The following is a 72089-nucleotide window of genomic DNA, read 5'->3' as shown; positions in this document are numbered from 1 at the left end:
CCCTTCTGCCATGATCAGCCCAAGGTGTCTTGGCCTCCTCTTTTCTTTTTAGATAGTCCTACCCACCCTTTTAAATTCGTTCTAGAACTTCTGTTGTTAAAAACCCAATATCTTCACATTTATCAAAATTCTCTCTTCTTTGCCATATAAGTAGATATGCAGAAGGAGTATGGACTCGGCAGTCAGACTCACATTTCAACCTCAGATGGGTTTGAGGGGGTTAGAGCATGAGGCCAAGGAGTGGGGGAGGAGCAGGCTAGCAGGTTCCAGGCAGAGCTCAAAGCTTTGGCCCCCATGTCAGTGAGGCTCTGGGTAACATGGATATTCAGTGCCCGTGGATTTCATGTCTCAGGTTTAACACTCAATTTTCTGACTCATGCTCTGTCTACACTGATTTTGGTCTCTCTTAGAAAAATTTTCATCCAGTATACTCTGAGTCCTTGAACCTTACCGATCAATCCCAGATGATACCTCAGTGGGTTTCTTCTGATCCCTCAAACAGAAACAATATGGCAGAGCCAGGTTTCTCAACCTCCCTTCTATTGCCATTTGGGGCCAAAAATTGTTTACTGTTGGCAGGGAGGGGCTGTCCTGTGCATTGTAGGGTGTTTAGCATCATCCTTAGCATATTTGTCTTCAAAATGGACAACACTAAGTGAATTGCAGGCCCTTTTGGCTATTCTCATGAGACCCAGTGTTGGGATCCAGGGTCCAGGCATGTCCCTCTTAATCATAATCATGGTTTGCTAGTCTGGAGAAAAATTACCAAAGGGTATAAACTAGAAGGAGTGGCATCACTCAGGGACCTGTAAGCAGAAGTAACGCTGAACTGGTAATTTAAGGGGAGTTTAGCAAAAAACAAAAACAAAAACAAAACTAGGTATAAAGAAGTGAGCAGGGTTTAAGGAAAGGAGAGACAGCACTCTAGGGCTGAGAACAGTTGGGAGTCGCTATCACCTAGACCTTAAGGGGATGGGAAGGTGGTGATTAAGCAAAACATCCGTATGCTTACAGATGTAAGGAGGAGCTATGGAAAACAGGAGCTCTGTGAGGAGCTGTGGAAAACAGACAACCCTCAATGATCCAGAAGGGAAGGAACAGAGAAGAAAACTTCTGACTCCTATCTTCCCCAACCTCTTTCACTCCTCCAGAAACAAGGGAGCCACGACAAAGTTCTGATGGGTCAGACCCCCAGAGAACAGAAGAAAGTAGAGGTAGAGGGAGTGAGGGATCCAGGGCAATGGAAAACATCCAACACAAGTGAAAAGAAGAAGAAAAAGGTGTCCAACAGATGATTTCTGGGCTGCTGCTATGGCTAGGGCATTGTCAGGGAAATTTAGAGAACAATTAGAGGCAGAGCCCAGATGGACAAAAGGCTAAAGAACCAGCCAAAAGTGAGTGGTGAAAAGTGACCTGGTCAAATTTATAATGCCTGGACCCAGCAGGGGTGGCTCTGTGTTAGCTGCAAAGCTCACTTGCACAGGGGCAGGTTTGTTGGAAGGAGGCTAGAATGGAGGAAGACATTTCCAACCCAAACTCTTGGGCTGTTGGCTCAGAGTTTCTTGATCATATTTTATAATTGTCTGGCCAAAATAGAATTTTCTTTAGATTATACCTCTCTGGACGGTGGAAATCTTCTCTGATTTGTCTGTGTGTATTCCCCAATGCCTGATAGTTCCTGGCCAAAAAAAAAAGTGCTGAGCTTTCAAGTGTGAATCTGAAGGTAGAAGCTCTGGGATTCTGTTATCTGCCCCATATAGTTCACCATGTGTGAGAAGATTCATAACATCCTTAAATAGATACAACTACAATTTGTTAATTACACCTCACTAGAGATAGAGGAGGGCAGGGAAGAGTCCCTGACATGTTGTTCTTTCTTCCCCTTCAGCAGAAAGGAGAATCCTTCCCATAAAGTGTGCACAGTTGAAGCAGGGTGCTGCAACCTGCCCACCCATCATCTATTTCTATTTCTCAGAGTACCTAGTAGCAGGGCAAGGGGTAGAAACTTGGGATGGCAATGTTTCTTACCCCACAAACTGAACAAATGGTCACTGGAGCCCATAGTTGGAAGTTCCAGAGTTTGGAAGGCCACTCAACTGCCCTTCCAAAATCAGGCCTTATCACTGTGGCTGGTCCAGCTGGTAGGAGGGTAGACAGAGGTGTACTTTTCTAAAAGAGCAGCACCTTGTTCTTTAGATACATGTCTATTTCTATGGCACCAGGACACCCAGGCTCCCAAGAGTGACAAGCTTCCCTTGGCCTTGACTCCTGCAACAAGCCTTGCCACGGACCACGCCAGCCTCCTGGAGCACGTTCCAATTGTCTGAGACTACTACTGCAGGAACTCTTTCTCCAAGAATTCTTTCCCTGGGCAGGGGGCTAGAGCCATAGCACAAATTGCCTCCACACAAAGTCCTTGTGTGTATCTGGAATCCCAGATTAAAAACATTTATTGCATTGAGCTCAAGTTCAATATGATGGGTGTCACTGAGAGATTTCAGAAATAATGTGTTGGTTCAAAGGATTATAGTCGAGCAGGAAAGGTTTTAAAAAAACTGTTTAAATTGATTCCCAGCAGAAAGGGAACAGTAGGGAAGTGCAGAAGAGAGACATCGGATAGGTAGGAGTCATCGTGAGATGGTGGGTATGGGCAGGTATGGAATTGGATAGAGAAGCCATACCTTGCCTATGAACAGACTCATCAGCGGGGACGGCCACATCTTTTGAGTCGAGTCGTATCCAGTATCGAAGACCTTCCCATCCCTTCCTGCTGTCGCTTCTCCTAATTGTGATCACTGGAAAAATTTTCAGAGGGAAAAGATGTTCTGGCAATGTTGGTTAAATAGCTGTCTCTGGTTCTCCATTTGAAGCTGACTTCTTAATTAAGGCACCATTGCCTGGACATAAATGCATTTATGTATATTAATTTTTGCTCCACTTAGCAGAGTGGTCACTTAATTAGATGTCTTCAGTTGTTTTATTAGAAAAAAAATAATCCATCCCTCCCCCCCAAGGCATCCCTCCTGCCCACTTAGCTCCTCTGTTGTGCTGTGAATTTAAACATACTATTTGTTGCTTTCTGTTCAGTTCATTTGTAACTCCGATGCCCCTGCATTTGTAGAAACTGATATTAAAAAGTAATATCCGAGACTAAAGTCGCTAGACTGTTTAGTAGATTTTTAAATTGAAACCAAAATTATACAGATTTTTCATTCTGATAATTCCACCAATTCACTAATTCTTTAATCTTTACAGGTCATTGAACAGTTCTACATTAATGAGATGTAGTTAAGAACAAATTTTACACTTTTTCCTTTTTTTTTTCTTGAAAAATGTTTCCTATCATTTGTAAATTAGAAAGAACTTGTTCCATTTATGGTCCATTTATTTAAAATAATCGAATGCATGGGATCTGACTGAACACTGTGTGTAATGATGCTTTTAAACAAATTACCATTTATTTATAAGCAAGAAATAGACTTTTAAAAAGCACCCAGACTTGGTTACATTATTGATGGCTTTCTCCAAGCCCAACAGCTCTGGGGGGGGTGTGTGTGTGTGTGTGCGCGCGCACGTGCATGTACATGTGCACACACACGTGGGTATGGATTTTATTTCCGTGAGAAGGTTGAGGATTTGGGAGTCAAAACAAAAATGACTGCTAGAAAAGCAGCATGTTTTTCCTTTTCAGCAAGTTGCAAATGTTGGTGAAATCCACCTATGATGAACCACCCATCTCAGCACAAAGCACCTAAAGCTCAGACCAGAATCAGCCCTCGTCTAACCTGCCCGTTACGCTAAGGGTATACAACGAACAGTACAAGTCCTCCAACCCAGCTGATGGAAACATGCAAGTAGGCAAAGCCCATCACTTTCACCAGTGGCCCAGGGGCTCCTACTTACAGAACAATTACATTTTCATAAAATGCTGTGGAGTTAATTGGTTGGACTCAAGTACTGTAAATTATTATTATTCCTTGCCATACTAGTGCAGGGAGGAAAGTGGTTGTTTGTTCTGTGAAGTGATAGTTAAAGAGCTGGTGTTGCAGAGAACCAGGGGAGAAGACAGACTCCTCTAAGAATTAATGGGGGAGAGAGATGTCTGGCCTCCTCAGCTTTGGCCCTATCCATTCATAATACTGTTCTCATTTCCTTTCTCTTATTCCTTTCTTCTATACTGACCAACTGAAGAATAAATAAATAATAAGTAGTCCCTGCAACTTCCAATATTCAATCCCAGCCATATTCCCCCAACTTCCAACAAGAGTGCATTCCCCAGAGATCACTTGCCAACTCCAGCAAAATCAACTGAAATAGCCCTTTTTACAGATTTTTTTTTCTTTGAAAGGGGGAGTCTATAAGCCTGGAAGTGTGCACAGTTGAAGTGTTAAGGAAAGGAGTTAAGGAAAAAATGCATATACACTTATTGATGAAGATGTAAAGAGGAAGAAGAAGGTGGAAAAATATACATAAATCTAGGATGCCAGACGTATCAAAGCTGGTTATCAGAGCGATGTTAAGTTTCCAGGACTGAGAGGATGTGTGACTGGGATTGCTTCCCTACAAGGATTTTTAAGAAGCCATGAGAACAAATAGATAAATAACCAGAAGGAAAGGTGCTTGAAGACAAGATGAATGTATATAAAGACAATTCTTGTATTGCTAAGCACCAAGAACTATCTGATATATAAGAGATGAATGAATGTCTGATACGTATGAATGAATGAGGTTGTGTTGACTTTCAAAAAAGACAGAGGCAGATCTAAACACTAACCAGTTACTTCAACCACTAGCAAACCAATAATTGTTAAATCAGTGGTTTTGAAAGCTTAGAAAATAAGCAATAATGACCAGGTCCCATAAGGACAAATCTTACCAAATAAATCTAGTAGGAACTTTTTTCATTGAGTTGTCAGACCAGTTACACCTCATTTTCAATCAAGTGTTTGACCAAGTATATGTGATATGTCTGCAATCAGGAAATTTGCAGAATAATTGGTTGAACATTGAAAGTAATAAATAATAAAATTAATTAGTAAATTAATTGAAACGAAGGTGATAAATAATGACTATTAGATAAAAATCTCTAGTAGAATGCTGTAGGTCCATTGGCTATTTGTTGTACCAATAACTGAAGATACTAGAAGAGAGTTTTTGTGATTGGGACCTTCATAAAAAGATTCTGGTGTTTATGGCCATCCTTAGTAATAGGATTCTGTCCTTGGTGCCAATGTACTTTGTATTTCACCCGGAATCTTATATCAGATATAGACAGCATACCCATCAAAACCTGCAGATGACAAAAAATGGATAGAGTAGTTAGATAACTAAGTGAAATAAATCTACGTATCAACCTGACAAGGATAAACATCGTGTTTTCAATAGGTTCAAAAAGTCAACTTCTCATACATAGACATGGAAAATCTCTGGCTAAATGGCAGCCATTGTTGGAACAAACAAAAGCTTAAGCTATTTTATTTAATTAGTTACAAGTTTGATATACAAAAGCTGTATGATGTGATTGCCAAAAATCCAAGGTTGTTGGTGTTTTTATCCACAGAGACTATCCCTGGCAAATGGCAGTTTCAAGAAACCGAGAAGAGATGTGATACAGAATGGAGAAGACAAGCCTTTGGGAGGATATGGCTGCTGTTTTTAAGTATCTGAAGGATAGTCTTTTGGAAAAGAAAAAAATCGTGTTCTTTGTTGTCCCATAGGAAAATGTCCCTAGTGGAAATGTCTAGAAATGGAATAGGATGCTTTGTGAGAAGTCATGAGCCACTCCCTTGGTTGGAGCCTGATATCCTTTGTCAGAACTGTTGAGATGACCTAGTAGAGACCTTGTACTTCATTGCTAAGATCTCTAAAATTCTGAGATTACTTGATTCTCTGACTATTTCAAGATGCTCAGGATAGACTAGTGTCACATAGACTTGGAATTATATGTTTGTGTACCATTTAAAATAAATAATGAAGTTGGAGGCAAGTAATCAGGTTTTAATTTTTTCAACTTAGTACACTAATATTTAATAATAAAAATAAACGTCCAAATACCATATTCATAATTTTACAGAAAATCATTTTAAACACCAAAATCTAAGATGAAGAAAAGCCCAGAAAAAGAATACTTTTTTATATTGAATATCTTTGTATCATGAAAACCACTCTCTTTTCTCTACTTTTTTTTTTTATACTGCCACAAAGCAGTAGACATTCCTTCAGAGCCAACACTAGCATTTGAAAACCAGTGATACAAGCAACATCAGTGTGGCCATGCAACAGTGTCACTCATGAAGCTAGAATAAAAATGTTGGCTCATCCAGAAAGGATAAGTGTGGTTTCACAGTGGCTTCCCTCTGCTGTAACCACTGGAGGCTATATAAAACCCTTTCCTTAGACTTAGCTCTGTGTCTTGGTCCTCATCAAAGCAAATCATCAGCTTCATGCCTTTTTAGACATGTAGATCAAGAAATAGTGCAAGGTGGGAAAAATAATTTCATATCCAATGGGACCCTGTTATACTTCTCAAAAATAATTGCCAGTTGTGTCAACATTTAACCTTACACTATTTATAGAAAAATACAACTATTACCCTTTGGTCAGAAAAGTTATCTTTTTCATGTACTAAATTATCCTATATATTATATTATATTATATTATATTATATTATATTATACTTATCCTTATATATTCAGGCATATTTCCGGGATTCTATTTGATCAATCCATCTATTACTGCATAAGAACCAAACAATTGCAATTATTATGACCTTATTCTATGTATTAATGCCTATGTCTTGGTCTAATTAGGCTGCTATAACAGAATACCACAGACTGGGTAAAATTGGTTTCTCAAAGTTTGGAAGTTGAGAAGTCCAAGATCAAGGTACCAACAGATGAGAGCGGCTTCCTGGCTCATAGATGGCCATCTTTTTGCTATGTCCTCACGGGGCAGAAGGGGACAAGGGAGCTCTCTAGGATCTTTTTCATAAGGGCACTAATCCCATTAACAAGAGTTCTGTCCTCCTGATCTAATCACCTCTCAGATATCCTACCTCCTAATGTTATCATTTTAGGGTAATCCCCAATGAATGGGGAGAATACAAATATTAAGTCTATAGCAGACTGGAAGGGAAAGTTCACTGTTGTTCATATTTTTCAAAAATTTCCTAGTATTCATCAACATATATTCTTATAGATGAACTGTAAAATAGCTTAGTCACATTCAGAGAAAAAACTCTCCTTATATGTTTTTTAAACTATTAAAATTTACAGATTTAATTAGAAACAGTTCATACCATTCCCTGTTAAATCTTCCATCCAGAAACATGGATATTGTTTTACTTCCATTTATTCAGGGCTTCTGTTAGGCTCCTTAGTAAATTTTGTTTACCTAAAGGTTTATATAAAATTTTGTTCAGATATAAGATGTGCAAAATTACTCTTAATATTATTCTCTGTCTTTTAAGTTTTTCTTACTCTTACAAATGGTACAATTTTTCACTACTTTTTTTTCTGGTATAGAAGAAATCCATTTTTCAATATCTTTTATAAGTGACCTTCTACTGAATCTCTGTATTAAAGTGGTGCTTTTGCTTGATTCACTTGGATTTTCAAAAAAATCTTTATGTCTATTCTTTGCTCATATTTATACCTTTTTATTTCTTATTCTTCAGCTAGAACTATTCAAACAATGTGGTAGAAGAGTGATTATGTGGACATATTTTAAAGGCTCATATTTATTGGTATTATTGCATTGTTTCTCCACCAAGGGGATATAACCATTGGGGGCTGTATAATAAACCCTTGGTATAGGGGAAGTGGAAGTAGAGCTATATGACATTCCCCATGAGATTTTGATAGGCTGCTCTAGGAGCGCTGACAGGCCCAATTTAGAATCATTGACTATTGATCTATCATCAGTACAATTTGTTGTACCATTCAGGTGTACCTGAGTAGAAAAATGTTCAGAGACTGAGAAGCCTGTGTTTTTGTACTTTGCTATCCATTTGCTGTTTGCTCCTCATGTAGAGTAAACATTCTATATGAATCTGTATGAATACTGAATATCTTCAGTACTAAGAGGATTTGGGGTTTTGTTTTTGTTTTTCAGTATGGAATAGATGTGGGCTTTCATGAAATGGGTTTTGGAAATCTGACATGATAACTTAATTCATTTCCAAATGCTTGAAGAGTAGGTTCCTACAGTAAGCTGGTGGTGATGTCTTCACTACACAGTTGCTCACAGCTTGCCAGCAGTTTGTTGAGTTCTGCAGTTCTGTTCATCTGTAGATCCTACATTTCAGCCAACCTGATGTGTATGCTCTCAGTGTATTTTCCAATTTCTGGACCTTGACTTTGTTTACTTTCCTTCATTCACTTTCTTCTTCATTTCCATGTGCCCAAACCCAAATCAAATGCCACTGCTTCCATGAAAGCCTTCCATGACTGAAAACTTCAGTCATGTGTGATTCTTTCCCCTTCTACACTTAACCTTGTTTCTGCACTTTCCTAGTGACACTTATTTCTAGCTGTCATAATAGTTAATTTTGCTTCTGTATTCTCCTCGATGGTGAACTTCTTGAAGGATCCATGTCTTTTTTTTTTTTTTTTTTTTTATGATAGGCACACAGTGAGAGAGAGAGAGAGGCAGAGACACAGGCAGAGAGAGAAGCAGGCTCCATGCACCGGGAGCCTGACGTGGGATTCGATCCCGGGTCTCCAGGATCGCGCCCTGGGCCAAAGGCAGGCGCCAAACCGCTGCGCCACCCAGGGATCCCGAAGGATCCATGTCTGAGTAGCCTTTATCTTCCTCACTGTTTTAGGATAGAGCTGAATAAGTATAGTCTGGACTCAGAAAACAGGCTGCCTAGCTTCCATTCCAGCAGTGCTTCTTTCTAGCTATGTGGCCTTGGGCAAAATACTTGACTTAGGTTCTTCTATAACATGAAATATCAATAGTGTCTACTTCATGGAGTTTTTGTGAGGATAATGAGGTCATATATGTAAAGCCTTTGGAATAATTACTAGCATAAATTTAGCCCCCAGTATCTTTTATTTATTATAACCTATTAGAAATAGCTTCAGGAGGGTGGCTGTCTCCTCTCTTTCACCACTTGCTGATTCTTAGCACCCAATACAGTTCTTAGCACATAGTGGGAATTCAATAAATATTTATTTAATAAAGTTTAAATGACTAAATAAAAGTGTGGGTGATAAAATTGTTCTCTGCAAGTTAGATTTTTTTTAGATTTTATTTATTTATTCATGAGACACAGAGAGAGAGAGAGGCAGAGACACAGGCAGAGGGAGAAGTAGGCTCCATGCAGGGAGCCCCACGTGGGACTCAATCCTAGGTCTCCAGATCACGCCCTGGGCTGAAGGCAGCGCTAAAATGCTGAGCCACCCGCGCTGCCCTGCAAGTTAGAATTCTAATGCTGGTTTCACTTCCCTATTATTTAACCCACAGAAAGTAGATCCCACACGTCACAGAACCCACAAAGTTCCACCCTATAATTTCTCTTTCCCTGGAAGCCAGACACTAGCCATAAGATAAACATGCAGTCAGGACAGAAGAAAAGGAGTTGGAGAAACTCTGATACTCTACTGAGCAAAGCTGGGACCTGTCTTCCAGCTGAGAAATACAGCTCTCTTGTGCCAATCAGTATCTCTGTGGTTATAATAAATAAACCCCTTCTTTTTAAAGTGTCATATGATTCAAGTTATTCTTCTGCTTTCTCAAATTCATAGAGGATTAAAGTTATATGGCAAAGGAGGGCGGGAGTAAGCCAAGTGCTAAGAAAAGAAAATAATCCTTTAGTAGCAAGGCAGTGGTTAGGACAAGGAGTCTTTGAATATAGACCTTTTTACTAACCTGTGAATAGTTATATCATGAACTACTTCAGGAGACTGGCACACAGAATTATTAAAAAAATTCTTACTTGTGTTCTATTTTCTTCTCTTGCCTCTGCATTTCTACATCAATATAAAAAAGAGTAGTCTCTAAAATCAGACCAACATAAAAATGAATCACATACAATCTTAGAAAGTAACTTTGGGATATATGGGTGTCTCAGTTGGTTAAGTGTCTGAATCTTGATTTCGGCTTAGGTATGATCTCAGGGATCAAGTCCCACATCAGGTTCCACGCTGTTGAGTGAGAGTCTGCTTGGGATTTTCCCTCTCCCTCTCTCTGTTCCTCTCCACGCTCATTCTCTCTCTAAATGAATTGAAGGGGGCGGGGAGGAAAGTAACTTCAACCAACTGAGGCTCTGCTTCTTCATCTTTAAATATCTACGTCATAGAATTATTGAAATCACTAAATGAGTAACATATATTCCTGGTCCAAACATAACAGGTGTTTTCCAGTTGTTAATGCCTTTCTTCCTTCTACCATTGTCACTTTCAATGTCAGTAGGAATGACATATGCTCGCCCTTCAGATATTTCCTCTTTGTTATTGTCATCACTACATTCAAAAAATTAAGGATTATTCTAATTCAAAGTACTGGAGCATAAAATACAGCAGATACCAAACATATTTGGCTGTAACTTTTGTGCTTTAAAATAAATGGTTGATTTGTATTGATCATTGATTATTTTGCTCTTAGATGGAACATGCAAAAAATTTTCAGTCTTCTACTTTTTTTTTAAGTGGAACAAATTGAAAAAGATCAATCATCCTTTTGAGTCAACACAGAATATTTTGAAATGACTATGGAAATACAATATATGACATTCTGTGGGATGCAGCCAAAGCAAAGCTTGGAAGAAAATGTATAGCATTTCGTGCTTAAATTAGAAAATAAGAAGAGTCTCAAATCAATAATCTAAGATTCTACCTTATGAACCTACAAAAAAGAGCAAATCAAGCCCAAATAAGTACAAGGAGGAAAGTAATAAATATAAAAGTAGGAATAATGAACTAAAACAGAGGGGGAGAAGAGAGAAAATGAAATCAAGAGCTGACTCATTGAAAGGAAAATTAAAAGATGTCAGGCCTTTCCAATTTGATCTATAGGTTTTTTGCAATGCTGATAAAAATTCCAGAATATTTTTTTCATGGATATCAAAAAACTGATTCTAAATTTATGAGAAGAGGTAAAAGACCCAGACTTTAAGACTTACTATAAAAATATAGTAATCAAAACAATGTAGTATTGGTGAAAGAATAAACAAATAGATCAATAGAATAGAATGGGGAACCCAGATGTAGATCCATATAAATATAGTCAAATGATCTTTGATAAAGATGCGAAAGCAATACAATGGAGGAATGATAGTTTTTTCAACAATTTGACATCCACATTTAAAAAAATGAATTTAGAAACAGACTTTACACCTTTCACAAAAATTAACTCAAAATGGATCATAGATCTAAATGTAAAACAGAAAACTATAAAACCCTGAGAGAAAACATAGGGGGAATCTAGATGACTTTGAGTATGGCAATGACTTTTTAGATGCAACACTACAGGTATGATCCTTGAAAGGAATAATTGATAAGTTGGATTTTGTTAAAATTAAAAACTCTGGTCTGCAAAAGATAATGTCAAGAGAATGAAAAGACAAGCCACAGACTAGGAAAAAAACATTTGCAGAAGAAGTATTTGGTAAAGAACTATTACTCAAAATGTAAAATAACTCTTAAAATTCAACAATAAGACAAGAAACGGGGGGCCTGGGTGGCTCAGTTTGTTAAGCATCTGCCTTAGGTTCAGGCAATGATCCCAGGGGTCTTGGAGTCAAGCCCCACCTTGGGCTCTCTGCTCAGTTGGGGGGTCTGCATCTCCTTCTCCCTCTGCCCCTCCCCCTGTTCATGCTCTCTCTCCTTCTCTCTCAAATAAAATCTAAAAAGAAAAAATAAGTCAAGTAACAACTTGATTTTTAACATGGGCCAAAGACTTAAACAAATACTTCATCAAAGAAGATAAGCAGATGGAAGACAAGCATATGAAAAGATGCTCCATATTATATGTGATCGGGGAAATGCAAATTAAAACAACATGAGATAACACTACACACATATTAGAATAACGAAAATCCAGAACACTGACAACACCAAATGCTGGCTAGGATGAGGAACAACAGAAATTCCCACACATTGCTGATGGAAATGTAAACGTACAGCCACTTTGGAACACAGTTTAGTGGTTTCTTGCAAAATTAAACATACTCTTACCACATGATCAGCAATTACCCTCCTTGATATTTACCCCAGGGAGCTGAAAACTTAAATCCACACAAAAACCTACATATGGATATTTATAACAGCTCTATTTATTATTATCAAAACTTAGAAGAAACCAGATGTCCTTCATTGGGTAAATTGATAAATAAACTGTGGTATACCCAGACAATGGAATATCATCTAGAACTAAAAAGAAATAAGCTATCAACTGTGAAAATACATGAAGAAACTGAAATGCATATTACTAAGTGAAAGAAGCCAATCTGTAAAGGTTACAGGATTCATACTGTATGATTCCAACCAAACGACATCCTGGAGAAAGCAAAACTATGGAAACGATAAAAAGATCAGTGGTTGTCAGGGCTGGGTAGTGGTGATGGTGGCAGAGTGAATAAGGCAGAGTGTGAAGGGTTTTTATGGCATAGAAAATACTCTGTATGATACCATAGTGATGGATACCTGTCATTATACATTTGTCCAAATCCATAAGATTTATAATATTAAGAGTGAATCCTGAAGCAAAATATGAACCTTGGGTGATTATGATGTGTCAATGTAAATTCATCAATTGTAACAAATGTACCACTCTAATGAGGTATATTGATAATGAGGGGGGCTCTGCATATTTGGGCAGAAGATATATGAGAAATCTTTGTGCTATATCCTCAATTATGATGTGAAGTTTAAATTGATTAAAAAATAAAGTCTTAATTTTAAAAAGCTAGCAAATCAAATGTAGTGATATGTAAAATGAATAACCCATCATATCCAAGTAAGATATTCCCCAAAATGCAATAATGGTTTAACATTTGAAAATAAATCAGTGTGATTCATCATATTGACACACTGAAATAGAAAAATCACATGACAACTTCAATTGATGTATAGAAAGATTTAACCAAATCATTCATGATTTGTGAAAATACCTTCAGTGTCAATTTATTCAGAGTACTATAACAGAATACCATAGACTTAGCTTAAACAATTTATTTCTCAACAGTTCTGGAGGCGGGAAGTCTAATATCAAGGTATTAGCAGATTCAGTGTCTGGTAAGAGCCTGTTTCTTGGTTCATAGGTAGGCTTCTCCCTCTGTCTTAATATGGTTAAAGAGAAAGGGAATTTTCTTCTCCTTCTGCCTGTGTCTATGCCTCTCTCTGTGTGTCTCTTATGAATAAATAAAATTAAAAAAAAAAAGGCAAGGAGACTCCTAGGTGGCTCAGTGACTGAGCATCTGCCTTCAGCTCAGGGTGAGATCCCGAGGTCCTGGAATCAAGTCCCACATCTGGTTCCCCACAGAGAGCCTACTTCTCCCTCTACCTGTGTCTCTGCCTCTCTCTGTGTGTCTCGAATGAATGAATGAATGAATAAATAAATAAATAAATAAATAAATAAATAAATAAATAAAATATTTAAAAAAGAGAGAGAGAAAAGAAATTTTCTTGGATTTATTCATGAGGGAGCTAAACCCATTCATGAGGGATCTACCCTTATAACTTTTTTTTTTTTGCCCTTATAACTTAATCATTTTTCAAATGCCCACTTCCTAATACTTTGCACTAGGGAATAAGATTTCAACATATGAATGTTGGGTGGAGGCATAAACATTCAGTTTACAGTACTCCGCAAACTAGAATAAAAAGGGAGCTCAATAGAAATACCCAGAACTAGAATAGTATTCCATGGGAAAAAATATATACATTTTCCCTAAGATCAGGAATAAAGCAATGACACCTTCTATTCCATATTTTGGGTGATAGCTTCTCTTCCATATTTTCCTATAGTCCATAGCTAGTAGGAAAACAAATGAAATTCATACAGATTGAAAAGAAAGAAATGAAACAGCCTTTATAAAAAGATGGCATGATTTCCTATGTAGATAAGCCCAAAGAATCTATGAAAATAATAAGTGAGTTTAGCAAAGTTGCAGGATACAAGATCAATATACAAAAATCAATTATATTTGTATACACTAGAAATAAATAATTGGGAATTGAAATTGAAAACAATATTACACAGCAACACCAAACCCTTAAAAACTTAGGGGTTTAAACTTATTTAAACAAAATATGTTTAAATCTGTGTAGAGGGAACTATAAAACATTACTTAGAGAAATTAAAGAAAACCAAACTAGATGACAAATAATACATATTTATTGGTTAGAAGACTCAATAATATTAAAACATGAATTCTCCTGAAATGTATCTGTAGACTCAAGGTAGTCCCAATAAAATGTGAATTTTTTTTAGCTATAAATCTAGGCCAGCTGATTCTAAAATTCATATGAAATTGCAAAGAACCCAAATTAGGCAAAACTATTTTGAAAAATAATATTACACTCCCTGATTTCAAGACTTATTACAAAATTGGGACATTGATACAATGCAAAAAAAAAAAGAAATATAAATTAGTGAAATATAATAAAGAGTCCAGAAAGCTCATAAATATCCTCAAATCATTTTTGACAAAGATGTGAAAGTATCTTAATGGAGAAGGATAGTTTTTTTCATTGGTAGAACAATTAGATGTTCCTATGCAAAAAAAAAAAAAAAAGAAAAAAAAAAGAAAAAGAAACAGGAGGTAACAGAAGGAAGACAGAAAGGGGGCAAGGGAAGTGGGAAAGCAGAGATGAAGGAGGAGGCAGAGCACAAGGAAGAGAAGGAAAGAACCTCAACCCTTACCTCCTGTCACATATAGAAATTTGACACAAACTGGATCATAAACCTAAATGTCGAAACTGAAACTACAAGACTTCTGAAAAAACAGCATAATATCTCTATCACCTTGGTGTTGGTAAACATGTCTTTCATCTGCATTTAAAACTTAAAAGCTTTTGCTTTTTGAGAGGCACTGTAAAGAAAATGAAAAAACAGTTTACAAACTGAGAGAAAAAATTTGCAAATCACATATCTGATATATGACATGTATTAGAATATACAAAGAAGTCTCAGAACTTTTTTTAAAGTAGTATCTACACCCAAAGTGGGGCTTGAACTCACAACCCCAAAATCAAGAGCCACATGCTCCACTGATGGAGCCAGCCAGGTGCCCCAGGAATTCTCAGAATTTTAAATAAGAATGAAACAATCAATAAAATAATGGACTGAATATTTATACTCTTACCAAGGAATATATATGAATGGCAAATAAGCGCGTGAAAAGATGTCCAACATAGTTAGTCGTTAGGGAAATGCAAAGTAAAAGCGTGAGATCCCAACACACACCTGCTAGCATGAGTACAATCAGAAAGACATACATTTTAGGATGTAGAACAACTAAAACTCTCACAGCTGGTGGAAATACAAAAAGATGCAGCCACTTTGGAAAACAGGTTAGCAGACTCTTAAAAAAGTAAATTTACGCTTACTGCATGACCCAGCAATACTATTCCTTGTATTTCCATATGAAAATATATGTCCACATAAAAATTTGTGCATTAATGTCCACAGCAGCTTTATTCATAATAGCCAAAACCAGGACATCACCATCAACTGGTAAATGGAAAAACAAATTGTGGTATATCCATACAATGCAATGTTTCTCAGAAATTAAGAGAAGGGACTACTGATACATCCAAAAATGTGAATGAATCTCAAGAGTATTATGGTAAGTGGAAAAAAATCAGATGAAAAAGACTGTTGTATTTGATCAATTCTTATGAAATCCTGGAAAAGGTGAAACTATAGTCATTGAAAGCAGATCGGTAATTGCCTGAGCTGAAGGGTGGGAATGGGAATGAGCTGTACAAGGGCATAAAGAAACCTCTTGAGATATGTTGATTGTGTTGGTGTTTACATAGTGTATACATTTTTCAAAATTCATCACACTGTTCATTTAGATTGGTGAGTTTTATACCTCAGTAAAGCTGATCATCAACCAATCAAATAATAACCACAAGTTAGATCACGTCATTCTCATCCTCAAAATCCTCCAATATCTTCCCATTCCAACTTATAATGAAATCCTAAGTCCTTGCCCTGGCTTATAATGCTGCACATGATCTGGCTCCTACATACCTCTCCAGCCTCCTCCAACCACTCCCCTCTATATGTTTTCTGCCCCTTTCGCACCATCCTTGGGGACCATAGAACACACCAAAGGTATTCCCACACCAAAGGTATTCCCACACCGAAGCATTTGCACATGCTGTGCCCTCTGCCTGGGATAGTCCTCTCCCTCATATTGATTCCTCACTTCTCTCGGGCCTCTATTTAACTGTCAGCACATCAAAGGGACCTTTCCTCAACATCCTTTTTATAATACCACCACCTGCTTCATCTCTTTCGTCTGCTTTATCTTTTTCTTCACAGCATCTATCATCAAGGACATTATTTTCTTCACTTACTCGTTTTCTTTCCCCCATTTGAATTAACTCCATGAAGGCAGAGATGTCTTAGGAGCCATATGTCTAGCCACTAGCACAAAACCTGGCACAACATAGGTCCTCAATAAACCCAGGTTATCCAATGAATGAAGGATAATGAAATCTCTACATATTGGAACCTATGTAACACAGCCAAAACGGTGCATGTAGCTAAACTCATACTCCTAAAAACTTGTATTATTAAATAAGAATGAAACTGAATGAATTAAACACTGAATTGAAGAAATGAAAAAGTAAATGAAACACTCCTAAGGAAAACAGAAAAAGGGAATTGATAAAATAAAAAGCAATAAATTAGAAAATAGACTAGGAATTGAAGTAACAAGTAAGTTCAAGAGCTATTTCTTTGGGGAGAAACAATAATGAAATAGGTAAATCACAAGCTTATTTATTCCTGAGTAAAAGAAATAAAATAGAAAGTAGATATAGAAAAAATTAGAAATGAAAATCAGGGAAATTATTATAGATAGAAGGGAATGTTTTTAATTATAAGAAAAATATTTGCTCCATATGAGACAAACATATTTGAAAACACAAATCACATTGACCCCCCAACCTCCCCACTTGGTTGTACATTCTTTGGACCCCTTCCTAACCACAGGCTCTCATGTGGCTTCATTCTGTCCTGTGGTCCCTGGGCCCATCTCTGCAACATGGGCCAAGGAGGGAGCTTAGTGTAGCAGCTATCTTAAGTTAGGTGATGCATGATAAGAACATCTCAATCAGGCTCCTGAGTCAGACCATTAACCAACCACATGACTTTACGTGTATCTCCAAATCTCAGCGTCCCTATCTGCAAATGAAATAGTAACACCTGCTTCACAGGTGTGGCTAAGTGAGGTGATGCAGGCAAGGTGTTGTGTGCATGAGTGCTCATTAGATGTGAGCTGGAAGACAAGTACTGTATGATATCACTTTCAGGTGGAATCAGAAAAAGTTAAACCTGTAAAAACAGAGTAAAATAGTGGTTACCAGTTTACTGGTAATCTCAATGGGGAGGAAGAGGAGATAAGAGTGCTGGTGTTTAAGGGTATAAACTTGTAACTACTGGTACATAAGCCATACAGACCTAATGCACAGGATGATGAGTATAGACAACAATAGTGCCCTGTAATTATGTATCATGATAAATGCTGCTATCTCAGAAATTATATTGGGATATATCAATATATCAAAGTAACACATAGCACACTTAATGTTGCGCATCAAATTCGTTCAATAAAAATTTCTTAACTAAAAAAATAAAAATAAAATGAAAACCTAAATGTCAGTTAGTCTTTGGTTGCAGGTGCGTTTCAAGTCTGGGTGGCAAAGGGTAGCCTGGCAAGTCTGGAGGAGGTGATGGAAGCCTAAATCACCATACTTTCCTGGTCCTCTAACTCTTCAGCTAGCATTGGATACACTGCTCCTACAAACCTGTTCTGGGATGTTTAAGATGCACAGGCCTTGGTTCTAGCTAAAGAATGCCTCATCAGCCATGGCCTCTGCTCTCTAGGGACCTGGGCCTCCAGAGCTTGCAGAATATATTTACAAAGATGTTTTCTGGCACAAGCCACACCACCCACTGCCTCTCTTAAATGGAAAAGAAGAAATCTTACCAAGAAATGCCTAGAAGGAAGGCTCCCTTGATGTTTCCTCCTGGCTATCTTACCTCACCAGGCCACATGCATCTTTTCTGGACGGACGCAAGCACACACAAACACGAAGGGGGCAGTCAGCATCCCTCAGAGCCGCGCAATATTCACTTGTCCTGTGTGTAGTGCTGTGCAGAAATTGGACAGGACGGTTTCTAAAGCTTTTGGAGATTGTTAACAAACACAGCCAAGGAGAAACCAGCAATCTAAATAGGCATGTCCTAAGGCCGACTCACAGACTCCTGAGTCCTCCAGGGCCTGAACCAAACGGAAAGTTCAAGAAAAATGCTTTTTCCATCCCAAGCAATTTGCTTCCATGGGGTGTCAAGTAGAATTGAGTTGACAGTTCTCTGAGCAAGAATGCAGAGTAGAAGCTTCCAAAGGGACACAAGTTCAAGTGCAGTCATTCGTTTTTGAAGTTATTTAAAAATAAGAATTTAAATAAATGAGAAAAGAGAAAAAACAGTTGCCCCACAACCTTCCTGGAATCCTTACTCTCAATAAACTAAGAGCTCCAGCCCATTAAATGTGCCTTCAGAAAGCCCCTCCTTTTCACCTCTCATTTCAGAGCAAGGAGGCTGGGGCTAGAGCAGCGACCTGTGCTGGGTGTACGGCAGGTCAGGGATGGGACCAGAGGGGAGAGACAGGGTCTCCCAGCCCCACCACACTTCCTCTCAAGGCCACCACTCCACAGGCTTGCAACGACATAGCTCAAAAACTGCAAATTCTGAAATCAAGTGACCTGAACCACGTGGGAGCTTGAGGGTACCAGATGTTTGGCTCTTGGCCAGACGTTGTCAACTTGCTGGAGGAAGTTCTCAGGTAATCCTGTGATAAAGTGCCTTGGAGGTGAAACTGAAATGTGAACTGGGTGAATTTGATGGTCTATGTATTTCAGGTGACCCCGGACCTCCAGAGTCAGACAGTTTCTACATTGCCTCCGACTATTTCTTATTACCCTACTGCTAGCACTCTGGGGCCAGACACCCCTGTCCCTAACCTCTGTGCCTTACTACGATCCCACCCAACTGATCTCCCTGCTTCTGCCCTGGCCCTCCTACAGTTGATCGACACAGTAATCAGAGCAGTCCTTCTCCAACACATGCCAGCTATGTCATTCCTCTACCCAGAATCTTCTTGGAGAAAGAGCGTTCTTCTGTGGTCATGTATATCCCAGTGGTGGACACGCTCCCTTGCGAGGATATACCCCCTTTTATGGCAATAGTTTGCGTGTGAAAGTCAGATGCTTCCGGAGCCTTAGTTGGCAGAGTCATCTCCTTTGCTTCCCTCTCGCTCGGTGAACCTTCATGTGTAAGCCCCCCGACCGGAGGCCGTCCTCAATGAGCTGAACACAGGGGGAAAGCCTGGGCTCCCACTCTCTGACCATATTTAGCAGCGCCATCCTCAGAGCCCATTGCATCTACACATTGGAGAGAGTTTTTGTGATATTGGTAAAATGAAGAGGTTGTCATCTTCTGCTTAAAAATCCAGAAAAACCTATAGAAGTGCCACCTGTACGGTGCAGAGCACCACAGACACCCAAGCCCAGATGTGGGCTTGGACCCAGCTTATCAGAGTGAGTGGAAGAGAGGGAAGGACAGAGATATTCCCGTGATCCTGGGTGTTATACTCTATGTTGGCAAATCGAACTCTAATAAAAATACACATATATACAAAAAAATAAAATAAAAATTTAAATAAAAAGATTATGTCCCCAGTTTAAAAAAAAAAAAAGCAGTTATTTTTCAGAAGGAGATCCCTACAGAAGAACCAATATACTTGAAGCTCTAACATTGCTTGGATCTTTGCAGCAGAACAATCCAGAGCAAGGATGGACACAGCTACTGCTAGAAATGTTAAGCTATGCTTAAGCTGAGAAGTTGAGGGTGGAAAGACCGCAAATGACCTGCAATGAATAGCCATGTTGGCTACAACACAGCAACAAATTCAACTGATTTAGTAGAAGATGTGGAAGAGAAAGAAGAGCTGAAAAGAATTAAATAAAAGGGAAGCAGGTTGATAAGGTCAGAGGGTCCCTGTGGTGACTGACCAGAGCTGTGCGTTGCCCACCATTAGCTAAGGGTTCCACCAATACTGCGATGAGGAAGGATTGGGGGTAAAGCCTGAATCCCCTTAAACTTCTCCTTAAGGGCTCCTGATGCTTCCATGTCCCAGTTCTGTGACACATTCGCTGGAGAAGCTTGAAGAAGTGCAGATTCCAGGGCCTGCCCAGATCACCAGATCAGAACCTCTCCTGGAATCTATCTCGTTAATGAGCAAACCAGGTGTTTCTGAGGCAGCTGGACCTCATGTGGCTTGTAGGTAGACCCCACCTCGAAAACCTCTGTTCTCTCGTGTTTGTCATCTGTCGTATAAATAACGTGGTCCTGTGTATGTGCTCTTACACGAATAATTGCTTTAGGGAAAGAGTCACGAGACACACTGTTTTCAGTGATTACCCTTGAGGAGACAGGGTGAGGGCCAAAGGTGGTATTGGCAGCATTTTCCTACAATCGTTTCTGTTTAGCTTAATTTTTATTTAATCTATTTATATACTACTCATATGGGGACAGTAGGAATTATCTAGACAGGGAGCTTAGGGCCATCATTTTGTTTTATATCCTCTTTATTACTTCACAAATGGTAGCAAGTTTTAAATTCAATTTCTCTTTATTCAAAAAGTACTTATGAATGCCTCCTCTATGCCAGGCGTTGGTCTAGGTACTTGGGCTACAGTACAGTATTTCTTTGCTGGATCAATATGCAACGGGTCTAAACTATCTGCTTTGTAAATTAACTATAATTCAACCCTTGTGCATGATTAGCTATCAATGCGTTTATTTTCTTTGTAGGGTCTCGGGTTAAAAGACTTCCTCCAGGTGGAAGCCAGCTGACAAGTACAATCGTGACCCACGAGCCAAGGGAGTACATATCTGGGAGAGGCACCTTTGTCTACCCTGCCTTCACAAATGACATGTGGAAAGGGCTTACTCTTTTCTGCTGGGCTACATGTTATTCATACAGTAGAGCAGACTTTGGAGAACTGGAGTTATAGACTTCTGGCATTGGAACGTTTTGAACAGGATAAAAGGTGGGTAGAAAATGAATGAAGATGGGATTTTGAGCAACTTGCTCAAGGAAGAAGAGTCCAAATGTTTCTTCCTTTTTTCCCCTCCAGATTGAGCATTATTCATTTTATTTTCTTCAGAGAGAGAAATCAATGGCAGGAGGTGAGAGGGAAAGTCCCCCTTTGTAAACGAGCCCCTCTTCCCATAGTACACTCACCTTCAAAACCGTGTGCCAACCTCCCTGAGCAAGTAGATTTTGTAGTACATGTTGTGCAGTAAAAGAAAGGACTTCCAGGGTCTTCTTAGAAAATGCTAAATGCAGAGTTCTCAGAAATATACAGGTTTTTATTTATTTATTTTTTTATTTATGATAGGCACACAGTGAAGAGAGAGGCAGAGACATAGGCAGAGGGAGAAGCAGGCTCCATGCACCGGGAGCCCGACGTGGGACTCTATCCTGGGTCTCCAGGATCGTGCCCTGGGCCACAGGCAGGCGCCAAACCGCTGCGCCACCCAGGGATCCCTATACAGGTTTTTAAATTGAAATAGAAGTCATGAGTTAACTGAGCTCCCAGAAATAACAATCTTTGTTACCATAACAATACAGCTAGTTGCTATAATCCATACATACATTTCATCTTATTTGACCCTCACAGTATTACAAGATAAATATTGTTATCATCCCCATCTTTCAGAAGGGGAAACTGAAATACAGAGAAATTAAGCAACAGGTCCAACACCATTCACAATATTCACCATCAAATCATTGGCTTGTCTCCAAAATCTGCAGTCTTACCCACCAATTCTCCGTGCCTAATTTCCCATATAGGAAGGAACCCAGACTTTCCATGAATGTGTGTCCTAGAGCATGAAAGAGGGGTGGATGGACCCATATGAAAAAAGAGAGGGAAGACCCAGCTGTCAAGGGCCCCCATCATGGTCACAGCCAACTGAGCAGATAAGACTTCAAACAAGTCTTTACCAGGTAAAGCCACGCTGGACAATTGCTATCATTGGGCTTCATGAGAAACCTGTCATTGTCAGTTTATTTGCTAGCCAGGCCTAAAGCAGTCGGAATTGTTTTTCTGCAATCCAAAGAACTGACACTTTTTTCATCTCAATTCTCTCTTCTCTCTCTCCTATCCCCTTTTCCATTCTTTCTGTTTTCAATGACCAAAATATAGATCAGCAAAAGATACTTAAATTGTAGATTTAATGTTTTCAGGTTGAATACACCACCTGCATTCTCTTTTGCCTTAGAAATTTTTACCTATTTTTAAAAATTATTTAATCCAGGATTTCCCAAATTGTCTTACATGAAACACTGTTCCAGTAGATGATATCTTCTAGAGTGACCCATGGTCAAATAAGTTTGGGGGATAAGGCATGCCAGGGCCTCTTCTCAGAGCTCTACTATATACATGAGCATAATAAGACTCTGAGAAGTCATATGGTAAAGAAAACTGAGTTAAATACAATATTTAATTTGAAAGCATATTTTTGGTGCCTACTATGTGCTAGGCTCTCTTTCAATGCTGGAAGCACACAGTACACAAGACAAAGTCCCTCTTTCCATGCAACTTAATTGTACACAGAATTTTTTTGTGACAAACAAATGTCTTGGTCAATGTGTTCCATTGTTCACCAGTTTTGTAAAGGCCTCTCTAGAGACATGCAGTATTTATGTAATTTGAGTTTAAATCTCATGATGCTTGGTCTTGCATTTATCTGGAAGCTTTTTATGTGCTCACATTTCATAAAAGCCAAAGAGCTCACAGAAAGCAAATGAGATGTCTTTTCTTATAAATGAACATTAGAATTATTTTTTAAAAACAAAAATTACCAGATAAGACCTCATTGAAGAAAAATGTTCAGATTAAAGACAAAAATCACATCTGTAGCCTTACTTCACTTGTCTCTTCCTATTATGCCTCCACTAGATGTCACAGAGGCATCTTTTACGAGCTTTTTTTTCCCAAAGGTGTGGGCGACCACGAACTAGCTGGAGTAACTGAACCAAACCAGGCCCGGACTTGAGTCCCTCATTCACTCAAAAGGCTCGGGAGCCTAAAGGGTGAATAGTTGGTAGACGCTTGAGAAAGGGCTTGAGCAATGGTTCTCAGGGCTCGCTTGTACGTGATCACATAACACAATAGATACAACTTATTCTGACCTAGTCATAAATGTAAATAAAGGTCTGTCTGTCCTTGCTGGTCTGTTTACCATACCTAATATTCCTTTGAAGTATGCACATCTGGAGCAACAAGCTTATCTATTTACCAAGGTCTTCTGGCACCCGTGAGTCTGTCTTGCATGCTGAGAAAGGGGAACTTTGGAGGGTTTCACAAACCTGCTAAAAATAAACACTTTCTTGGCTTTGTTTTGCCCATGCTATAAAATGTTGTAAAACCTTGAATAAAGCTGGCACTGCTTGGACATCATCCACTGTGTCCCTCCTGTCCCCATCTCTTTACTTTTATTTTCCTCATCCCCTTATCCTCAGGACCCTGATCGTGTTGCCGCAGCGCGCGCAACACAAAGGTACTTCTTGGAGTAAGACACGGCATTGAGTTCTTGCTCCTACAGGTATGATGCCTACAGGTATTATGAGGCCAATAATATTTCCTAAGAATCTTTGGATTAGATTGCCCCATTTTTCTGTTATTCTTTATCTAGAAAAGTCTTTAGCTTTACAACTGAATAATGAGGAACACTTTCCTCTCTGCTACTCTATGCTGATTGGTGAGCACTGGTAAATCTGGGACTTTGGGCCAGAGCAGGTGTGAATAAAAGCAAATTGTCTCAGGTAACTAGGCATAAAAGAGGGTTAACGTCTACAAGGAGAATGGCCGCAAAGGATCAATAATTGATTAATAGGGCAACAAACACTCTCTTCACCTCCACCTGATGGTAACCCATGTGCATTACCCAAAGCTCCAAGCGAGGATCCCAAATGTTTTCCAGTGAGGGGGCAAGCAGGAGATGTTCATGGTCCCATTTGCTTTGAAAAACGATCCTTCAGGATCTCCTTCAGAGCAGGAATGGAGTGAACCTTAACCAGTACAATGGAAACAGAAGTGTTGGGGATCCCTGGGTGGCTCAGCGGTTTAGCGCCTGCCTTCAACCCAGGGCGTGATCCTGGGGTCCTGGGATCGAGTCCCGCATCAGGCTCCCTGCATGGAGCCTGCTTCTCCCTCTGCCTGTGTCTCTGCCTCTCTGTAACTTTCTCTCTCTCTGTCTCTCATGAATAAATAAATAAAATCTTAAAAAAAAAAGTGTCAGAGGCAGGAGGTATTTTAGAAATCTAGTTCATGGGCTTTCTGCTAAAGAAAGCTGTGAGAGACCCTTGTGTTCATGGCATCATTCATTCAGTTTGGAAAGCACAGATGTACGCAGTGCTCGACTGTCCAGCGACTACTTCTTTCAGTAAACTCTCTGACATCCAAGTCTCAATCCTAAGGATGAGCTTTTCTCCTTCACATCACAGTCACCTGAGTTCTAAATACCTGTTCTAACCTGAATCGTCCAGGTTTAACCATCTTCTGAGCCCGAATCCCATGACTCACAAAGCCTTCGCTCTTACTTGGTCAGCCAGTTGGTAATTCCTCCCAAGTTTTAGTCAGAATACAAAAGGAAAAACTAGACCAGTAAGAGCCCAGCAGATGCAGACAGCAGCCGAGCTTTTGTTTATGCAGTCAGTCATTCAAAACCATGTATGCGGCACCTGTTAGCATCCGGATGCCCTGCCAGGTGCTGGTCATGAAGTGTTGGCTAAGAGAGATGCGATCCCCCTCTCAGGAAGCCCACGTTGAGGGGAGGGCAGGCATTAAGCAGATGAACAAACAAGACAATTTCAGAAAAGTGACAAAAGCTCTGAAGACCATCAAACAAGGACAAGTGAGGCAGCACGACAGGATGGGTGGTTCAGAGAGGAGGGTGCCAGCGCAGGCAGCAGGGCCAGCAGGTGCAAGGGCTCGGAGAGGAACAGGCTCAGCGTGCTTGGAGACCAGGATGGAGGGCAGCAGGCCCCAGCACACCTGAGGCTGGCTCAGGAGCAGGTTGGAGAGGCCAAGGCCAGATCACGTGGGGGCTTTGATGGCCACGGTAAGCCCCAGGTATGAATTCTATTCTGAGTGCAGGGGGATGTTATGGGAAGACATTTAAGGAAGGGTAGGATGTAATCTGTTTCATATTTCGAAGGACCATTCGGGTTGCTGTGGAGGGGAAGGGATATTAGTACAGTGAGGGTGAGGGTAAGAGAAGTCAGAAATGTGATTTTTTTTAATTAGTTTCCCATAACTCTGTAATGAGATGAGGGTTGCCCTTAAAATGAAACTAAACCACTAATGTCAATACTGATAAGACTTTTAAAACATACATTGACACACATGACATTAAAAAACATAACTTTTCCTATAAAGAGAAAAAGTCTTATTTTTTTCAAACTGTGTTTTTTTTTGGGGGGGGTGTTGGTTTTTTTTTTTTTTTTTAATGTATCAGTTGATCTGATAAAAGGCCTTTTCCCCTTGGATCTTTCATGAATACTTCACTGATAATTGCTTAGGTCCCTTCACAACAGGAAGAAGATTACCCAGCATGACATCCACTGCTGTCAGGAACACACAGAAATTGCTGATATTGAAGAGATAAATGGGGTGAAAATCGCTCCCACCACCGCCCACCTCCAAGGGGTGGCTGGGCCTCACCATCTGTGAGGGCTGGGGCCCACTTGGGAAAACAGTGTGGCCATTAGGTGACGTTCAAGTGGTCTAAGACCGTGTTAGTGAGGCCACAGCCTTCCACCTTCCAGATTTCGTTCACTGCCACTAACATTAGGCCACTGTTACTTCAGGCAAAACTGCAATTACAGAGGCCATGAGGATAAATCTGTTAGATCTTCCAAGAATTTCAGGGAATATCCCAACTAGGATAACTGAGGCTTGCCTAGCACGAGTCCTTTCAAAACCTGCTTTAACGCCTAAAGAACACATTTAGTGACTTCACTGATTTAATTCCCCTTTTTTCAAACAAGAATTTGAAGTGGCTTCTAGTATTTTGCTTACATGGGAAAAAAAAGTATTTTGCAAATGGTGGGACTGGATCATTTTAAGGGGGTTCACGGGTTTCTTCTTGATCCCTTTCACTATTTTCCTGTGTTGGTTATTCTTCAGAAACATTCTGGATGCAACATTCAGCACGATGGCAGCGTCAGTCCCATCCAATTCTGAACTTTCCGAGTCCCAGTGAAGGAGACATGGCATCATGTACACTGGTACGGACTACACATAGGTCCCATAGACAAAAGGCTTACAATTGCTGGGAATGTTTACCAAGCATTGATGAAGTATAATGAGGCTGGCACATAATCCAGGAAGGAGGACCTGCCCAAATAACTGAGGGACCAATGTTCCAGTGAGAAAGACAGTCAAGCCCTGAAAGAGAACTGGAGGTGAGAGGAAACTCAAAGATAATAAAATCCGAGCACCTCCTGGCATGAATAGCAAAATTGAGATCCAGGTAGCAGAAGACCCTTGCCCAAGATCACACAGGCTTAGGGACGCAATTCAATCTAAACCAGGACCTCCTGATTCCTGGGTGATTTCATGGTTCTGCCTTTTCTTCATGAATCCTCAGATTTCACACCCCATGTCCACTTGGAATGGGCCCATCCTAGGGAAGGTAGGACCCACCGAGCATCCCATGAGCTGAGGTGGCAAGAGACAGTCACAGCCCTGTAACACATGGGAGACCGGAACAGATTGCTGCAGACATAGAAACCTCACCACTCCAACAAGGGCTCCCCAGCCCCCACAGATCCACAGGGAACCCCCACTGAGTTGCCACCACCCACCATTACCATCCACGGGGCTCCCTGTGGGTGCAACACTGCTATGAACCGTTTTCCTATAGGGTCTAAGTTGTCTTCACAGAAACCCTACAAGGTCAGACAGGTTAAGAGGTGGGCTCCAGACACAGGCAGGCTGCATTTGAATCCCATCTGCCCTGCTTAATAGCTCTGGGGACTCTTCCCCATGTTGCTTCCTCTCTGTAAAATGGGTGCAAAACTGGTACTGATTCCAGGAAGCGGTCTTGACAAGTAAATGAGTGAGTTCGTGGAAAATACTTAGGAAAGTGCCTAATACGTGGTAAGTACGCTGTCACTGGTGTGATCGTTACTGTCTGTTTTACAGATGAGGAAGGAGGAGCTAATCACGACAAGTTCAACACCGCCAAGTAGCAGAGCTGCTGTTGACACGTGGTCCATGTGACTCCAAAGCCTGTGTTATTAACTGAGCTTCTAGACCACATACATCTGTCTAGGGAGACTCGGGTATAATTGGTGCTCTACATCCCCTGGGTTGTTAATCCACAGCAAGAAGAAGGGAGTGGATCTCCATGTGCCCCACTTGCCTTCCTTCTCTGGCCCAGCCCACCGTTTGTCTTCCTTCTAGCCCCCGCTGACCTCATCTTCCATGAACTCAGGGACACCACCTACCATGAATCAGCAGGCTCCATATTTTCATAATTCCATGCTTTTTTCTCAAGAGATCCCGCCTGCCTGGAGTTCCCTGCCCACTTTTTCCACCCAAAAAACTCCCATTTATCTTAGCCCCAATCACAGACTGCACAGCCACCGCCACCATCTGAAACAGAATTAGTTCCTCCCTCAGCAGAGCAGATAAGTGATGAAAAGAGAACTCCTGGGATCCCTGGGTGGCGCAGCGGTTTAGCGCCTGCCTTCAGCCCAGGGCCTGATCCTGGAGGCCTGGGATCGAGTCCCACATCGGGCTCCCTGCATGGAGCCTGCTTCTCCCTCTGCCTGTGTCTCTGCCTCTCTCTCTCTCTCCTTCTCTCTCTCATGAATAAATAAAATCTTTAAAGAAAAGAAAAGAGAGCTACGGTCAGTAGGGCAGACGAGCATTCAAGCTCCATTCCTGACACTTCCAAGCTAGGTCATTTAAGCAAAATGCTTTCTCTCTCAAAGACTCAGTTTTAGCACCTGTAAAATGGGGCTGGTATCTTCCTTTCTAGATTTTGTGGAGATTAATTAAATATGCTGTACATAAAACTACCTGGCATACAACAAATTCTCAAAATAGGATGGGCATTATGAGCAGACTTTCTATAGAATTTTGCCAAATGCCTAATAAAGAGGTAATACGTTGTTCACTCATGTTTTCACTCTGTTTCACACGGTAGACCATGAACTTCTCAAGCACAGGACAGTAACAGCTGCAGGACAGGGCACAAGGCCCGGCATAGAGTGGACACTCCATACATGTTGATTAAATTGATTTAAACAATCCATCAGTTCATTCGTCCATAAAACAGCCATTCAGAACTGTAGGAAAGAATGGTTTCAATGGGACTGTAAAGAATTAGAATAGACATGAAGTTACTTATTAAAGAATCCCCTAGATCAGGGGTTTTCGATCTTTCTTGGGGATTGGGATCACCAGGACGGCTTGTCAAAACACAGATTGCTGGGCCCCACCGCTGGAGCTTCTGATTCAAGAGGTCTGGAGTGGGGCTTGCTGATTTGTATTGCCAAAGGTTCCCAGGTGATGCTCATGCAGCTGGTGCAGGGGCCACACTGCGTGAACCATGGCCCAGCCATTATGCCTGGTGCTATCTTTAAGCATCATCTAAGAAAAGCAGTTCAATTCAGCTCAACTGAACAAAGTTTCATTGAGAACCTAAAGCGTGCAGGCAGGGTGCAAAGGGCAGCCTTCAGGCTTTACTAGTTCAGGAAAAAGAACAAATCAATACACAAATGAGGTTAGCACCATAATTTTAAAAGGCCCCTCTTGAAAGAAAAGATCACCCTTATAACACCACCACCCTGGTATTAATTGCTGCAGGCAAGATTCACTGAATAATGCTAAAAATAGGTGAAACATCAAGGAAAAATAGGGTTTTTGCACAGTCTCAAAGTTTTTCCCCCAATTTATTTATTGCTGGTGTGGTTTTAACATTTGCTCACAAATTGTTTGATATTCCTCCCTCCTGGGGTGGGCTAGATTTAATGACTCACTTCTAACAAATAGAGTATGGAATGGGAATCATGGTAACTTCATAATGGAGAAACCTGGGAGATACCACCCTCTTCCAGGGGTCACCGTCAAACTGGAGAGGAGTCATGTGGCTATCGTGCACCCCCTGACCTATTGTGCCGAGGGCCCTTCACCCCTGTGGTATTTTTCTCCTATACCCATAACCTCAGTCTAATCAAGAGAAAAGATAACTCAAGTTGTGGGGGTGGGGCATCCTATAAAATAACTGGCCAGAATTCCTCAAAACTTTCTTTTTTTTTTTTTTAAGATTGTATTTATTTATTTGAGAAAAAGAGCATGAGGAGAGGAGAGGCAGAGAGAAGCAGACCCCCCACTAAACAGGGAGCCCAATGCAGGACTTGATCCCAGGACCCTAAGATCATGACCTGAGCCGAAGGCAGATTCTTAACTGCCTGAGCCATGCAGGCACCGCCCCCCCAAAAAACTTTCAAGGTCAAAGGCAAAGGAAAAACCACCACCAGGTTAGAGGAGCCTGGAAGACATGACAACTAAGTATCACATGGCATCCTGAATTAGATTCTGGGAAGGAAAAAGGACAGTAGTAGAAGAATTGGTAAAATCCAAATAAAGTCTGCAGTTTAGTTACTAATATTATACTAATGGTAATGTCTCAGTCACGATAAGCGCACGTGGCTGTGTAAGATGTTAACCTCTCGGCAGGACTGGCTAATCTGGAGGGCCTAGTGTAAAATAAACATGTGGGGTCAGGGGCAGTCCCATGGCTCAGCGGTTCAGCGCCTGCCTTCGGCCCAGGGCATGAACCTGGAGTCCCAGGATCGAGTCCCACGTCGGGCTCTCTGCATGGAGCCTGCTTCCCCCTCTGCCTGTGTCTCTGCCTCTCTCTCTTTCTCTGTGTCTCTCATGAATAAATTAAAAATCTTTTTTAAAAATGTGGGGTCAGAATCACTAAGATTTCAAGGCAGTGACAGAGAAGAAAACCAAGTTGAGGCCCTCCTGGGCCTGGGGCCCTCCAGGGAGCCTGCCCGCCGAGCCACGCTGCTCTTGGGAAGCAGGGAGAAGGGCCTGGGCAGGAGGCAGGCCTGACTTCAGGGGAGCCTTCATCACTTGCTGTGCTAATCTCCGACAGGAACCAGCACTCCCCAGTTCCATTATGCCCCGTGGAACACTGAACTGGCCGACGGTCAGGGGAATGGGTACAGAGGTGGGGGTCACCCACTGTGGAGGGAGCCTGAAACCAGAGTCCCCGGCAGCTTTATGGGAGCTGGGGTGGGAGGGAGGGCTCTGGGGAAAGAGGTACTGGGTACCGAGTCCAGTGGGGAACAGAGTCTTCAAGTGCCCCCCTCCTCGGTGGGATAAAGAGCACCCCCTGAGCAGGAACGAGGGTCCCCGGGCCAAGAATGCAAGTGTGGGAAAGATCACCACCGGCCCCTTAGGAAGGCTGGTGGGACAGTCCCCCCCACGCCACCCCCCGAAAAGCCTCTGTGATTGTGGCTGCCCTCAAAAATCACAGGCAGATCTTTAACCTACAGCTGACTTGCATGTCATGCAAGAATTCTTCGTACTATTTTTGCAACTCTTATTAATCTGTAATTATTTTCAAAATAAAGTGGGTTTTTTTTTTAAAAAAAGGCCCCTCTCGCCCTCCATCATTCTTCATTTCCCAAACCTATCAGCAGTGCTGTCTGCAACCAAGCCTCACAAACTAATTTCCTTTTTTTTTTTTTAAGATTTTATTTATTCATGAAAGACACACAGAGCAAGGCAGAGACACAGGCAGAGGGAGAAGCAGGCTCCATGCAGGGAGCCCGGTGTGGGACTCGATCCCAGGACCCCTGATGACGCCCTGAGCCAAAGGCAGATGCTCAACCGCTGAGCCACCCACGTGCCCCTCACAAACTGGTTTCTAAAACCGAGTTGGTCTGTCTTTCCACGGGGTCTTAGGCATGAATCGGAGGCTGGGCTGGGGGTCTGGGCAGATGTGGAACAAGGTGTGCTTTGCTGCTTGTCCCCTCCTTACAAATAAGCTCCTTCCCAAATGCATGTGATCAAGCCTGTGAGCCAGCGGCCCCCCATTCCATCAGACATCCCTGGACAGGTGGGGCTCGCCTCGGAGTCCGCCGCCAGGTGTTCCTGCAGCCGGCAGCCCTGGCCTCTCTGCACCCAGCTGTCCTTCTCCACCTCTGACTTCTCCTCTAGGTTCCCCGGAGCACCTCAGGGTAGGGAACTCATCAAGCCCAAATGTGCCCAGGAAGGTAGTTACCGCATCACTACCCACACAAACTGCTTCCCCCGACATCCGATCCTTGATGACAATTCCACCTTCCCAATCACCTGCAGCTTAGAACCTTACCTGCACCTTGACCTCACCCTCTTCCCACCACATTGATCCTGTTATTCCATAATTTCTGCCTCATTAAGGTCTCTCACCTGCCAACACCCACATCCATTCCTACGTCATGGTTTTGGAAATCTCTTTCCTGGCCTATTACAATAGCTCTGTTATTCATTCTATCATCAAACCTTGATGCTACATCTTTTTTTTAAAGACATATTTTATTTATTTATTTATTTATTTATTTATTTATTTATTTATTTATTTATTTATTTTTATGGAGACACAGAGAGAAAGGCAGAGACACAGGCAGAGGGAGAAGCGGGCTCCCCGCGGGGAATCTGATGTGGGACTCGATCCCAGGATCCCGGGATCACACTCTGAGCTGAAGGCAGAAGCTCAACCGCTGAGCCACCCAGGGGCCCCAACATACAGTTTTGATAGCAGCATTTATTGAGTGGTTGCTATGTGCCAGGGACTAAGCGTTTTTCATGTATTAACTCATCTGATCAGCACAATAATTGTATAAGCTAGGTACGATGATTATCCCCGTTGTTAATGGGGAAACTGAAACAAAAATTAGTAAATTGCTTACAGTTGTACAGCTAAAATGGTGCAGACCGGGGATTCATAATAGCCGAGAGCAGGAAATAACCCAAATGTCCATGAGTAGGAACGTGGGTGAACAAACTGTATTGCATTTCCACAAAGGAATACCACTTGGCAGCAAAGAGCAATAAGTCACTGATGCAACAAGGGTGAGTCACAAAGATTTTTGTACTGAGCAAAAGAAGCCAGACACACACACACACACACACACACACACAAAAACATGTGCAATTTGATTCCATTTATACACAACTTTAGAAAAGAACATTAATGTATAGTGTAAGAGAGCAGATCAGTGTTTGCCTGGGGCTAGGGAATCGAGTGGATATTGACTGGGAAGGGGCACGAGGGAATCTTGGAGTGATGGAAATATTCAATATTTAGATTGTGGTAATAGTTACGTGGATGTATGTGTCAAAAATCGCGCTATCATGCCTTTAAAATTAGTGAGTTTATTTGATGTTATATCTCCATGAAGTTTAAATTTTTTTAGAAAGTAAAATTTAAAACTCAAGCAGCCTAACCTAACTTCAGAGTCCTTGTATTTAACTGCTATGCCCTCTAAACAGTGTGATATGTTCATTTATAGACATTATATCAAGCATCATGATACATAGTTTTGTTTCTGCCACTCTGGTTGACTAGTTTTCCCTCCATCTACCAAAATTAACATTGAAAATTTTGTAGAAGAGAAAGATATAGGTCCTAGGAACTAACAATAATAATGGTAACGAAACATGAGCTCCCTGGGAATGGTGCCTGGCAGAGTCATGTGTCTGGAGGTAGGTGGCTGCGGCTTAACGCTGAGAGCACTCAGAGATGGTAGCCACCAACATGTGAGAGGAAAGCTTCGGAGTTCTGTTCTCATCTCCCTCTGCCCTGCCTTGGACAAACCGTCACCTGCCCTTCACATCCCCTCCAAACCAACACAGGGCAGAGGGAAAGCCCCACTGGGGTAAAGAGCTGAGGAATTAAAACAGCGAGACACACCTACTAGAATGCCCAAAATCCAGAACACTGACAACACCAAATGCCAATGAGAATATGGAGCAACAGGAATCCTCATACATGGCTGCTGGGAATGGAAAATGGTACAGCCACTTTGGAAGAGAGTTTGGTGATTTATTAACAAAACATAAGCCGACTTTTACCATTTGACTGAACGACCATACTCCTTGAGATTCAGCTAAGGCTTTGTCTCTACAAAAACCTCCACATGGATGGCTTATAGCGGCTTTAAGCTTTCGTAATTGCCAAAACTTGGAAGTAACCAAGATATCCTTCCTTAGGTAGATGGATAAATAAACTGTGGTACATCCAGACAATGGGACATCATTCAGCACTAAACAGAAATGAGATATCAAGTCATGAAAAGACATGGGGAACTTTAAGTACATGTTGCTAAGTGAAGGAAGCCAATCTGAAAAGGGTACATATTGTATGATTCCAACTCTGAGACATCCTGGAAAAGGCAAATGGAAACAGAAAGAGATTACTGGTCACCAGTGGTGAGGTGTATGAAAAAGGGATAAATAGAACATTTTCAGGGCATTGAAAATACTTGGTATGTTATTATAATGATGTCATTATATGCATATGTCATTATGCATTTGCTCAAACCCATACAATGCGCAACACCAAGAGTGACCCCTAAAGTAAACTGTGGATTTGGGGCATTATGATGTGTCAGCGTAAGTTCACCAGTTGTAACAAAGGCACCATTCTGACGAGTCATGTTGATAATGGGGGAGACTCTGCATATGGCGGGGGGCAGCTTATGAGAAATCTCTGTATCTTCCTCTTAATTTTGTTGCGAACATAAAACTGCTGTAAAAAAAAAAAAAGTCTTAGGGAAAAAAGAGTTGATGAGAACAGGTTGGATCTGCTCCATGGTCCTTAGGCTTCTACATCTCCAGCCATCTCCTCCCCGACCTGGGCCTGGTGGACACAACCGAAAGAGACCACCTTCTCTCCGTGCAACTTCAGCCTACAGGTTTAAAAGTAAAACTCCAGCCGGTAGGCCTATGGGACCTTGACATTCTGCCCTGGGACTCATCTGTTCCCTCTTCTTAAACCCATGCAGACAAACACTTGAACTTGTCCTCCCTCCCCAGTTTGCATTATGAAAAGAAAGTAGATGAGCAATAGCCTCAGGGAAGCATGACTTCATAAACCAAAATAACTAGATTTGAGGATATAATTACTATAAAGAAAGACAACCCACAGAACAACACTGAAAGCAGATTTATTGAAACAAATGATCCAAAAATGTGAAATAACCATGCCAAAGACCCTCCAGGAGACATGGGACGACATAGTAGGAACATGAAGCAAGAACAAGAAACCAATAAGAGATACCAAGTGGAAATGCAAGTATAAAAAATATAACTGAAGTAAATAATGAGATAAATGGCAAGATAAATTTGAAGAAAAATGAAGTGGTAAATTAGAAAATCAGATGGAGGAAACCATAGAAAATATAAAAGGAAAGCGTAAGGATATTAAAAATAGACTGTAGGTAGGACAGTATCGTGAGACAGTAAAGAAGAGAATCCCTAACTTTGCCTGGAAAACCCAAGAAAACCTTAAGGAACAGAACTCTTGAACCGAGATGTAAAGAATGGTAGGAGCTCGCCAGGTGGGCATGGAAAGCAAAACCATTTCAGGCAGAAAACACCAGTGCGCGCAGATGCATGGAGGCATGAACGAACATAATTGCTGTGATTTGGGAAGGGCAGGGAGGCTGGCGTGTCTGGAGCAAAGGCCACTCAAAGGAAAGTGACGATGGCTGATGAGGAAAGGCAAGCAAGAGTCATGTTGGGAGGATTCTGGGGAGGTACATAGTATAATTGTCCCCCATTTTAAATCTGAGGAAGCTAAGTGAAGCTCAGACAGCTTGAGTGAGTTGCCTCAGGTCAGGCCTCCAACTTGGGGGCTCAGGCTTTTTTACTGCCTCACAGGTCCTGAGGTTACTTAGCTTGGATCTTCAGGGTTGGGCAAAGTCGGCTAAAAAAAAAAAAAAAAAAAACCCACAAAACAGAAATGAGGCTGAGAAGTAGGTGAGCCATGAATGAGTTCAGGATCCAATGGGTTGTTCTGAGGTGTGGAGTGTCTGGCTGATGATTAGAAGTTCAGGGTTGAAAGGAAGAAGACCAGATCTGGCCATCACCAGCATCCGGAGGTAGGAGCATTCACGGGAGCAGTGGAGTTGCAGCCATAGGGCCCCTTGTAACGTTGGCAGACATTTTCTCAGGACAGAAACATTTCCCTGAAGAACTAGGGCATCACTGGCCTGGGGAGGACCCCGGAAAGGCCCACAGTCACAATGACTTGGTGCTTCCTCTGTCAGACCCCCTGTCCAGTTGTGGCATCTTCTCCCAACTGGACACTGCTGGCACGTGAGCTACTCCTGGATGGGACTGGAATCTGATGGCAAATTGCCTCTGTCAATCACCCGGTGAACCTAAAGTGTCCTTAGACCCGGACCATCAAAAGTCTTTTGAATTCTTTTGAGTCACAGCCCATCCTGGGATGCAGGAATAAGGCGTAACAGAGTCCCTTGGGAAGCCCAAGTGGGGAGGAGGTGTCTCTGAATTCCTGCGATGCAGAGAAGCATCCTTTTATCCAGAAGGTAAGTATCATTACTTCTGCCCTGTAGGCAAAAAAAAAAAAAAAAAAAAAAAAGTCTTAAAGAGGTTAGGAGACCTGCCCAAGGTCACACAACTATTAAAGGACAAAGTCAGGACTCCCATGGAGAGAATGATGGCCCCAGAGCCTAGGGAAGGGAAATGAAATTAAACTGAGTATCCAATGGACCCGGCACCCATTCTCGCTCTTGCTTCTCAAAGCCTGGTGCTCAGGGTGGGTCGGGAGGGAGAGGTCCGTGTCTTCTTTCCCAAGAAACTGGAGAATCCAGGTCACCATTTGATGAAAAGAGAGCCTTGCCCTGCAAGTCAGAAGAGCTAGGCCACAACTGGCTGTTGGACCATGACCAAGTCACTTCCCCTCTGTGGTCCCCATTCTCTCTGCATATGGAAGACTCTGGAACCCCAGGTCTCCGGGACTGGCAGGGAGCTTCCCTGAGACCCTGAGCCCCAGCTACCAGGGCTGGGAACACCCAGTTCTCTCCTCCCAATGCCTTCCCTCCTCTCCATTCATACCAGCCATTCCTGCTCGGGCTTCCCAGCTGAGGGCCGGGTGTGGATTGTTCAAAAAGACATATGGCATCCCCGTGCAGCCGAGAGTCCAATCTCGAGGGGAAACCATTGTTCATTCATCTGGACCGAGTGACATTCTTTATGCAAGAATAACTCTTGATTAAAGGGTGAGTTTTAATGGAAACTAATTAGGCAAACTCTTTAGCCTGGGCATAATGATCAAATGAGCTGTCACACCGTACCTGATACAATGATCTCACTCGCTACAAGATTTTATTCCTTAGCAATTACACTCCCACATGGCACTGCGTGCCGTTATTGCCTGGAGCACACATGTCAAATTAAAGACCAACTTATGCACCTGATATTTAATTATTGCCTAGTACTACAGACACCCGGGGAATGTCAAAGTGAGCAGTCCTGCTTGGGAGAAACGAAAACTGAAATCTTCTGCAAGGGAGTGAAAAAAAAAAATAGGGATAAAATATGTATAGGCTACTATGGTTTCTTATTCAGCCGTCTTACAATTCACAGTTACAAAACCTGCTCTCCCCAACCTTGAATAATTTACCATTTTTTTTCTTCATCCAGAAAAGTCAGCAGAAGGAGAGTTGTAGGTAAAGGCACAGGGGCCCTATTGGTATTTGTTTACCGATTTGATTGATGCGGTCCGGGTCTGGTCAAAGTTGAACTCTTTGTACAAGTCATTCTTTCCCTAATAGGCTCTGACAGGAAAGAGGGTGCCTCATATGCCTCTCTAGCCCAAAGGGAAATGTTTGCCCTCAAGGCTGAGCACTCAGGAAGCCCCATCTTGCACTTCAGTCACACTCAGTAACAAATCTGAGAAGTTGACCAAAGTTTCTCCCTGATGCATTTGTCCCCAGGTTGGGACAGTGAGCAGCCATTGGGATGTAAGGATTGGTCTCTACTTCGACTGTATGTTAGAAGAGTCTGGAGAACTTTTCAACTTACTGATGTTCGAATCCTATCCCAGACTAATTAATTAAATCTGGATCCTAATTATATCAGGATCTGGAGAGGAGGACTGGGCAATTTGTTTTTTTAAGGCTCCTGCGATGATCCTGATATTCAAGTGGAGCTGAGAACCACTGGTGGGGAGGCCACCAGCCAGACACTAACCAGTGCGGAGTGTTATGGGAGCTGCTTTCTGCCCTCAATAAGACAGACTTCCAGGCCTCCGTTCTTCACACATGCTGTTCTCGCCTCTGGAATGCTCTTTCCCTGTCCCTTCTTCCTACCTGGGAAACAAAAACGGTCCTCCAGCACCAAGTGCAAATGTTTCTTTCCTATGACGTCCCCCTGGGTTCCCCAGGAAGAGTTGCTTCAGCATCCCCCAAGAGCCAGACACAGAGCTCAAAGGATCATTGAACCGAATTGCTTTCCTTGGTGGGGGTTCAAGAAGAGAATCCCCATGTCTCTAGCAACCATCTGTGTGTCCCAGCTGAGCAAATTCTAAGAATGTCTTCGTCCCTTTTGCTCCAGATAAAGAAATTCAAATTACCCATTATCAGAATTGCACTGCCTAATACTAAAATGCCTTAATGTGAGTGCTTTTGTATTTAGTAAACTGCACAGCTTGTGAAAACCCCCTCCAAACATCTGGCAGGAGGCCCAGCAGAGGTAAGGCTGGAACCTCTAATGATGGCAACATGTAAACAAGTGTTTTGTCTCAACTGATCATCATTAACTTCCAGTGTCAGACTCACCCCCAGAGGTCTGGCTCCTCAGCCTTGCAAAGGCCTCTGGGAAACAGCAGCTGGGATGGGGCCTGTGCACAGACGATGGGGAGGGAGAGGGTGGGCAGGCTTGTCACTACCAACGTGGAGAAGCAGGAGGTGATGGGAGCAGCCTGGGAGCAGGTGCCTCTGATGAAAGGCAGTAGAATCGGGGGGCCCTACTATCCTCTCAGTGACTTTGGTGCCAGGCAAGGATTTACTCTCAATTATGCCATCGGCTGGCCATGGGAAGAAAACCTCAGTTTCTCTGTCTGTCAAGTAGAGGCAAAGATTCCTGCTTTATAGGACAGTCGTAAGAAGTATGTAGGAAAATATGTGCCGAGGCTTCTGGCACAACACTGGCTTTCAAAAAGCAGATGACAGAGGGAATTTCTTTCTCCGTTCTTCCCTTCAGATGTTCCTAAGGGGGACCTACACCAGTCTGATGACCCTTTACCCAACTCAGAAAGTAAAGGGTCTGATCTCACAGTCACTGGGCTGAAGTTTGTCATGTCTGTGCACATGGATACTTAAATAAAACTCCATAACAAGAGAACATTTTTATTCTCTCTGACCATTAACAAATACTGGTGCTAAGTAATCATTCACACTATATTCAAATCCAAATGTGAATTCATTGAGTAAATATTAATTAATTACTATGTTCTAGGCACTATGTGCACCAAGATGATTTAGGAGTGTGTCCACAGCCCGGATTCCTCAGAAAGAAAACCCTGAGACAGGCGTCTGCAGGAGGAGGTTATTACAGAATGTGTTTAGGGTCCGCACCTGTAAAAAAGAGAACTGTGTCCCTCCAAACTTTATGTGTTAAAAGCCTAACCCCCAGTGTGACTGTATCTGGATACAGGGCCTTAAAGGAAGTCATAGGGTGGGACCCTCACCTGCCAGGGCTGGTGTCCTTATCAGAAGGGGAGGGAACACTGGAGCTCTCTCCTTCTGTGTTCTACAGAGGAAAGGCCACGTGAGGACATGGTAAGAGGGTAGCTGTTTAAAGCCAGGATGAGAGGTCTCACCAGAAATTAAACCCACCGGCACCTTGACATGGGATGTATATAGCCTGCAGACCTGTGAGGTGACAAGTTCCAGTTGCTGAAGCCAACAGTTGGTGGGTATCCTGTTACAGCAGCCTGATGAAGGAAGCAGGGAGGGGTGGAAGCACACATTGAGCTATAATGCAGGCCCGATAAAGACCTCAAGTGGAAAAAAAAAAAAAAAAGACCTCAAGTGAAGCCATGAGGAGCTCTGGAGCTAGACTGGCCCTTCAGAGTCATCTCCGGTTAGAATGAGGGCCCCCTAGGGCCTCTGTCGTTGGAAGCAGGCTGCTCTCGAAAGGAGGTGGTGTCTTTCCACCAAGGCAATCCCCAAGAAGGTCTGGCAAGACTCAGGCCATCACACAGTCCACGGCAGTGAGGGTCCCTAGGGACCTAATGATGAGTGCCTTTTCCCAGCACCCACCACGTGCCAGAAGCCCCACAAATGTCATTGTATTTGCTCTTCACAGCACTCCTCTGTGATGCTACCTATTTCCCAGAGAAATGAAACGTGTCCAAAGCCACAAAGCTGATAAGTAATGAAGGCAGAACCGAAGAAGAGGCCCCTCTTTCCCAGTGACCCTACTCTTGCATTGACATCATGCTGCCTCCCCTTTAGAAGCTTCATCTTTTGCAAATACTCTCTGTCCTTTAGAAGTCACATGTCCCCACAGAACCCCGTGCCTCTCTCTCTTCAAAGTCTATAGAACTTTGCCCTATAAGAGTACTAGTTAACACTTAGTTAGCATTTACCATGTCCCAGGCACTGTTCTAGCACTTTCCAGATATTAATTTATATCATCTTTTCAAGAAGTATTTCCTCTGAGGTATTATTTTCATCACCCTCGTTTTACTGATGAGAGGGCTAATAAGACAAAAGCTGTTAAATAACTCTCCCAGTGCCCCCAGCCAGGGTTTGAACCCACACGATCTGGTTCCAGGTATTCTACTACTGTCTTGGGGAGCTTCTGCCTCCCTCTAGTCTACAAGCACTTGGAGAGCGTAATCGAGTCTTGTTCATTTTTTCCACCCTAGTGCCTTACCTGTGACATACACTAAGCTCTTGGTAAGATTTTCCTAAACAACTGAATGATGCCTTGCACGTGAACATTTTGAAAATCATTGGACTTGACGTATATGGACAAAGCCTAGAAGAAAAGACAGATGAATAAAATATGTTAGTTCTGTTGAGATAATTGATATCATGGGTGAATTGTTATTCCTTTACTATTTGGATATTGTTAGAATATTGGTCTCTAGGAGCTCAGATGGATGATGGCAAACTTTCTCTACATTCCCTATCACGTCACCAGAGCGGACACCTATTACATTTCTGATGGCACTGCCGCTGGGAATGCGGGCTTCCCCAGGTCTCTGGGAATCTGACCCAGATCACATCTCAGCATCACAGCATGGTGCAATGCCTTCCCAGGGATCCCATAACCAATTCTTAGATGAAAAGTTCAAAACTCCCAATGTCTCAACTCAGAGTGATCGATACCCAGCAATGACGTAAAGAATAGTTCAGTGGCCGTTTAAACCTACTTCGAAGTGAACTTAATGACCGAACATATTCCCAGACCTTCTGTCCACTAGGATGTTTAGATGAACAGAGCCTTATACACACCGTGAAGCTGATAATCAAAACGAGCCAATGGCCGGAGAGGCTCTCTGACAGAAATTACATGGTCTCCTCATCTCGCTCCCATACTTGCTGTTCACTTTATATTCACTCCTTCGTGCATGCGTGCATTCATCCATTCAGCAAATGTAACTGGGATTCTACTGTGTGGCTCTAAGGATACAACAATAAACAAGCCAAACGAGCTCCCTTCCTTCACGGAGCTTATAGTCCAGTTAGAAGATAAGAAAAATTAGCAAATAATATAACTTCAACTCGTGATCATTTCCACAATGAAAACAAAACAGGGAACTATGATGAAAAGTAAGCGAGCTGCAAGGAGAAACTGATTTTGAACGGATGGTCAGGGGAGGATTCTCTGAGGTGACGCTTGAGTTGAGACCTGAATAACAAGAGGTGCCAACCTTTGGAAAATTTGGGAGAACAGCATGTCAGGCAGATAAAAAGTACAAAGCCCTTGAGGGCAGGCTAAGCTTGCCAGTGTTACAGGGAGAGAAAGCAAGCCAGTGTACATGGGGCAAGTGGGCAGCAAGGAGAACTCGAAGATACAAGGCTTCAGAAGCAGGCAAAGGACAGACCATCCGGGTTCCTTCCAAGCCAAGGAGAGGAGTTTGGATTTTATTCCTAGCACAAGAGGAAACATTGGAGAGCTTTAAGGAAAAGAGAAACGCAATATGATTTAAGTATTTAAAAGATCACTCTGGCTGCCAAGTGAAGAATAAACCATAGGTAGCAGATGGAATTTTGGAGTTTTGGTTCACTTTCTATTAGAGGTCTGGTCTACTGATTTGGCTCCTGGTTCCAGCCTCAGAGGTCCTGCTGAGAGGTCACATTCTCTAGCACCCTCCCTCCCCATAGTACTAAACTGTTGCCTCTAGCCACTTCAGCCACCAGCCCACCTGCCCAGCTGGTGCTGCACATGTGGGGGTCAGATAGGTCTTCTGGATCCTGAAAGGCATTGGGTTAGCTTATAAACACACTTGTAAGATCTGAAGGTGCCCATTGCAAGATCCACGAAAGCCAAGGAACGAGTTGATACCGTTCACCAAGATTTTTCCAATGCTATACGGAGTGGGTGCTCCAAAGATACTGGTTGGGTGAATGGATGGGTACAGATGTGCTGGGAGTTCATTGTCAGGTTGGGATGGATGGGATGGAGGGGGTCTTCACTGGGAAGAAGTCAAAGGAGGCTGCAGTCCAGCAAATATCCCCTTATCTTAATGGCTCCACACCGGCTGGGGTAAAGCTGCCCAGAGGCCCCTTCTTGGATCAGGTGGGAACCACGAGGCTGCCAGGCTGGTTCATTAGTGGCCTGACATCACACATCTGCAATTGGGTAATTTCTATGTTAACTACTACCTCCCACTATAATGAGTGCTCATAACTATGTTTTATATGAAGCCGATTGTGCATTTGCACAGAGCCCATAAAGGGGCAGTGATTATGAACTGTGCTGGTAGTCTGTGGGACACCCTTCACCTACTACCCAGTCCAGATCCACCCTGCGCCATGCATGTGATCGACAAAAAATGGGTAGTTTGGAGGGGAGGCAGCGTGAGTACAGGATTCCTAGCAGACCAGGGAGAGTTTCTGGGATGTGCCCCTCTCCTAAAACACCCTAATACAAACCTATTAGTATTCAAGACAGATTCAGAGCTTGATAAAAACATTAGGTCTAGGAAAAGGTCATTTAAATTTTTTTTCTCTTTTTTAAATTATTTATTTATTTGAGAGAGAGAGAGAGAGAGCAAATGAGAAAGAAAGAAAGCAGGAACAGGGTAGGGGGTGGGCAGAGGGAGAGGGAGAAGCTGACTTCCCCTGAGCAGGAAGCCCAACTCAGGGCTTGATCCCAGGTCCCTGGGATCATGACCCGAGCCGAAGGCAGACACGTAACAGACTGAGCGAGCCACCCAGGTACCCTCCAAAATCTGTTTTTCTTAACTTCCCTGTTACTCTCTCACACAATTATATATAAGTGTAAAAACATATGCAGACTTGATTCTGCTTTTACTGAATTTTGTTCTTGAAAAGAATCCCCCTTCCTTGTGTCTGGGCTTGGCGATGGGACAATAAAGGGCCTCAGAGGGCCGGCATAAGGTCGGAATCCATAGACTTGGCTTCTGTTATAATGTCCATACTTCCCAGCTGTGCCACCGCACACAAGACCACCCTGGGTCTCAGTTTCTTCATTCATAAAGTGAGATCGCCATACCTGGCATTTTTGGCAGGGTTGTTTTGAGGATTAAAGCATAACAATGTGTATTGAGATTCATCAGTTTCAGGCACTTTCTATGTGTCCATTCATTCAAACCTCTCAACGACCCTTGCAGTAGATGCTGGTGACACCTCCGGTTTTGACATGTAGCAACTGAGAAGATAGGAGGCTCCTAAGTTAGGGAGTTGGCTCTGAAGTTAGTAAGTCATGGAGCTGGTTGATGGAGCCAAAATCTAAGCCCAGGCCGTCTGATGCCAGAGCCAAAGAACCCAGTATAGTGCCTGGAGCAAACGCTAGAAAAATAAATGACAGTTCTTATCGTCATTTTTACCAGCTTCAGGCCAATCCCAGCACAAATCATTATTACCATCATCAGACCTTGGGTCTGATTCCAGGTCCATATTAAAGGATATGGAGACACCCTGAGGGGCCTTGGCAAGGCAGAGCCAGAGCTACCTGGTGCCCCCAGAGTGTCTCCTCTCAGCCACTGAGGGGACAGAAAAAGCCAAAGGAGTGAGGCAGAGACCAGGACAGCAGGAAGAGGACACAGAGCAGATGACCAGAAATCTGGCTTCCAGTCCCTGACCACACTTTCCTGCCATGGCACCCCGAGCAGTGTCAGCTGCCCTCAGGAGGATGGCAGGGCTCTCTGGGCTGGCTCTAGGCCCAGATAGGAGGAGTGAAACTTGGGGCTGAGAAGTCCAGGATGCTCATGCTGAATTAGGACTTCGACTGAGCAGGGGTCATGGACCCCATCTTCCTGAGTTTTCTTCGTGGAGGTCACCCATCTTGACCAGATGGTCCAGCTCCTTCATCCTTCCGTGTCCATGCCAAAAGGTCAAATGTGGAGATCTTCCTATACGGGGTCAGAGAGCCGGAACTCTGGCCCTGCCCACCAAGGATCTGTGGCATACCCCAGCCCAGTGACAGCCCCTTCTGGCCTCAGTTTTTCCCATCTAAAAAATGAGAGTGTCAATAAAACACATTTTAATAGCTCTAACATCTTGAAAATTTCACATCCCAAACCTGACTTCATCCACAACCGTACACTAATATCCTTGGGGCAGAGTGATTTCATTTAGGTCAAATGATTTCCCTGCACATAAACAGGAGTGAAACAAAGGCCCCCTTTCTGCAAGTTGTTAGCTCTCTCACACACAGGCAGGCACGCATGCACACACACACACACACACACACACACACACACACATACCCTCCTAATGCTTATATAGCCCACCCCCCATCCCAGTCGTGCACAAAGGCACACACACAGCTCACAGAGGCACAAACACCTGGACTCTCTAAGCTGCTCCTTCCCCCACCCCACTCCTGCTTGCTCCCTGCCCCCCAACCCTTTCCAACTCCCCTGCTGAGAAGCTGAGCGCCCTGGTGGCTCTGTGAGCTACCTAACCTGATGGGCTGGTGCCACCCAATGGTCAGGCTCAGAAATGCAGCCTTGGTTCCAAGAGTCAAAAGGGATTGGAAAGGGTCCAGGTCACTGGGTCCATCCCTCTCCTAACAAGGCTGTATCCAGAGCTGCCATAGACAGAGAAAGCTTCCATGGTCTTTAAAACCCTTCAAATAAGGCATTCCTTACATGACATCCCTAGTTCTTTCCCAAAGATCAGGAGATTGCCATTGACACTCTGGGCAGCCTTGCCCTAGATCCTAAAACTTTTGGGTACAAGCTGCATTCAGCACCATTCTAGAAGCTTTATATGTGACATCTGTTTAATGCTCACAACAGCTAACAGCTAGCTTTTCAGGGAATATATTACCATCTTCATTTTAAAGACCTGTAACCAAGAAGGAAGGGTGCTCAGGTAGGACTCTGGCTCTAATTCAGTAGCCACTTGGCCATCCTGGACCTCAGTTTTGTCATTATTATATGATCGGTTCCAATCACTCATTCAATCATTTATTTCTTCAATGAGCATTGCCTGAGCACTTATTATAGACCAGGACCTGTGTTTAGTAGGGCTGATAGCAAGTACGTAATGTGTGATCTTTGCCCTCAGGAGATCCCAGACTTCTAGAATGGATGACAGCTTATGCGCTCCTAGGTCCTTGACTCTATAACCTTAGTGGCTCTATAACCTTAGGCCTTGCCTAAGGAGAAGCCAAGGGGAGGAATGCAAACAAGCTGTAGTGCAGAGGGACCAGGTAGCCAGCCCACAGAGCAGGAGGGAGGTCAGTGTCCTATCCAAGAGTTCTGCAATCCATGTCCTGCTGGTCCGGGGACTGGTGAATCTGAAAGTGCCTCAAACCTGTACAGGGCCCAGATCCATTTGAGAAGGGAGGGAAAGAACTGTGGTCATCTCTGGCTTCAGAGAAGGCACCAGAGGCTTCTGGGGGTATACAGAGAGGTCAGAGCCAGAAGAGGGGAAGCACATTAGAAACTGGGAGATGAACAGATAGAACAAAGCTTTAGCGATACCTGTGCTTACTACACCTGTGTCCTCCCAGGTTCACACTGTCCTATACTCTAATCCCTCACGGTTTACCAGTTCTTAACCTTCACTCTTTCTCTTACTAAATAATAGACAAAGTAAGAGAATAAAAGAATCCTAGAATGCCAAGCACTGGAAGACATCAAGTCCAAACTTTGTGAATGAGGAAAATAGGACCAGAAAGTGTAGAACTTGTCCCAGGTCACGCAGCCAATGAATAGTATGGTTGGGCCTAGCATTCAGATGTGAAGACGTTCCAGTATGAAGAGTTTTTCCTACTTTTTCCTCCTTCTTTTCCATTTATATGCAGTTAGGCAGTAATGAGAGTCTACTTCAATTCTGAAATACATTTTTATCCCTTCCTCTCTCTTAACTTCCTCTATAAGCCCCTTGAAGATAGAAATCTCTTTGTCCAAAACCTTAATACTTAGCACAAAGATTGGATAGATGAATGGATGGATGAATGGAGAGAAGGAAGGAAGGAAGGAAGGAAGGAAAGAAAGAAAGAAAGAAAGAAAGAAAGAAAGAAAGAAAGAAAGAAAGAAAGAAAGAAAGGAGAAAAGAAAGAGAAAAGAAAGAAAAAAGATAAAAGAAAGAAAAAAGAAAAGAAAGAAAAAAGAAAAGAAAAGAAAAGAAAAGAAAAAAGAAAAGAAAAGAAAAGAAAAAAGAGAAAGGCATAGAAGCACGGGCAAGTGAAGTCCTTTACATGGAATTTCTGTACCCAACTCTTACCTGATCTCCCTGTCTCCATTTCCCCCACAATCCAGCCTATCCTCTATGATGATGGTAAAAATCCTTTTACAAATAAAACAGAGTATTTCTATTTCCTGTAATAAAAGCACTTGAAGACTTTCCTATCATCTAATGAGTAAGTCAAGGCCAGTTATCTACAATACAGTCTAAATGAGTCTCGCAGCTACCACACCAGGGTCATGTGTTATTAACCATATAAACACATATATATTACACACCCTAAGCTCTAAAAACGCTTAACTTATTGTTCTATGAAGGAAGGATAGATGGCCTCATTTCCAGAACTTTCTTGTGCCATTCCCATATTCTCAGATTCCTTTCCTGCCAGGAACAGAAGCTGTTAAAATCCTAACCAACCTTCAAAACCCAATTCAAATGCCACCTCCGTGAAGTCTTCCCGAATTCCCTTGATGAAACTGCTATCCTCAGAGCATGCAGTCCTTCAGGCTTTGGTAAGCATAGCACACTTCATTCTGCCCCTCTGAAAATGACCTTTCAAGACCTTTATGCTGGACATCATAGTTGGTGGTTTTTATGTCCATTGCTCCCAACAGACTCTTGGCCACGGATCTGAGGATATGACACAAAGTAAGTGCTTATTTGGCATTTGTTGAATGGACCTTCTTCTTACTACACCATATGCTCCAATTGTCCCTGAGGGTGCAGTTATATTTTATTCTAAAACCACTTAAGCTACTTCCTATGCCATTAGAAGCAGGAGTCCTAGAGGAGCAGAACACAGTGTCTCCAAAGAGCCACAGCTCTAGGGCAGGGACAGGGTAGGGCTGTAGAGCTGGAAGTATTATGTAAGCCAAGGCAGATCGCTTAGGGAGGAGAGGCGTCCAGGGAAAAGAACTGAATTCCATTGGCGGAAGACCTGGGGAGTCCAATTTTGTCTCAACGTGGGATCTTATTCACGATTAGAGCCGGACAGCTACGGATCAGGCTGCCTCAGGGACTCGTGAGCCCTCTGGTCCTGCGAGTACATATGTAGTGGCTATAGATGACCACTGAGGACAAGTACGAGGATACAGGATGTTGCATAGGGGACCACAGCAACAGGAGTGAGGTCAGACCACGTGACTTGTAAAGCCACCGTCAGCACTGAGATTCTGGGATCCCATGACACCTTCCAAGAGTGGTGCAGCAAAATTACCAAAAGCTACAGTCGTCTTCTATTGCCTTTTCCCACCCTTAATTTCAGAGCTCACTCTGACCCTCCAAGAACTCTGTCACCACAGAGTTGCTAGGGGTAGGAGATGCTCCTCTTGATGCCCCTCTAATATTCCCATAGCCCACCCTGGGTGTCTCCTGAGTCTTGGTGGACAGTTATCATATTCACTGACCTCTCAAGAGGCCCTGGTGGGATCGGGGCCCAGGTACCCACAGCAGTGACCCGCTCACTAATTCAGCTTTCCTTGGCTTCTCTCCTTTCTTTGTTCATTCCCCCTGCTCTCTCACTGCTTCCTGGAATCACTTTCTAAATAATCTACTTGTACCCAAATCTTTGTCTCAGGGTCTGTATTGGGGGGATCCAACTCGTTCTTCATGGTCAGGGGCCAAACCACAGATTTTGTGGTTACTCAGCACTGAATAGAAAAGCCAGTTTGGTGAACTTGGGAGAGGTAATAAACCTCTCTGAACCTACTTCAACAGGTAACAAGAAAAAAGTTGCTGAGGCCTACTTCTCAGACTTCATAACGTTGTGTGTGACAGCTCTCTACAGTTACATTCGCGGAGTCCTTACTATGTGCTAAGATAAACACCACATATATAATCTCTAATCACTAAACCTTATACCAAACAGAAAGTCCAAAGAAGATTGTAGTGGGCTGATGGTGCCCACCACTGCTCACTCCCTGCCAAAAGATATGCCCATAAAAATAAAACGAAAAAACAAACAAACAATGAAAAAAAAAAAAAGAGAGAGAGAGAGATGCCCATGTCCTGACCCCTGGAACCTGTGATCTTATCTTGAAAAAGGGTCTTAAAAATGGTAATGAAGTTAATGATCTTGAGATGAGAACATCCTGGATTACCCAGGTGGACCCCAATTCAATGAAGAATGTCCTTGAAAGAGATAGACTAGAAGACACAGAGGGGAAGGCGTGAAGGCAGAGGCCGAGATGGGAACGATGCGTCCACAAGCCAAAGGATGCTTGGAGTCACCATAAGCTGGAAGAGACAAGGAAGGATTCTCCCTTAGAGCCTTTAGAGGGTGTTCAACCTCTTGACCCCTTGCTTTTGGATTTCTGGCTTCTAGAACCATGAGGGAATATATTTCAGCTGTTTTAACACACCAAGTTTGTTATCATCTCATACGGTGTCCCTGAGAAAATAACATAGTAGTATTACTGTCCTTGTTTTGCAGGTAAGAATACCAAGGCTTACAGAAAAGTGACCTACCCAGAGTCATCCAGCCAGAATATGGCAGAGCTGGGATTTGAACCCAGGTCTATTTGACTGCATAGTGGCCCCTCTTAACCACCACATGACGGGAATTAAGCTGTGCCGTGTGCCTAGCACTGTGCCAGGTGCGTTACAGATGCTCGGAGAGTGTTCATTTCCCCCCTCTACACTTTTCCTTCCTGTTACCCAGACCACCCACTGACCTTTACGAGGTAGTCAAGAGTTAATCAGATAACCCTGTTCCTGCTAATCCATGAGCTGTCCTGGAGTGGGTTCCACTGGGATAGAATTACACATGCCGAGAAGGTCCTTAAGAATTGACTTGTCTGGGAAGCATTTCAGCTCCATGGCAGCTGGTGGAAAAGATAGATTGGGGCCTGTGCCTTGAGTTAATGTCAGTCTGAATTGAAGATGTGCCAGCATCATCAGGATAGATTCTTTAATTAACCTGCTAATCCTGTCAGGGATTGGGTTCACTCTCTTCCTCCAGAAATGTGTTAGGTGTCTCTTCTTTCACCACTTTGTCATTTGCTCTATTTTAGATTCAAGGTGTCCTTTTCGCTGTGCTGTAAAAGGCGCTCTGTTCCTCCAAGTCAACAGCTGTTGGGAAAGTGGCCCCTCAAAGCAGCATCTTATTACTTACCCACCACAGCTCCTCTCACGCTGTCTGCAAGATGCGACTCTTCAGCAATTTTGATGCAATGAATACATTTGAGCAACTATTTTGTGCTCGGCCCCGATCCATGTGCTGCAGAAGACCAATGAGTAACACTCAAGTCCCGCCTTCAGGCACCTGCCTGCAGAGAGAGAGAACGGAAAGCAGACAACTGTAGTGTTTGCCAGTCTTTTTACTTCATCGTAGGCATAAAAAGGTGGTAATAATTTTAAGAGGAAAAGTAAGAGAAATTCATAGGCTGCTAGTGGTCAGAGGCAACCGGCCCAGGGATTCCAATTTCCCAGGCCCCACCAAATCACCCTACAGGATTAGGGAACTAGTATCCCTCACCCACTAGTAATCCACTCCCCCTGTACCCTTTGGGAAGGCATGCTGGTAGAAAATCATAGCTTTCATCTGGACTCATTTGTGTTCCACCAGTTGAAAGTGGATTCTGCAGTTAAAATTCAGCATGGTCATGGGGATCCCTGGGTGGCTCAGCGGTTTAGTGCCTGCTTTCAGCCCGGGGCATGATCCTGGAGTCCCAGGATCAAGTCCCACATTGGGCTCCCTGCATGGAGCCTGCTTCTCCCTCTCTCTCTGCGTGTGTCTCTGCCCCTCTCTGTGTTTCTCATGAATAAATCTTTAAAAAAAAAAATCAACATGGTCCATTCTTCCCCAACTTGTCGAATATGTGATATCAGTGATGAACTTCTCCTTAACTACAACCTTTTCTGCACCCTCTACCCCCACAATTTTTTTTTCTTTACAGCTTCAGACCCAGCTATCTCTAAGCTGCTAGACTGGGCTCACAGGAAACAGAACAAATGGGCCAGGACAAGTTATCAACAGGAAAACTCAAAGACAATAATGTTTGGTTGAACAGCTTGTTTTGCTTTTTGTTTTACTTGCAGACATGGGGGTGGCTTTACAGTTTGTTTTCTGGTATTTGCATTTAGAAAGATGATCTTTCAAAAATCTATAAAAGGGGCCCCAAAGCCAAGCATTCTACAACCTGAACAGTTTTTTGAAATTCAACGAAACAAAGTAAGAACTAATAAAATTGTCCCCCATTAAAAATACAAAGAAAGATGCTCTGGAGACTATAACATTCCTGTGTATGATGAAGAACTGATTTTTCCTCTCAAAGGTTGTATTTAGTTGTACTCGGTATTGCCCTGTCATTTTGGTTTTTTTTTTTTTTTAATGTTTTAAAACTTAAATTCTCTGTCATTTTTATCTACAGAGTGGGGGGCGGGGGGACAGGAAGCTAATGAGACAAAGCAGAGTCACGTGTGATGTGTTGGGAAGAGCACGCCAGAACTTCAGTGGTTTCCTGCCAGCGACGTACACTTGAATCTAATCATGAGAAAACATCAGGCCAACCGAGAGTGAGGGACACTCTACAAAACAGATGGCTTACACTCTTAAAAATATGTCAATACCCTCAGCCTCAGAAATCATTCCAAATAAAAGGACATTAAAGTTTCAAGATCCTGAATTGGATCTTCATCCAGAAAAAAAAAAATGCTATAAATGACATTGTTGCCATCATTGGTAAAATTTGAATAATGTCTATAGGTTAATATCAATATTAAATTTCTTGATTTGGGTAATTATATTGCAATTACATAAGGAAATACCCATGTTGTTAGGAAAAACACTCTGAAATAAGGGAGGAATATAGACATGTAGTAAGGAGGTAGGTAAATAGGTGGATAATGGGTTATGGCAAAAAATGTGGCAATTGTCAACAATTGGTAACCCGGGTGTATGGTATATGGGAGTTCTTTCACTATTATTGAAACTTTTCTATAAAAGTTATATATCCGTTATATTGGATTAAAGCACACCCAATGACTTCATTATAACTTGATTACCTCTGTAAAGACTACCTCCAAATAAGGTAACATTCCGAGGAATTAAGCATTAGGATTTCAACATATATGTATCTTGGGGGGCACACAATTCAACCCCTAACACCCACGTGTGAATGTGAAGTCCCAGACTCCATTATTTCCCACAGTCCTTGTAGCATTAACATTTTACATTTCTAGAAGTTCAAGAGACCCCCAACGTCCAATCAATGCTTATTGGCCGGCCAGACCTCTACTCCGACCCATTCCAAAGGTACTGAATTTCACATGCCCAATCCTGCAATGAGAAAACAAATCAAACTTTGGAGAAAACAAATTAGCAGCCCATCTCTACATCTTTTGAATTTTCAAAGTAGTACGATGGTGATGTTTAAGAAGACCATCCGGGCTTGATATCCACCACAGGTTTTTTAGTATACTTCCTGTGGCTGCTGGTTGAAAGATTAGCAAATCCTTTCGATCATTCTTTGCACGCAAACTTACCGAGTGCCTACTATGGGTCAGGCATTGTGCTAGTTCTGAGGCAAAGGCGAACAAGACCAACATTCCAGGAGAGCTTGCATTCTAGTGAGAGTAAAGAGGGCCATGCTTAATTGCCAACTAAACCCTTCTGTTTGGATGGAAGAGCTAATTACTTCCACATGAGGCTATTCCACTCACAAGGTGTGCCCTGGGGGGAGCTTGAAATGGGAAATGGCTGTGAATCTACCCCTCCCTCAGCGAGCTCAGTTCCCACTGACTTCTAATAACGGAGCTTCTTAACTTTCTTGAGTGTGACGGTGGGTGATTCTCAAGGATAATGTTGACTGAGGTTTGCCTTACACTGTGGAACTAAACACACACACACACACACACACACACACACACACACACACTTCCGAAGCTGCAAACCAACTGATGTACCTAGTTTATGGGACTGTGATCAATCACCAACTTTGGTGGTTAAGGGTGAGAATGAGAGAAAGTGGACAATTTATAAGAAAGAGATAGCAAACTAATAAACTCTCTATTCCTCAATCTCACAAACTAGTGTTTTCTTGTTTGTCTGTTTCTTTGTTTAAGCAAGCAAAGACCCGTGCTTAGGGTAGGAGCTCCAGATATCGTGCCAAAGGACTTGACGTCTCCAAGTATAAATTACAGGGTGTACGAAATGGAAGCCTAACTGCAAAGCCAGAAAGTTCGGACAGAAATAAAGCCCGGACTTTTCTCGCAAAGGCATAGGGGTTCTGTCCCAATTCTGAATCCATCACAGGCCCTTGATTAAAATCTGTTGGTTAAAAAAAAAAAAATCACCTTTCATTATGATGCATTTGCTCATTTTTCTTCCGTATTGAGAGTGACAATTTCCATTTGCGACGATCAGCCACAACATAGATGCAAATGCGCTAAGTAAAATTAGGTGTATCAGAGCGACTGTCTTATAAAAGACCATTTTACATCCTAACCCAGCAAGCGGAGAATTAGTCCTGCTCTCTGTACTATATGCAAATGCTCAGATTATAGCTAATTATATTGTTGCAAAGCAGAGCCAAGAAACTGCTACAATACTCCTAGTCTCCTTGGGGAACACGCCATGAAAAGAACTTTTTTTTCCTCCTTTGTAAATTACACTATGATATAATTGGGTCTCACTGTTCATGTAACACCCCGCTCCGGGATAGCGCAGGAAAAACGAACAATGTCTTACTAAGTCCCTGTTAAGATCATTAAATGTAGATCACAACACACTAGCAGGCGCCCAAATCTTAATGTGTCACAGTAACAAAACCGGGAAAAGAAAAAGTGACAAGTTGCGTCATATTATTTTTCTCCTACAATGGAGTTTAAGGTAATAAAGTGTTAATGAATTCGGCCCTGCGTAGTTGGCATTGTGAGAGAACTTCTTTTTATTTTTTACTACATTGTAGGAAAAATTGTCATATTCTGTTAGGCAGCTGTTTAGAGAAAAGCTTTGACAGTGTATAATTGACTCTATTTTTACTGCATTTTCATACGGCATTGTTAGGTTTATATACTGTACTGAGTTCTGCTTTTCAGTTTTACACACTAAGAAATTTTCCCCTTAGACAATTTTTTTTTTTTTTTTTTTTCTGGGGAAGAAAGAGAGCCCGGCTAGCCAGTCAAAAGTGGCACGTCCCCAGCTTCTCCCATTGGCCACCTCCAAGAGAGTCCTTGAATTATTGTCAGCGTGCTTTCCAGGAGAGGGGACCTCTAAGATCGTAGGCCCCCAGCCTCCAGCTGGAGGAACATAGAGGTACATTTCTAAAATGACACACGCACAGCGCACCACAGTGGCAACTATAGTTCTTGGTTGGATGTTTTCTCCGGGAAATACGCATCGGGGAGGTGCGGGGCATTTTTCCTCTATGTACAGATGTATTTTTGCCCAAAGCCTCTTTCTGGGAGGGGGGGGAGTTTAGAAAGCCAGCCCCCCGACTCCTCTCCCTCCCAGGCTCTCCCTCCCAGGCTGAGTGGGTGCCGCAGACACACCTGGCGGCTGCTCTAGTCCCAAGATCGTGTGCATTTTCAAGTTTAGTTTTATTTCGGTTTCGATTCAAGTCATAGATTGGAAGATATTCCACATTTGTCTCTTTTTTTTTCCTCCTATCTCCAATGGTAGCAATGTCACATTGCCTGCCGGGTGAGAAGAGCAGCGACAGGAGAGACCTTGACAGCCAGGACAGCAGGGGCCCACACATCAGTGGCTCCAAACTTCTCGTGCTGCCATCGGCATGTGTCCTGTTGGAACATCGGGCCGAGTGAAGACTCTGACCTTTTTTTGTTTTTGTTTTAAGATTTTATTTATTTATTCATGAGAGACACAGAGAGAGAGAGAGAGAGAGAGGCAGAGATGCAGGCAGAGGGATAAGCAGGCTCCATGCAGGGAGCCCGACGTGGGACTCGATCCCGGGTCTCCAGGATCACGCCCTGGGCTGAAGGCGGCACTAAGCCATTGAGCCACCCGGGCTGCCCGACTCTGACCTTTTGGAGTCAGAAAGGCCTATGTTTTCATCTTGGTCCCATCATATTCCGACTGTGTGACCCCAGGCCAGTTAATCTCTTAAAGCCCTTTCAGAGGGTACCGACCACTGAACTACTCGCTAGGGTGTTCTGAAGATTAAATGAGATAACGCACTTATAAAGCACTTAGCAACATGCCCGACACATAGTGAGCTTTCAATAAGGCATTGCTCTGGCTGTTATGATCCATGACGGACAAGGACCCAGCGCGTTAATTTTTTTTTTTTTTATAAAAGGGAGGCATTAATACTCTGATCTTGACAAACTGTAAATTGATTCTCTGACTCTTCCACCCCCACCCCCGTTTGTGCACCTTCCCCTTGTCTATTCATATTTTTCTGTGAACTTGTGGCTGCTGCCAAATGAGTAGAGCAAAATGGGAACTCAATTTAATTGAAAACACATATGTCAATGTCACAATGTGAGAAAGGTGCCATCGTTTGGGCCATCACTGGCCATCACGCACACACACACACACTGCGTGTGTCTGAATCATTCTGTGGGTCTCCTGGGGGGAAAAGAAACACCACTATTTCTCAGTGTAGGGGTGATCACATGCGGAGATAAAATGAATGCCTTTCTAACGGTCATAATAACAGCTACAACTTACATAGTGCTGTTACGTGCTCTTTATACAAATTAATAGATTTACCACCCACTGCAATCCCAATATCTATTTTACAGATAAAGAAATTGAGGCGCAGAGAGGTTAAGTGGTTTGCACATAAATACACAGAAAGTAAGGGATTGGGCTGGGATTCACACCCCCAAAAAAATGTGGCTTCGAGAACCATGCTTTTACCATTCTTTTATGATCTAACAGCTGCCCCTTATTGGACATTTCTTCTACCAGGAAGTCTGTGTTTATGGTAATCACATTTGCCCATCCTTACTCAACATCATAGAATTAGTAAGGAACAGAACCCAGATCCCAATGTAGGCCAAGCCGACTCCAAAGTCATGCCGTTAGGCCCTGGAATATACAAGCTCCCAAGTGAATGAGTGGCGACTTTTGAAGAAACTCCAGGCGACCCAACTCAAGTGCCGCCTCCCTCAGACACATTTCCATCCACACCTGCTTTTACTCAGCTCGCCTCGTTGGGAACCCACGCCACCCTTAGCACCTGCATCTCAAGAGTCTGAGTTCCATAATTGTGCCACATGAGTTACTTGAAGTTTCCTGAAGAAAAATTTAAGTCAGTTGAAAGCCAGGCTCCTATCTTTTTTTTTAAGATTTTATTTATTTATTTATTCATGAGAGACACACACAGAGAGAGAGGGAGAGGTAGAGACACAGGCAGAGGGAGAAGCAGGCCCCATGCAGGGAGCCCAATGCGGGACTCGATCCCGGGACTCCAGGATCATACCCCGAGCCAATGGCAGGTGCTAAACCTCTGAGCCACCCAAGGATCCCCCAGGCTCCTATATTTCCCCTCTTAAAGCCCCAGAGCATCCGGCACAGAATGGACACTGTCTCATGTTGGTGAAGACTTGACATGAAATCTAAAAAAATGGGGACAGCAAAGAAAAAGACCTGGGCAATCCTGGTGCCTGAAATTCTCACCCTTTGTCCATGCTCCAGTTATCCCTTTAGTAAGACAGAAACTAGTTGCTTGGTATCAACAGCAAACGCACAGAGCGGCAGAGACAATGCCATTCTCAAAATGACTTCTGATGATGAAGCAAGAGCAGAATCAGAAGGCAGCTCTCATGCAAATTTCCTGGCAATTATACTACAGAATCCATCAAACCAGTGCATTATTATGTGACTTTAACTTCTGAGTTTGGTAATAGTCATGTCTAATTCTCTTATAACAGCCATGGCTACTGCTTTTACCTTGGTACTGGTTCTCATGAGCCACTGAGTGGTCTCCCCATCTTAGTCTATGACCTCTCGCTTCTATCTTATGCGTGGCAAAAATAACCTTTGTGCTCACCAAATTCCTTTCCTTTTCCTTTGGGGCACATAGATGGATAACATTCCCAGCCCTCTGCAGTTAGTTAGGACCATACGACTGGGTTCTTTTTTTTTTTTTAAGATTTTATTTATTTATTCATGAGAGACACAGAGAGAGAGGCAGAGACATAGGCAGAGGGAGAAGCAGGCTCCCTGAGGGGAACCCGATGTGGGACTTGATCCCAGGACCCCAGGATCATGACCTGAGCTGAAGGCAGATGCTCAACCACTGAGCCATCCAGGTGTCCCTATGACTGGGTTCTGACCAATGAAATGCAGACCGACATCCTGCATGCAAATTCCCATGTGGCCCATAAAAATCCTCCACTTGTGATCTTTTACTATCCTCCCATAGGAGGTTCACAGTGACCATGTACTGATGCTGAAAATAGGATCACAAAATGGGAGACCCCAGGTTCCTGAGTCACCATTTGGCAAAGAGCTGCCTACCCACACTGAACTGTGAAGAAAGAAAAAGTAGAATTTTTATCGGATTATGTCACTGATTTTGGAGGGTCGTGTGTTACAGCAGTTGGTGGTCACTCACTCACTCTCTCCATTATGGCAGATGAGTCAGCCTCTAGAGGAACTCCAATAGTATCGCTTCCAGAAGTTGTCAGGAATTTTCAATCCCACACAGGAGCGTCTTCTACCCAGAGACCATGTCTTGGTCAGCTCTGAATCCCCAGTGCTTATTACAGGGACTGACCCAGAGGAAACCACTTCATCCAGTAAGTATTTGAGAATACCCACTGTGTACCTGACATTCTCACAGGCATGGGGAGACTGGGTGAACCAGACAAATTTCCTGATCTCCCAGAGCATATGTTCTAGTTCTAGGAGGAGACACAGACCATAGCATATGAACAAAAAATACCTTAATATTAATTCAGATACTAATATTTTGAAGGAAATGAAATGAAGCCAGATATAGAGATTGAGTTAGAATGGAGGACTTTAGTCCATAAGATGATCTGAAAGAGGCTTCTCCAAGGACATGATGTTTAAACTAAGACTTAGGGACGCCTGGGTTGGCAGCGGGACGCCTGCCTTGGGCTTGGGGGTGGTCCTGGAGTTCCGGGGTCGGTCCCCACATCGGGCTCCCTGCATGGAGCCTTCTTCTCCCTCTGCCTGTGACTCTACCTCTCTCTCTCTGTGTGTCTCTCATGAAAAATTAATAAAATCTTTAAAAAAAATAAACTAAGAATTAAATTTGTATATCTATACAATCATTTAACAAATAGTTCTTGAGCATTTAATAGGTTAGTAGCTACGCTAGGAACTAAAAATTGGTAGATGTTTGCTGAGTGTACTGCTGAATAAATTTAGCATGAAATCCAATTCTTTAACTTGACATTCATGATCTGGCTTCAAGTCACCTTCAACAAAGAAAGAAGATCAAGGCAGTGAAAGGGGAGAAAAAGACAAGGATAAAAGGTCAGAGTCAGAGACAGGACACAGAGGGGGAGGGGACACAGACTGGGGGTGGTTTGACCCTGTGCCATTCCATTCTCTTTGATCTTCTGCCCCTGCAGCCAGATGACAGGTGCCATCTAAAATTGTGAGGCAGCTCTTGTCTCATCTGACTCAGTGAGGGCACCTAGGATCCCACTCCTAACAACCCCTTGGTACTAGACCAGCCCCCTCAGCAAATGGTTCCTCAGGCCCACCCAGCCCTTGGTGTCCAGATGGGTCCCCTTTTCCTGACCTCCTTCAGAGAGCTCAGTCCCTACACCCTTCAGGTCTCTTCCAAGAACTGGCTGCTTCTGAATCCATCTTGAAGCATTCCTAGCAAGCCTTTGTCCACGGTCACTAAATAGCAGGGGAAAGTCCCAGCAACATTTGTTGAGGAAGTGAAATTCAACATTACCCTAGAGAAATTCTCAACCCCTCCCCACCCCCACCCCCGCCCGACAATGTCCAGGCTACAGAGAAAGGAGTAGTGCCTACCATCATGATGTTCATGCCAAAGTTTCCTCTATGCCCTGGAGGGTCCCACTGGCAGCTATGGGCTATGACTCCTAGAGGTATGACTTCTAAACATCCTGATGACACACAATCCATTCCACAAGCAATAGAAATATCCTGAAAATGCTATTGTGTGAGAGTCCAAACCACATGCTCTAACCTTTAGTCTGAGAGTGAAATATTCCTCTCGGACCATGGATTGCTACTGATCTGTCCTCCTCTCTCACCCTTCCCCGCCTGAGACCTTGTGTTTCCACCATAGTAAACTGTTCCCAGAAGCACCCTCTCCCGTCTCCCTGTACTCTTAAAAAAAATTGTATTTATTTATTCATGAGAGACACAGAGAGAGAGAGAGACAGAGACACAGGCAGGGGGAGAAGCAGACTCCATGCAGGGAGCCAGATCTCCAGAGCGTATGTTCTAGGAAGAGACACAGACCACAGCACATGGACAAAAAATACCCTACTATTAATTCAGATAATAATATTTTGAAGGAGATATCTACTCTTCCCAATCCAGGTTCTCTCTCTGCTGGACTCTCTGAAGAATTAGGTTTCTGTAATTACAGGCTGCCTTGGCTCCAGCTGGGGCCATTGTCTTCTATCAGCATTCCAGTCACTAAGAAGGCCAAGGGTTTTAGTTTCTTTCTAGGTCTTGGTATCAAACTTAAATGGGAGCTTGAAAACTTGGGCCGGCCCCCACCCCAACCCCCCAGTGACATAGCGCTGCTCCTTGAGACCTCAGCTCCTTGAAAGAAGTTGCTGGGTTTTATTTCTGTAGCTCTGCCCACACCCAGTTGCACGCAGGTGCATGTGGGAGGCTGGCAGGGAAATATTTGCCGAGTGCAGGGCCTGTACGTGCCACTCGAAACTCTGTGAGTGCAAGAACCCTGTCTGTCTCCCAGTGAATCTCCAAAGCTCTTAGCTCATAGAATGGATGAATGAATGGTGGGTTGGCTATAGCAGTGTTCCAAGAGTTTCATACATGTGGTTTCATTTAGCCCTTGTGGAAAACCCATGAGTCAGGTATGACTTCCCTAAATCAAATGGGGGAAAAACTGGACTTCAGAGTGATCGCTCTTTAACACTAAATCAAGCAACTAAAAAATGATGGACCCAGAGCCAAATTTAGGTCTGCTCGACTCCAAAAATCCATGCTTCACAGGTTTGCCCAAATTAATCGAGCTGCACTGAACGCTGCAGGCCTGATGATGACTGGTCATCTCAGCTGGATTCGAGACCTCCAGTGGCTTCAGGGACTGTTCTTCACAGAGGCCCTACTGGACTGTGAGACATCTCAGGGACACAACTGGGGCATCACAAGTCTTTCCTGAAGGGTGCTTTCATCTTTGGGTGGCTGCCAAACTCTTATCACACCCCACAAGGGAGGAAAGGGTCAAGAATTGGAAGCCATCTTTGAAGAGAGAACTCAACAGGCTGGATTTGGAAAACAGGATAGGGAGGGGGGCTTGGAACAACAGAGTTGAAGCTATAGGGTCTGGAGAAGACACCATCTAGAGGCCACAACACCTGACTTCGCAGACCTGCGGAGTAGTCCCATAGAAGGAGGTTTGGGCGTGTTTGGTACTGACCCAAGAGACCAATGAAGAACAAAAGATGTAAGTGAAGGCTCAGTATTAATAAAGAGCTCCTAATAGTTAGCACTGAGGAGGGGGAGAGGGAAAGAGGGAAGGAGGAAGAGGAGGGAGGGACAGGAAGGAAGGGGAGAAAGGAAGGAGGAGGGGGAGGGAGAGAAGCAAGGAAGCAAGCAAGTGGAGGGGAGGAGAGGAGAGGAGAGAAGAGGAGAGGAGAAGAGAGGAGAGGAGACAAGAGCTATCGTGGGTGGGTCTCTATTCCCTGTGCCCTATCAAGCCCGACTAGAACAATGTCCTGTAAGCCTAACGGGTGCTCAACGTGGAGTAGCTATTGTTGCAGTCATCACAATTCATATTTACTGAGGGAATCTGAGCATAGGGGTGCAGTTGGATCAGCTGATCGCTAACATTCCTTGAAGCCCCAGGAGCCCCTGGGTCTCACTCAGAGAGCCCCCGAGGACGACGCTTCCCTTCTTTGTAGCAACCTTGTCATCCCGCCGCCACTGCCCTTCACCGCTGTCTCTTCAATCTTTCCACCTCACCAGTTCAAAATACTTTCCTAACACACGACAATAAAGTGCAAACAGCAAAAATCAAGCCCCAAGTTTCTGTCAAACCACCTAATCACAAAACCGCCGGAGTCAAATCCAGAAAGTCTGCTGATTAAAATTCCTCGTTACAGCAATAAACACCTGACCCCGAGCCTCAGCAGGTGGCTGGGAGTGACATCAGCCCTCCTGACTCTGGACCTAAGTGATCTTCCAGAAACACCTCCCGAAACCATGGGGTTTCCTGGGCCTCCATCGTGGCTGTTCCAACACCACCAGAGACTGGCTGGGCAGGCCTGGGCTATTTTTTTTCTTTTTTCTTTCCTTTCTTTCTTTCTTTCTTTCTTTCTTTCTTTCTTTCTTTCTTTCTTTCTTTCTTTCTTTCTTTCTTTCTTCTTTTTTTTTTTTTTTTTGATAAAAGCGCAGCCAGGTTGAAGCCCAAGGAGCAACCTGTGACAGCAGTGTGCAAACCCTTTGGAGAGGAATGAAAGTAAGGAGTGGTCCCTACCCAGAGTCCGAGGACACCAGAGATGTCCCAGCAGAACACCTCCATGAAGACCCGATCCCTCCTCCCCACCTTGTCCTTCCGAAGTCACTGGTTGTGCGGCCAACAGGCCCACATTCCCTTACAGTACAGGGTACTTACTCAGAAAACACTAACACCTACTGCGTGTGGGCGCACCTATGCACATACCCACGTGCCACAAACGTACCTAGATGGCCGCATAGGGTTACCAGGCCACACAGAGACACACAGACACACGCCTTCCACAAACATTGGCACATATATGAATATGCACAAATACACATGCAAACATAGCAGTGTGATACGCGCACATATATAGGCGTACAGACGCATGCGTATTACATTCGAGTCTTGTTGCGGGTGACAAAAGTCCAACTCACACTGGCTTTAGTTAAAAGAGGAATCTATTGCTTAAAGAATCACGGAGTAGAACCTCAAAGCTGGGTGCAGAGCAAGGATGTGGCTGGGCCTCAAGAAGAGCTAAACCCAGGACCACGGACTTCATCAAGCTCATCACCCACTGCGGTCTCTGTTCTTCTGGACTCTATCTCCCTCTGTGCCAATTTCTCACGAAAAGCATGTGTGGAGCCAAATGTGGGAAATAAGACTTTTACCCACTTATGGGAAGCAGGTAGCACATGCCCTGACCCCTGGCCATGGATACAGTAGATGGAAATTGCTACAAGTGTTTTCTGGTTCTATGACCAAAAGTCCAAGGGATGTGACGATTGCCTCCCATGCCCATTTGGTTTAGTTAGCATATGATAGGGTAGGCTGCATCCTAACCCCTGAGATGGCCAAAGTTGACTCCCAGAAGGATTTGCTCTTACTTGTGCCATATATTCGTGGACTGACTATGGCTTTCTCTCCACGGTATCTCCTTTCTGGGACTCGGGATGATAAAATAGCCTTTATCTGAATGTCACATGGCTGAGGGAAGGAGGGAAAGAGATGGCAAGTCATGCAAAGGTTCTCAGAACTTCTGTCCTACTGTGGTATGTGTCACCCAGGCTCTCATTCCATTGGCCAAAGGAGGTCATTCTTCCATTCCTGACACCAGTGTGGGGAGGAGACAGTGAAAGTTTTGAGCAGCGATGCAACCTACCGCACCATCTCCTGACCACCTGTGTGACCGGGTGAGTAGAACTGACTCATCCCTTGACACACTGAATTGAGCCAGGAGGCAGGACCGGATCGCGCTCCAGTGGTGGCTCCAGCAGTAACGCTCTGAATCAGTTGTCCCAAGTGGGTATGGCTGGGCAGAAAAGACCATTGTGTTACAGAGATAGCTGGGATGAACCACGAGCAGACGTGTGCCCAGCCCAACAGAACCACATGGTGTACCCAAGGGCACACACCGACTGACTCCCACGCACAGACACGGGCACACATATGCAGACATGTGAAGACTCGTGACCCTGTGGCGGTACCTGTGTGTGCGCACACAAGTACATGCACCATGCTCATGTTGGGGTCCGGCCTGCCCTCATTTGCATGCCCCCCTCAGGCCCACAGGCACACTGGCTCAGCAGGGAGAGGCTGCTTCTGTAGGACGGATCAAAGGCATCTGCTCGGGCTGCATATTTAAGGAGTCCCTGCTGCTCGCTGGTAGCTCTCAAGCTGAGCCCCCTGCCTAGCCAAAGCCCCACTCTGGGAAATGCCTCCCCCCACCAACCCCACCCCAGGGGAAAGGCCTGGAATCTAATCACTTACTTCCTCAAGCCATTTAGGAAGGACCCAGAAACAAGTCCTGGGCAGCATGGAAGAGCCCCTGGGTCCCCAGCTCCAGAGGCCAGGGCTAGGGTTGGGGCTAGGGGGCGGAGTAGAGGGGCCCTCCTGGGACAGCCAGGCTCAGTCCCAGGGAAGGAAGGACTGGCACTGCCCCTTCACCCAGGGCTCGTATTTCCTCTTGAGGATCACTCTTGCTGCCCAGACTTGATGTCAGGTTTCAGTCTTTGTGAAAAAGTCCCAGACAGGGAGCTGAACCCCAGGTCACAGTCCTGGCTTTGCCACAAACTCATTTGGACCAGTCACTTTGCCCTTGGCCCTCAGTTTCCTAGAGAAGTAGAAATTTAGAGCTACTAGAAACCATCCAATCTAGGAATGGCAAACACCTGGCACACCTGCTGTCGCCCAACCCCCTCTACGCCAAGGGAGGCGTCCCTGGCCTGCCACAGCACCACAGTAGCCAAGGCCAAATGCAGCCTCGGAATACTTTTGCACAAAATACTCTTTGTTGAGTTACTAATTCATCAAAGTAGACTCACAAGAGGAAATCTATCACCAGCCCTGATCTAACCCTAGGACTTCTCTAAATTGATGAAGAAAATGAGAGGAAAAACACTTCTCCTAATCTCCCTGAAGAGAACAGGAGGTCGAAACAGGGGAAGCCACAGCCCTGGCCTCCCCTTCCCCACCCCTGTTTTTATCCAAAAAAACACAAGCTGGTTTCATCTTGTTTGCAACTTCGGATCAATTGGCAAGAGTTGAACAAAACGCCGTGTTGAGAAGACTCCTCACGATCGTGCCCGGGCTCAGTAGGAAAGGGTATCATGATCAATCACCAACATCTGCCACCAGCACAGGTGTGCGGAGCCGGCCCCAGGCCTCATTCTAGCCGTGTTTACACTGAGGGTGAATGATGCACTTTGCCACACATGCAGGATGATAATCCCCACCCGCCTGTGAAAGGAATCCGTGGGACACCTAGGTGGCTCAGTCGGTTAAGCGTTGGACTCTTGATTTCAGCTCAGATCATGATCCCAGGGTTGTAGGCTCGAGCCCCCACGTGGAGCTCTGCGCTGGGTGTGGAGCCTGCAAAGACTCTCTCTTTCCCTCTGCCCCTCTCTCTCTCTCCGAATATATGCACTTGTGCGACCTCTCTCTCCTTCTCTAAAACAAAAAGAAAAAAGAAAAGGCCACTGCTCTGTAATAAGTAATGCAAAACAAACAAACAAAAAAAAGTAATGCAAAACAAACAGAGTTTTGCATTTGGGTGGGGAATGGGTAATGTAGGTGATGGAAAAAAAAGCCAAGGAGGAGATGAAGTCTTGGGTCAGCAGGCAGCCAGCATTCTCTTATTGCCCTGGGGATCCTGCAAAGATCTGTTTCTATTGCTGATTCAGTTTGCCCATGAGAAAAAAAAAATGGACATAGTATCCATACTGTCGGGTTCCTTTATGCAATAATAATACTGAAACCTTCACACAATAATAATAATAACAATAATAATAATTTATTGAGCATCTCCTATGCATCAGGTACTATGCTTGGGTCCTTACCCAAAGTGTGTTCAATTCTCTCAACATCGCTGCAAGCTAGGGTGTGTACTCACACTTTACAGATAAAGAAATGGACACTTAGAGAGTCGATGTGACTTGCCCAGTATCATTCAGGTAGCAGAATGGTAGGATCTGAGCCTATATCTGGACACCAAAGCCTTTCTTCTTCGTATTAGATATATTTTGAATCAAAATAAAAGAAAACATGAGCTCTATGAGTAAGAATTCCACATAGCTTTGAGATGGGAGCATAACAAATGGGAGAGTGGTACCCACATCCTGATAGCATTTTTCCCATCCCTCCCTTCTCAAATTGTGTGTCTACTTTTTTCTCAAATTTAAGGCTCATGCATGGGTACCACTCAAATTTCTAGGTTTTGGTAAACATGCTATGAAAATTTTATTTAAACTGCTAAATGCTGTTTATTAAGACTTTCATTCTCTCTTTTTTTTTTTTTTTACCACAAAAGCATTAAGCCGCCAATGAAAAAAATACAAATAAACATACAGGAAAAAAATAAGAAATACTCCCAATTTCCTAAATGCCCTCCCCCCAAAATAGACATTGTTAATACTTCAGGATATAGGCAGAGATATATTCCAAGACCCCTGGTAGATGCTGAAAACCACAGATAGTACCAGACCCTATACAATGACATTTCTCCTATATATATATATACATACATACTTATGCCAAAGTTTGATTTATAAATTATGCACAGAGATTCATAACAATAAGTAATAATAAAATAGAAAAATTATAACAACGTACTGTAACAAGTTGTATGAATGTGGTCACTCTTTCAAAATCGCTTATTCTGTACTCACCCTTCTTCTTGCGATGACATGGGATGATAGAGGCCTGCGTGATTGAGGTGAAGTGAGGTGAATGACGTAGACATTGTGATGTAGTGTTAGGTGACTATGATGTTCTGACTGTATGTCAGAAGGAGGATCCTCTGCTTCCAGACCAAGATTGACCACAGGTAACTGAAACTGTGGAAAGCAAGATCACAGATAAGGGGGGGTTGGCTGTATAACCTTGCAGAATTTTTCCGTATATACTTTGTTTACATGGTGTATTTATACCGCAATACGATCTATTTTTATTATCTACCTTTTCCTTCATGATCCCTCATTTTGTCACCTACTGCATTATTTATTTTTTTGAGAAATAGAGAAGTGAGCAGTGGGGGGTAGGGGGAGAGAATGTCAAGCAGTCTCCCTGCTGAGTGCAGAGCCTGCTGCAGGGCTCAGTCTCAGCATCCTGACATCATGACCTGAGCTGAAATCAAAAGTCGGATGCTTAACCCACTGAGCACCCCCAATCTACGACATCACTTTAACTGACTGGTGAACAGTGCAGTATGTGGACATTTTACTTAACCAATAACTATTATTGGACATTTAGGTTCTTTTCAATTAAATGTTATCATCGTAAAAAATATTATAACTAAATCTTTGCACATCTTCATGGTAGGTAATTCCTAGAATTTGAGGGTCAAATATATGAATACTTTGAGGATATTGTTACATAATCCAAATTGCCCTCGAGAAAAATTTCTATCAATGTACCAATTCTACAGCTTCTCCAGATCTTGGCCAATACTGGACATTTTAGTTTGAAATTTGACTGCTTCTTAACACTTGTGAACATGAAGACAGAGGGATGCACTTTGGAGGGGATCCCATGGGGCACCCCATGGGACACAGGCGTTGACTTTGAAAATGGACATGTTGATTTATTTAAGTGGACATGTGTTAGCATCACTTGAAAAGAAGGCACCAATATACCAGATCATGTGAGGACACTTCACCATGCAAGAGTACTGCATAGACCCAGATATTACATACTGTGGAGTGCTGCCTCCCAAGCCAGAGAGCAAGGAAGGGGACCTAAACCATGTCTGTCTCTGCAACCTACCAAAGCCTCATGTGGAGCCCTTGCACACAGGTGATATCTCCGAATCTACTGTCTTCATTTCTGTCAGGTATGAGATCATTGTTGGTTGAAGCATCCAGCCTGAGGTTCCCCTAGAAAAACTAGGAAGGAGATGAGTTGGCTTCAGGAAGCAAGCATAGAGTTTGCATTTAGGAGTTATGAGTTCACATCCTGGGTTCCCTGTTTATTTTGGGCAAATTCCTCAATGTCTCTAAATCTATTCTGGGGAAAAAAAAGGGGGACATGACTACGACTCCACAAGGCTAGGTTAATTAATTAATAAGGTAATACAAGCGAGGAAGCCTTGCAAATGGCAAACATTGTACTCATGTTTCTTGGACTCTCATCAAACTCTGAGGGTTGCTTTATAGATGTCCCTCACTAGGGCAAAAATGCAAATTCAGAAATAATTGCTTCAAACTTTTATCCTCCTTCTAAAGATCCCAATAGGGCAGCACCGATGGCTCAGTGGTTTAGCGCCACCTTCAGCCCAGGACGTGATCCTGGAGTCCCAGGATTGAGTCTCCCGTCTGGCTCCCTGCATGGGGCTTGCTTCTCCCTCTGCCTGTGTCTCTCTCTGTCTCTCTCTGTCTCTCTCTCTCTGTCTCTCATGAGTAAATAAAATCTTAAAAAAAAAATAAAGATCCCAATAAATCAGGGTTAAGGTGTAGGCAAACTAAGTTGAAATCCTAGCTTTACCACTCTTTAGCTCTGTGATTTTGGGAAAGTAACCTAAATATTCTGAATCTCAAGTCTCCTTGACTATAACATGAGGATCATAACAGTGCCAACTTCACAATGGAAATCATGTACCTTGTGTGAGGCCCAAAGGAGATAATATATACATAAGTGACCCAGGCTGGATGTACAGCAGGAACTCAAGAAATACCTCGTTTTCTCCAACGACAATAAGTAGGACCTTCCTACCAATCAACCTCAGCCCCCTGTCATTTTTCTTGTGTTACATATCACCCCAAACTTTCTGGCTTAAAATAGCAGCCATGCATTTAGCTCAAAGCTCTATGGGTCAGCACTTGGACTGGGATCTGCTGGCTAATTCTTCTAGGCCTCTGCTGGGCTCATCCATGTGGCTGTAGTCAGCGAGCAGTGAATGGCCTCACTCACATGTCTGGCAATTGGCTGTGCATCAGCAGGGGTAAAGAATATCACGGGGCCATGGGTCTCATCTTCCAGCAGGCTATTCGGGGCTCATGCACATGATGGCAAGTGTATGTTTCCAGAAGTAGCAAGAGGGAACGTCACTGTGCATAAGATTACTTATGCCTCTGTGGCCAAAGCCAATGGTCAATCCCGGGCTCAAAGTGTGGAGAAATAGGCCTTGTTTCTGTTAGGAGGAGCTCCAATGTCCTGTTGCATGGGGGTGTACATACTGGGGTGGGAAGAATCCATGACCATTTTTGCTATTTACCCCAGAGACAAGTGCTTCTTCCGTGGCTGTCTATACCCTATGACCCAGCTGCTCACACAGAAAGTCAATCTCCTCCATGAATGTCAGGAAAGTCTTCCATAACTTTGCCAGCATTCCCACAAATCAGTGCCACGATGGTGCCATGATCTCCAGCCTAGAAGCCTGCAAGCAGGAGACAGAGACAAAAGAACAAATGCTTAAATTATCTGATGAATGTCAGATACATTAAACTAATTTATGTAATAATGTAAGCACAGTGATGGGAAGGTAATATGAGAGACATAAATTATACATTATTATTGTCAGTTCTAGCACTTATCTTAGTAGCGTGTCAAAATACATCCTGATACGTTAGCATTTATAGAAATGAACAAGTGCTTGTGCTCAGGGATCTGGCAGTGAGAAGCTGGGTGTCATTTGCATGTATGCACCCACCCAGCCATCATTGTCTTTCCCTGGAATGATAAGGTAATGAGACGAGGGTGCCCAGGGTTCTTAACTTCCCTAGAGAGAGCCTGGGGCTCAGATCCCCCCCGGCATGTGTTCCGGGGTATGGTTGGAGTGGGAGGCATGAGAGGGCACGGCCTTGGGTCAGACTGACAACTTACCAGCTCTTTGATCCAAGTCATTTCACCTCCCCAAACCAGTGTTCACATCTGTGAAATGGGAATGATAAACCTACCCTCAAAAGATGGCCATAAGGATAAAATGATATCACCTTGTTTTTCTTCTCACTGAGGTACCTTCTGGTGCAATAAGAGATGTAGCTGAAGCAATCTTAGACATCGGGAGTCTGGAGGAAAACCATCCTGCCCATGGGAAGCACAGTCAATGACTGCCTGACCATGGTTTTGTCTATTTTCCTTCTCTCCACAAGATACTATCTGATGTCCCCCGTTTCCTGTTGTGTTATGGCCAAACTATAATTCACATGCGCTGAGTACAACACCAGAGTGTAACACTGATAGCAACCTCCTAGGGCTGGCAAGTTCTTCAGAGAAATGTGGGTTAGCCTTGGACACAACCAGGGCCTGGGCTCTGAGGCTGATGAGACTCAGGGTCTGAGAGACTCAGAAGTGTCCAGACACTAAAGGAACCTGTAAGTAGGACAACTCCTACTGGGACACACGGCCCCGGGGAGGGGAATCCAGTATAGAGGGTCAGGGGGGTGGGCAACCATCCTCAGGAGGGATGACCTAAGGATGATAGCCCATCCCAAGGGAGTCCAGGGTGGGTCCCAGCTAAGCCAAAGCCAAGCTCTGAGTGTAGACAACCCCAGGGGAGGGGAACTGAAAGGAGGGGCAGATAGACGCTTAGCAGAGAGCCCAGGCAGAGCACCATGTACAGGCCCCAGAAGCTTATCACGTCTAGCAAGTAGAGGTAAACCAAAGCCGTTTCAGTCGTGCCTGCCCAGTGTACCCTCTGGTTGGATGCACAAGCAGGCTGAATCGACACAAGGACCCTGAGCCCAGACATGAGAAGTTGGAGATGCAGAATCCAGAGGTGGGGGAGCAGCGATGGCCCTGGGGCTGGAATTTGGGGATTGATCTCTTTTCCCTTCTCCTTTCTTAAGAGCCCCCTGGCCGGGGTCTAGTGTTCTTCCCATGGTTCACACCCAGGCAAGTCCAGGTTCCCATCTCCGCTTCTCTATTCTGAACGGCAGCCAAAAGGCCTGGCCACTTAGTCCATTTCCCTTGTGGATCGGCCGCCTCCCCAGGGCGGGGACTAGAGTAGGGCCGGCGGGGGGCCCGGAGCACGACCTATAAGGAGGTGCTCCCTCTCTGGTGTGTGCAGGTGGAGGCCCTTCGGTGTTGCACCCTGCTTTCTTCCCTTGCCTCCCCCAAGTCCTGGCCCTGAAACTCCACCCACCCCCAGGCCTGTGTGAGCAGTTCTGGGGTGGCAGCAAGGAGCAGACCTGGAAGGCAATTCTCCGTGCTGCAGCATGCTCTACCCTAACAGGCCACACTGGGAAGGGGAGAGCCACTCGGATCCCTACCCAGACAGGAACACCTTACCTAGGTCCCTTATGGTCCCTAGGGTAATAAGCAGAGATATTTATGCATAAATCCAGGCTGTTCCTCCCCTGTCCCAAGGGCCTCCATGTCAACCCCATCACCCATGGAATAACAGCCAACAGCCTTAACTTGGTGGTCAAGGTCACTGTCCCAGCTTTTAGCACACTCTTTTGCGACCACTTACAGTATGACTGGACTGGATATTGAGCATCTCCAGGGAAAACATTACCTTCCTTCCCAGTGCCTGGCTCAACTCATCCGATGAGTTACTGAGCACCTGTCCTGTGCGGGTGCTGCGCCAGGTGCTGGGTAGACCACAGAAACCGCCACGGACCAAGGCCCTACTTTCATGGCACTTGTATCCCATTTGGGAGATACAAACAGAATACAAATGAAATATATAATACCAAAAAAAAAAAAAGAGAAAGAAATATATAACACATGTACATGTGCCAAGAAAGCAGAGCCTGGCAAAGAGACAGTGCGACAGAGGGAGGGATGCCGTCTTAAGTATAACACTCTTACTGACAGAAGACAGACTTCCTTTGGTTGAATGGATTCTGCTTGCTGCCGCCAGTCCGACCCATGACTTTCAACTACAGCAGGTGTCAGCAAACCACATCCCCAGGCCAAGGACGTCCCCCACCCCCGAACCATCTCCTGTTTTTATAAATAAAGTTTTATTGGGACAGAGCAACTCCTATTTGTTCACCTACCATCTGTGACTGTTTCCACACGACAATGGGAGGGCGAGCATTGTGACATAGACCATATGTCTCCTACAGAAAACGTGTGCTGACCTCCGAATTAGAGAATCACACGATATAATGCGTGGTCAACTGCAGCCTGCTGTGTGAACAGACCCTAAATGCTATGGTAAAGGCTCTCTGGGTCATTCCCTTCCTCTGCAGTAGGGACAGGGCTTTCCTCCACTCCACCGTCCTAGGCACCGTGTCGGTAAGTGATCACAGATCCCTCACTTCCCGAGGGGGCACGAAGGTGGAGGTGGAAGTGCCCACCATCCCCGGCTGGTGGGGAGGCCAAGCCTCTTTTCATCTGATCTACAACCCCCCTGACACCCAACCAGCAATATCATTTTCCCCATCTCCCTGCAAAGCCAAGCAACTTTGCCCACCCATTTGCCATTCGACAAAGTCTTTTAAACAGATGACTTTTAATAAGTTAATCCATTCATTGTCTGGAGCTCTGAAAACTGACATAAAAGCACAATGACGCCTAATTAAACTTGTTCTGTGAAAACTAATTTGTCAAACCCAGAAGCACAGTTCATAGATAAATGCTAATATTTGAAAGTCAAATTAAAGTTGAAAAGGTTTGTAATAACAGTTAATTAACTCTTGTTTTGTTTTCCTTCACTGCAAACTGGAACCAACTGCATTGCGGGCGCCTCTTTAACATTTTGGACCACAAAGATAAAATTCAAAGCTTTGAGATACGCCTTTGATGTTGGTATTCTCTGCAGATTCGATATTATTTTAAGTCTCTTTGTTTAAAAATTCATTTTTATTATCCCTGCATGAAATGCATGGCAATTCCCCAAATAACGAGCCATCAGTGCAATTAACATCGTCGATCGACACCAGCGTCCTGATAATTAATACAGACGCGCTGCCTCCCCAGCGAGAACTGTGAGGGCTTGATTTTTCAGAGCAACTGTTCATTTACAGACTCAGCTTCAACCTAATGAAAATGGATTGTGAAACTTTAATGAACAAGACTTTGCTGTCATAATAATAAAGACTTTGAAACAACGCGGAGGCCTCCATAGCAAGCGTCTGGCGCTGTGCTTGTTGCTACGGTACATCAAACCAATTAAGCCGTATGATGAATATTTACACCGAGGTTTTTTTCAACTCTATGACATAAGATAAACTCGTAAAAGTGAGCATTAATTCTGCATCAACAGTTTCTGACATTACATCGCAGCAAAGATGCATCCACCCAGCCAAAAGGCTGTGTCTGCCCACCTCTGTTTTGTCTTAATAAATGTCAACAAAGGATTAGAACGTTCTGAAAATCCAATTTGCATGCGCAGGTTGTGAGTAAAAGTGCAAAGAAAATATCTTCCTTGAGGTGTGTGTGTGTGTGTGCGTGTGTGTGTTTTGCTGGTGGGTATGATAGTACCCAGGTGGGCCTGTTCTCTATGTTTGCATCTCTGTGCCTGGGGGAGTGTGTGTCTACCTTACGCGCATGGATCTGGGGTGGCGGGGGAGTCGGGATAACCGTGCATAAACTCATTCCTCTGTGCATAGATCATATTTGCGTACACAATTTTATCTTTAAGAATGTACATGTGGGAATGATTTTGTGGGCTTGTTTGGGTTTATATGACTATTCCATGATTTTAATTGAGCATCTATTATACTGGGTAATGTGAAGTTACAGTGGTCATAAAATCTCTAAAAGCATCTCTACTCAAGGGACTATGGTCTGAGGTGCGGGGTGGGGGGCACTCTCTATACATCAATTACTATCCAATCACAGCAAAGCATGTTAAGTGCTAAGATGGGGAAAGGAAAGAATATTTTGGGTGTGTAAAGCAGAGGCACAGAACATAAATGAAGGGCAATTAGGAAAGACTTTTCGGAAGA

General features: G+C 43.6%; 1 long non-coding RNA gene across 1 annotated transcript; it reads right to left on the bottom strand.

The window, feature by feature from the left end:
* Nucleotides 1–34420: 34420 nt before the first annotated feature.
* LOC112667966 (uncharacterized) lies at nucleotides 34421–67631 on the bottom strand. The gene is made up of 6 exons (XR_003141353.3): nucleotides 67463–67631; nucleotides 66016–66134; nucleotides 64920–65087; nucleotides 49308–49461; nucleotides 40239–40343; nucleotides 34421–35902 (listed from the first exon to the last, which is right to left on the bottom strand). It is a non-coding gene; the product is annotated as an uncharacterized LOC112667966 (long non-coding RNA).
* Nucleotides 67632–72089: the final 4458 nt, after the last annotated feature.

The sequence above is a fragment of the Canis lupus genome, chromosome 21 (genome assembly GCF_003254725.2).
Source record: "Canis lupus dingo isolate Sandy chromosome 21, ASM325472v2, whole genome shotgun sequence".
Classification (NCBI taxonomy): domain Eukaryota; kingdom Metazoa; phylum Chordata; class Mammalia; order Carnivora; family Canidae; genus Canis; species Canis lupus.
This window is presented reverse-complemented; position numbering and strand designations above follow the sequence as displayed.